This window comes from Alosa sapidissima, chromosome 21 (assembly GCF_018492685.1).
Source record: "Alosa sapidissima isolate fAloSap1 chromosome 21, fAloSap1.pri, whole genome shotgun sequence".
Taxonomy (NCBI): Eukaryota; Metazoa; Chordata; class Actinopteri; order Clupeiformes; family Clupeidae; genus Alosa; species Alosa sapidissima.
In genome coordinates, this window is record NC_055977.1 from 17,391,603 (window position 1) to 17,463,691 (window position 72,089).

At 41.5% G+C, this 72,089-nt stretch overlaps 4 protein-coding genes and 1 non-coding gene across 7 annotated transcripts in view; 2 read left to right on the forward strand and 3 right to left on the reverse strand.

The window, feature by feature from the left end:
* Positions 1 to 250, reverse strand: part of khdrbs1b (KH domain containing, RNA binding, signal transduction associated 1b) — a 16,434-nt gene extending 16,184 nt beyond the window's left edge. For all 3 annotated transcript variants that reach the window (XR_006026176.1, XR_006026177.1, XM_042076969.1), the window contains exon 1: positions 1 to 250. This exon is cut by the window's left edge and continues 91 nt beyond it. Coding sequence is in view for 1 of the 3 variants with exons in the window: in XM_042076969.1 (XP_041932903.1) it covers positions 1 to 3 (3 nt within the window). In the remaining 2 variants the exon portion in view is untranslated.
* Positions 251 to 7,756: 7,506 nt separating this feature from the next.
* LOC121696354 lies at positions 7,757 to 7,870 on the reverse strand. The gene has a single exon (XR_006026297.1). It is a non-coding gene; the product is annotated as a U5 spliceosomal RNA (small nuclear RNA).
* A 20,409-nt stretch (positions 7,871 to 28,279) lies between these two features.
* LOC121695911 (CD276 antigen-like) lies at positions 28,280 to 58,207 on the forward strand. Its single transcript, XM_042077100.1, has 4 exons — positions 28,280 to 28,658; positions 44,122 to 44,472; positions 46,175 to 46,456; positions 57,462 to 58,207. Exons 1-4 carry the CDS (start codon positions 28,589 to 28,591, stop codon positions 57,587 to 57,589), a joined length of 831 nt encoding a protein of 276 aa, XP_041933034.1. The 5' UTR covers positions 28,280 to 28,588; the 3' UTR covers positions 57,590 to 58,207.
* A 5,036-nt stretch (positions 58,208 to 63,243) lies between these two features.
* tspan13b (tetraspanin 13b) lies at positions 63,244 to 67,656 on the forward strand. Its single transcript, XM_042076970.1, has 6 exons — positions 63,244 to 63,496; positions 64,292 to 64,459; positions 65,336 to 65,416; positions 65,862 to 65,975; positions 66,531 to 66,641; positions 67,449 to 67,656. Exons 1-6 carry the CDS (start codon positions 63,434 to 63,436, stop codon positions 67,521 to 67,523), a joined length of 612 nt encoding a protein of 203 aa, XP_041932904.1. The 5' UTR covers positions 63,244 to 63,433; the 3' UTR covers positions 67,524 to 67,656.
* A 2,341-nt stretch (positions 67,657 to 69,997) lies between these two features.
* The window catches only part of agr2 (anterior gradient 2), a 2,304-nt gene continuing 212 nt past the window's right edge, over positions 69,998 to 72,089 (reverse strand). Inside the window, exons 2-8 of the mRNA XM_042076971.1 lie at positions 71,712 to 71,840; positions 71,493 to 71,556; positions 71,249 to 71,301; positions 70,859 to 70,935; positions 70,644 to 70,707; positions 70,420 to 70,503; positions 69,998 to 70,259 (exon numbers count right to left, since the gene is read on the reverse strand). Of these exons, the coding sequence (XP_041932905.1) occupies positions 70,210 to 70,259; positions 70,420 to 70,503; positions 70,644 to 70,707; positions 70,859 to 70,935; positions 71,249 to 71,301; positions 71,493 to 71,556; positions 71,712 to 71,826 (507 nt within the window). The 5' untranslated portion in view covers positions 71,827 to 71,840 and the 3' untranslated portion in view covers positions 69,998 to 70,209. The remainder of the gene's footprint in view (positions 70,260 to 70,419; positions 70,504 to 70,643; positions 70,708 to 70,858; positions 70,936 to 71,248; positions 71,302 to 71,492; positions 71,557 to 71,711; positions 71,841 to 72,089) is intronic.

Sequence of the window (72,089 nt, forward strand, 5' to 3'; positions counted from 1 at the left end):
CATTTTGAGTTTGTAAATAAATTAACGTTAATACAGCAACCAGGCTGCGCTTAGTCGAGAAAACAGCTGATCCCCTTAGGAAACTTGCAGGTATCCACTTTCTGAAGGCGATGTTCAGAGATCATAAACCGCGTGGTCTGGACAAGTTCAGCAATTACACGAGAGGCTTAAACGCAGCAAATCCCCCTTCTCCAACGCGCAGCGTGTTGAAATGGAGAACAAAAAGTGTGGCGGAGGAAAATGAACGGATCGGAACGAAGCGGAAGTGATCTCACCCAGATTGGACTCTTTGATTGTGGGACCGCCCACTCTGGACTTAATCCAGAAAACCAAGGTAAGTGTTTTTGTTGTGATGAATAAATAAGCAAATAATCCGCGTGTGCTGCTACTGTTTGATTGTTTTTTTATGTTGGTTAAATTGCACAGCCTCCCCAAGATATATCAATTAGTATGGTAATTTTACTCTTGTAATTCACTGTATCAATTTACCATTAACATTTGTGCTCTATTTATAACTTGCTTATCGCTCATCATTGTCAATAACATCATGCTATCAGATCAGATGTACTGCTTTTAGTGGGTATAAAATTCTGTTGATATGGTGCAGATGTTTCAGATCACTGTAGAAAATTAGTTCATAATGCAGCATTTGCTGCCCCCTTGAGGTGAAATTAAGGCAACAGCATCTGGCATTGCATACGATGGAATTAGGTCTGCAGACATGCTTAGACGTCCCATAAATCACAGTGTAGCACCATTGCATCAATATTTCAAATCCGAATGATTAAAAGTATCACAATACACACCAAAATAATAGGGATATTAGATCCATACAGTTTACACAGAGGAAAACGAAAATAATTAACCTTTGATAACTTGATGACCTGATGATTAAAGTCAGTAATCTGTGCTTACATTTTTTCAGTGTACATATAACTAAATATATGGTGTCGTAAATGCTTCTGTATGTTCCATTACACTGTCAGTTACAAAATAATATATCTCCTCACATTAAACTGTTATTAGAAGAGAGCCTTACAAGGTTACGGTGAAGGTGCTTGTCACTGATAAATTGGATGTGACATGGGCAGAATACCAAGTGATAAGCAGAGAGCAGTGCTGGACCTGTGCATGGTGTCTAATTAAATTATTATTATTGTTTTTTTTGTTTTTTTAAAACTCCCTGAACAAACCCAAGTGGGTATTCTCATAAAGAACACACAGTAGGGCTGATCACTACCTCTTAGCATGCTCTGCTAACAGACAACCCTGTTTTTCTCCCTGCTACACTTGCATGGGCGAATGGCTACGTAGGTCACACAGGAGGTTGTGCTGTGTTTAGCGTCGCCACGAGGCCAGGGAAACCTTTCTGTCTTGCTAAAGCTCGCAGTGCTGTCACACCTGCTCAGCTCTTTAGCACTACCTCCAGCACCTCCCCTCCCCTCCCTGTTCTTTGTTTCTCTCGCACACTCGGCCTCCCTCCTCTGCCAGACCAAGGTGAATGCAGCACGGCACTGCACATTGTGTTTAGAATGAAGCCTAACTGGAGCTGTCGAGTGTTCTGAGAAAATCGGTATAGCTTGGGGTGGCATGTCAAAGAATGGGATGTCATAGTTTTAGTGTCACCTCGGCAAATACAAATGTCTTACAGTAGGCCTACATGCTAGAATATTTTGCCCCCTATGATTGTTCTTGTAATCTCTTATTTTCATTTTCTCTATTTCCTCTCCTTCATCTTCATTATGAACATTCTCTCTCTCTCTCTCTTGCACCTTTCACTCACTCGTACACTCTCACACACACACACTGAATAACAGGCAGTTCTTTTCCTAAAGGTGAGTAATATAGTTGTTGATGCAAAAAAAATATCAATGTAAAATCTTCTGTTTATTTGCACAACATGTGATACAGCATTAGATCTGGTCTGTTTTATCAAATATATATCTCTTTTCTAGTTATGTTATGTTTGAGATTCAGCCTTTCACTGGGAGAATATAGAGGATGTGAAATGATCCACTCCTCCCAAACATCATTTCTTATATCTGTTGCTTTCAGGCGACACATACTGTTCAGTAATCACCATGCGGCACACATCGGGGAATTCTATCACTCCATATGAAGGGAACTGGGTTGAAGTAACAGTTTTATCTACTTGTACAAGGCAAGGGAGAGAGAGAGAGTGAGAGAGAGAGAGAGAGAGAGAGAGAGAGAGAGAGAGAGAGAGAGGGGATGACAGGAGCTCTGTTGATCCCGGCAAGCTTGACAAAATCAGAACGCTTTAATTTTCAAAAAGTCTATTCCCCAGAACACAAGATGAATGTGCTCTTACAGAGTAAATAGGACAGTGGCCTGTGGGGATATCTGTGTTCTAGTTTGCGGAGACAATCAGATGGAGTTTTCCTTTTTATCGTCACATTTCTTTTGAGGTGTTTGGCTTCCTTTGAATGCATTGCAATGCATGTTAAGTAGGACACCACTAATAACCTGAGCGTGGAGCACACGTGAATTACGGATCATATACCACTCCTCATTCATCATTATTTTGGTTACAGGATGTCAGTGTACATTGATCACATTCATGGTAATCTTGTCCAGATGTTGCCTCAGACATTATACAGATAACAAAAACACTTCAAAAATTAGTGCACCAAAGACCTGACAACATACAGAATCTATCTTTGTCTCCAAAAATGGCAGTTGCAGTACAGACTGAGAGGCCCTTAAATATGGAAAGTACATGCTTGAAACAGTGAAACACAGAAAGTCTAATTTGAGCATGCTTTCATAACACTATAATCATAACTATTGCAGATGTAATGCAGAGCGGTACAAAATATGACCGCCGTCCAGTCCTGCACATTCTCTCCCCAAAAATAAATCACGCTTGTTAATTTGCCTCCATCTCTTACTCCATCCCCTTCTCTTGCCACTTTTGTCTATGTAAATGAGTGTGTGCATGTGTGTGTTTGCTTTGTGTGTGTGTGCTGTGCATGTAGCCATCTACAGGCCGATTGGTGCACAGTCACTAAATGTACATGTACACACACACACACACACACACACACACACACACACACACACACATGAACGGAATTCCACGAAACTTGGAATGCATTCAGAGGGTGTCAAAATGCGCCTCCAATTTCATGCAGTTTTGACCATGTCAGCCAGAGATACCTGCGATTGTAATGGAAGCTAGCTGGTACATAGCTGTGCAGGCTTACGTTTTGTATGTGTGTTAGGTAAAACACACTCTGGAAGCCTTAAAGGAAAATTCTGGCCATTTTTCACATAGATCTGTTTATCAAAGTCACTGAGTGCTGTGGGTACAAGAAAAACCCTCAAAAACGATCAGTGCTATCTAGCTCGAGTTGCTGCAGGAAACAGCTAAAACAGCAAGGCAGCTACAGTGCTACTATGGGGGACATTTTAAATATGCTCCCAGAGTGTAGTACTGTAGCTGCCTGGCTGCTCTAGCCGTTGGCAGTGATGGGCAACAATACATCGAAATGTATTTTAAAATATCAAATAAAAATGTATCAAAATAAACTACAAAATACATAGCCACACCATGTATTAAAATAAAATACTGTATTTTTGTATTTTGAAAGTACTAAAATACTCTTTAGTAGCATGATATCACTTTGCAAACCTTCCATATCTATTTAATCTATTCCTTCATCACTGACTTTGTGGATTAAGTGGACATTGTTTGAGAGCAACAGCTTTTCTTTGCCTACAAGACTGACATTGTCAATGCATCCAGATTAAGCAATGTTACAAGGCAACCACATAACCGGTTCCATGTGTTCCGATTGGATGATTAAAGTTCTCAAGAAACTGATCATTAAAGTTCTCAAGAAACTTGAGGTTGTTATGAGGGAGTGTAGGCCTATTGTGTGTGTGAGCAACCAAGTTACTCATCTTGCACTGGATCATTTTCCTGAATCTCAATATCATGATCACAACAAATCTGGTGAAATTATTAGGCTAATTAAATGAATATTTCATTATGTTGCATTAGGCGATATATAGCCTGGCTAACCGTGCGTGTGGCAGCATGGGGAAACCCAGGCTAGGCGATACATGTGGCAACTTGTTCCAGGGCAACCACATAACCGGTTCCATGTCTTCCGATTGGATGATTAAAGTCCTCAAGAAACTGATGATTAAAGTGCTCAAGAAACTTGAGCAACCTACACGTTACTCAACTTGCTCTGGATCATCTTCCTGAATCTCAATATCCTGGTCACAACAACTCTGGGCAAATTGCAAAGTCAGCACCAGTTAGAGGCTGCTTTCATTATTTTGCACTTGTATGATGCCATCACATCATCAAAAGTAGGTTATTGGGTTTACCAAAAATATTTGGCAGTATTTTTAAACTACAAAAATACATACCTATAAAGTATTTTGATACAAAATACAAAGCCATTTTCTTCAACAAAATAAAATACAAATGGCAACATATTATTTTGTATTTTAAATACTTATTTTAAATACATGTAACAGAAATACTGCCTATCCCTGGCAGTTGGCTGCAGCAACTCAAGGTAGTACCGGTAGTACCCTAACATTAACCAACTTATTGAGGTTCTACTCAAGGCAAGTGCACCGGGGGAATTAAAGAGTAGGTTAACAGTCACCTATTGAAACAACCACTTTTGTTGCAATTTAACAGATAAATAGATAATGGTAGTTGTATACAACTGCATTTGTCGGTTCAATTCCTGGCTTCCACCGTTGTGCCCTTGAGCAAGGCACTTAACCCCAAGTTGCTCCGGGGACAATGTAATCCCTTGTAATATAGCTGACATATGTAAGTCACTTTGGTCAAGAAGTGTCTGCTAAATGTAATGTAATAAAATAAAAAATAAAAAAAAAACATTGCATGTATCTAGTGGGTAATAGCACGCACGTTCCACGATACTGTGCTGGTCAACTTTGGTTTCCACAGAATGGTCATACAGATGCACTTTATACAGATATACTTTTTGCTTAATCCACTGTAGCAAAGAGTAACAACACTGAACAAATGCGGTAACATGTAGGCTACTAATGAAGTACAGCGTAACAACCTGTCCAACAATATGTAACAACATGTACTTATACACAACTATCAGTATATTTATCTGTACAAATAAATCGCAAACACAGAACATATAGCACACAGACCACGAGAAGCTACCTGATTAGTATAGCAGACTGTTCAACTTCTCGGACTGGACTCTTCAAATCAGTGACTTTGCTGACACTGTGTGGCCAATGAGGAGAATTGCATGTAAAAATCTCAGAATGTAGTATGTTTGTTTCTTATGACCATGCCCAGACATTCCTTTCTATTAAAAGCTGCTGGCACTGGACTATTCCAGGAGCAGAATATGTGCACTTAGTGTACCCAGCTGTAAGTCCAGGCAAGGGCAATGGTTTCTCTCAGTTGAAAATGCTAACAAGCGCTTACCCATACTTAGATACTTTTTCTAAACTCTTAACACAGACTGACACCTACAAAACACAATTACAAGGATACATGGATACAAGGAAGTTTATTGTCACATGCATAGTTACTGGATGTAAGAAATGCAGTGAAATTATGTCTGGTGTCAGCCTATTAAATATTTTGTGCATTTAGGGGGGGGGGGGGGGGGGGGTAAACTGCAGTAAGAGGGGTTTAGTAGATTAAGTGGCAAGGGCTGCACTTGCAATTGGCCAAATGGATAATTTTCTTCTCAAAAACACATTTAGTTATACTAACACATCTCTCTGCACACAACTTTACCAACACACTGGAAATCTGACTCAAAATGAAATTATTCTGTCAAAGAATAACACTTGTTTTCTCTTCACAAGGTACATATAGTCAATCAAAGTACACCAGGTTTTAAAATACTGGCTGTTGTTGACATTACAAAAACTGCGTGTTCACTGACTGCATATTGTGTGAAAACGACATGAAATGTGTGAATGGTATGGCCACAAAAGGCCGATGCTGTGATAATTGTGTTTAGAGAGTTTTGAAAATGTGACAACTGGTTATAGACAAACGCTTGTTAGCGACTGAAAAAAACTGTAAACATTAAACAACTAATTTCAGCAATGATAGTCATAATCAATGATGATCATAATCATTAATTTATGAAACTCTTGAATGGGATAACCACAATATACGTATTACACTACATAACTAGTATATGTCTGAATGAGCAGTTCCTTTGTTCTTCAGCCTGTGTTTCATGTTGAAGCTGCCAGTCCGTTCTTGGCTGTAGGGAAAACAAAATATAAATGGGGGGGATTGCAATAGGTCATGGGAAAATCTTGCAGGGCAATTCACCAACACAATGACATATGATATGATGTGAATGATGATTACTTGAAATTTGAGCATTCTTGGTTGTAGAACTTACATGAAAAACGTACAAATACCATGGCATTTAGTTGGCGTTATGGACGTGAGAGTTTTGCACGGAATTGCCCTGCAGCTAATTTTCCTAACTGATGAACTGTGTTAACATTTTGGTCCATTGTGCCTTACTGTAAATGGCCACTTATAGAAACATATGATATTTAGCCATCTTCACTTATCCCTGAGTTTATCACTGTGCTGGCATTGTTGATATTCAGAGTCTCGATATGTATATCCATTAAATAGTAAGTGAACACATGTCCCAAGGACACAAAATCACTCAGAAAAGGGAGGTTGAAGAAAATTGAGTGAGGTTTCAGTTCAAATGATTTGACCATTAGAGGAGAATCAATATGACGTCAAAAAAAGAATAATAAATAGATAGTAAGAATAGTAGAATAATAAATAGAATCATAAAAAGAATATTGGCTAAAACTACATCCTGCGTGTGTTAGTGCAATACAGATAACACCATTAGTATGTGGTTAATTGACCTGGTCGGGATTTGATAAAAACCAACCCCCCCAGCACCCCTCTCCTTTGCGCGCAAACACACACACACACACACACACACACACACACACAAGGGGAAAAAATAACTGTTCAGACACTCTAATGATTTTAAAATAATCACTTCAAAGGATATGCTTTTCAAAAAACTCACCACTCAATTTACCGTCAGTAATGCTCGGCGTGCCTATAAGGTTTCCCTTTGATCATTGAGTATACACTGGAGGAAACTGCTTCTCTGGGTTAAAAGCATATAGGCACCTTCACCTGCACTTCACCGGCGGTGACAAGAGGAGTGTGACGACAGCCTAGCTGCTGTGGGTTCAGAGGAGTCGCAGGTGTTAATTAGAGTTTGAGTGTTCCAACCATCACAAGATTGCAACAGGCGGAGGTGTGTAGTGTGTTTTTAATGCATAATCACAGCAGCAGTAGACAAACAGGGGAAAGTAGTAAAGTGTTATCACTGTAGACAGGCTGAAGAGTAGGCACCAACAGGACAAAACATGAAACCCATCGGAAAGCAACATTTGAAATAGGAGAAATAAAACTAGATAAAAATAGATTGAGAATTTAGTATTTTAAGTTAAACTTACTGTAAATTGAACTGGGATGAGACAAGGAGCCCTATCATTACATTACATTCCATTACATTTAGCAGACACGACCAAAGTGATTTACATATGTCAGCTATATTACAAGGGATCACATTGTCCCCAGAGCAACTTGGGGTTAAGTGCCTTGCTCAAGGGTACAACGGTGGAAGCCGGGAATTGAACCGACAACTTTCAGGCTACTGCACGCTAGCCCAGCTCCTTAACCACTACACTGCACCGCCCCAGGAGTAGCTCCGCCAAAGCAGAGCTTCCAAAAATACTGTAAACTCTGGGCTGTTCCCCTCCACGGAAATCTTTAGTAAAAGGCAAAAAATTTGTACGAGATGAAGAGAAACCCGAGCGATTCATGATAGCCATATCATGATAGTCTAAAACGCATGGTCACTGGTGGTAGTAGTTTAAACAAATTTCGGGGTTTGTCAAGTTCATATTGTGTGGTTTAGTTATGAAACGTTATGAAACATCCGGCACATGGCGCAAGAAGGTGGGCCTTATGTTTCTGAATCAGTCATGGGTGTGTTTTGGGCATAACATCATTTAAACCACGGGTGGCCAAAATTGCTCCCTCCCCCAAAAAAAAGTTTTGTTGTGAATATTAATTTCTTATAAAATACTGCTAATTTAATGCTGTTTAACTCATTTATAAATATTGCAATGTCACTTTAAAAGCATTTAAGAGCATGTTTAGTTCTCGATGATCTTTTGCCAGCTCCACTCAAATATATGGCTAGTGCTGTACCTATGGTCAATAAGTTAACCATCACAGTTAATAAATGGTCAGTAGTGGGAACTACTGTTGCCTTCATGATTTCCTTTGATGAAGAGAACACACACCCACAGCTTAGCACTTCTGATTAAATCACAACTGTTTGTTGTGGTCTAAACTTGTCTGGCCCTTGTGGTCCCTTGTGTTGAACTGCGGCTCAGCCCTGTTCTGGCCAGGATTCAAACCCACAAACAGTAGCACATTTTTACAACCCCACAGTGCTGGTAGCTCGCTACCGTTAAATAAACTTCTGTGAGAAAAAGGTTTCACTTTTACTGTTGTGTGCAAATACACATATCAAGGGACTTTCCTCCCAGATGAAAAACAAGCAGTAACCAGCATTTTCTTTCCCTCATATTCATTAATTGTGGGAAATATCCATGTATCAAAACTACTATTCCACTATGTTTATGGCATTGCATTTCGTTATAAAAAAAGGAATTGTTTTCCTGTAATAGGCCTATGTCCTCCTGGTTGTGTTGGTTCACTCATTTTGCGATTGTCCCTCAAAAGTTGAACTGGCCTGAGTTCATGTTCAGGCTGATAACCTTTTACCTGAGGTCTAAGTACCATTAGAATATTCGTCCTACACTGAGGCTGTCTTTTGTTGAATTTGATAATGAATCGTGCCATATCCATACAAATGCCCCGTTCTGACATTTCTGACTGACTGCCTGCTTCATTGTGGCGAAGCCTAAGTCCAGGGGTTTGCTGCAACTGTCCTATTGGATCAATCAAGAATGCCCTTTGGTCACATTGACTGCCTAAGGCATGGGTGACTGTCTGAATCTACACAAGTCCTACAGATTCTGACAAAACAGCCGTGATGTGGGTGAACAGTTCGAGCGAGCCCCGGGGTGACATTAAGGCCGGTCAACTCGCCTTTTGTGTGAGTGCATAATGACCCACCAGCTCAGTTTAAAGCTGCAGTTGGCAAGATTTTTTTGATCATATTCACTGAAACCGACACTATGCTCCGACAGAACAACATAAATCAGCTGGTTTTAGAAAAAAGCCAGCACTTCTACCTCCACCTAGAAGACCTTATTTGTTTAGCAAAAATCCACAGCTCCCGGTTCTTCTGGTCCAATCAGAGCAGGGCTGTGTGAGATCTGACTGTCAATCACAGTCTGGTGCAGTCTGGTGCGCACTGACGAGCACAAATACCACTCTGTGGTAGGGGGAGGGGCATTAGAGTTGTAAACATTCAACATTTTGGCTAAGTCCCTTCAATCTGTCAGACTTGCCAACTGCAGCTTTAATGCTGCCAGTTACCATACTCATGTGACAGTAGTCAGACCTCAAATCTAATCTTCTCAGTAATGCAGTTTCAGGTTTTTAACAATAAGGGCTTTTATCAGCAGAGTTTGTGATAAATGTGTGTTACCAAGCTACATTTGACTGACTGGTATGCTAATTGGAGACCACATCATGTTTTACAGCTACATCTGGTGTTGACTAGGGTCTTTTGTTTATTTCATGAGTTACAGCTTGTATCATTCAGACCAAATACGCAAACAGATTTCTTGTCATTCACACACTGTAGAGGCCTACCAGTTATCATGTCAAACTTCCCAGTTGAACTAAATTACCTATTATTGTCTTTTCATTTTCAATTGAATTAATGTATTAGAATAATTGTTGTGAAAAGGTCTGTGGGTGTTTAAACCTGAGCTATCTTTTCAGATATAAACAGATAATGGCCATCACTGTGAGTCAGAACCGAACAGTATTTCATAGGGCCAGCATCTCTTTCCTGCTCTGTCACCATACATGCCCTCAGTCCAATCTCTCCCTTACAGAATTCACAACCTCTTACAACATGTTTTGGTTCATGTTGAAATTTGGAATTTGTCAATGAACAGTTTGACATTGGGTCATCCCATGAAAAGAGACATGGAAAATTCATGATCTTGATTAGGTGGGGTGACAAAAATTCTCCTCAGTCATCGGAAGCACAGTGACTCCTTTAGGAAGTCTGTCATACCTTGTATGACTGTAAATCTTTCACTGTTACGCATTTCTACGTTTATTCTTGTGGTACTTATAAAGACTTCGAGTTTGTTGTCTCAAGGCTGTCTGGATTGCCAGATAAGACTAACTAAAGGAAACAGCCAACGTTGGTGGTTGTGGAACTCTTTTTCTATTTAAGAGGAGGATGTAGATTGTGCAGAGGGCTTGAAAGACAGCTTCACCCCTTTGACAGTGTCTATATAAAGAACATGCAATGGGTGGATGCATTGTTTATTATAGTATTTAACATAAAACATGCCATAAACACATACAATTATCATGTCTATAATTATCATATCAAGACGACAGATAAATAAAAGAATGCATTCTTTCAAATGCTATTTTTGAATACAAGCACACACGCATAAACCACAAGTATGGACACAGGACTAATTCAACAACCAACCACATTATGTGTGTGGGATGTTTACATGTATTTTAAAACCTCAGTCAGACTAACACAATAATTCGATTTTTCTCAAACGTCATATAAACAAAGCCTACTGAGTGATTTTCTGTTTACAGTTCATCAGCACCCATTGTGCTCATTTCATTTCTCCCTTTTCCTCCAGTTGACACCATTGTTGTTTAAAGGCGCTCTAAGCGATGTTGGGTAACGTCAATTCTGTTTTCTGTCCACAGAGACCGCTTTTTACAGTATACTCAGGGCACAGGCTGCTAGTGGATGGTGAGGTGATGTTTGCTGTATGTGACAAAAAATGTTTTAGCTTAGAAACCGTGTTACATTGTTTAGAGCGCCTTTAACATAAGATAAACACTGTTAAAGCTAGCTAATAGTGTTCCTGAATTCCCAGCATGTATAGGGCAAATGTAGGGTGTTGTCGTGGCAATGAGACCTTTTAAAAGGAATGTGCACATGTCCCTCATCTCAGTCCATTAACTCAGGTCAGCCCATGCCTGTGTGTTTTTCTGTCTACAGTTAGGATTGAGGGCATTGAGTTTGTGTGTGTGTGTGAGTGAGTGAGTGAGTGAGTGAGTGAGAGAGAGAGAGAGAGAGAGAGAGGGGGGGGGGGGGGGGGTGGGTGAGGGTTTCCCTTTCATTCCTGCACACACAGCTAGTGAGCAGAATTTCATAGAATTTGACCACAATGGATTCGAGTAAAAGTCAGAGAGTGAAAGTGGGCTACTTTCATCCTTCATGGTTCAGATTCCGAAAGGGTATGTTGGAAGGACTGGAGAGTTCATGCTGGCTTTCTGGAAATGCAACAAAGAGCCAGTGTTCACTCTAGTGATGGGGACGAGACCGCCTATGCCGAGTCCGAGTCAAGACCGAGTCTTTGAAGGGTCGAGACCGAGTCGAGACCGAGTCTGTTGGTTTTCAAATACAGTCGAGTCCGAGTCAAGACCGAGTCTTTGAGGAAGCAAGTCCGAGTCGAGACCGAGTCGAGACCAAGACCATAAAAAATTGCAGTTTTAATATTCATAATTTAATATCACCCCAGTTAATAATCAACAGTTAGGCCTACAGACTAAGCTAGATTGGGAATTGTTTAGAGGAGCAGTCTTAACGTCTAAATATGGACTATGCTGACCTACAGACACTCACCGGCAGCAGAGCCATAGAGATAAATAAACGGCTCTGACGGCAGTATCTTTGCATTGCACCATGGGATGTCATTTTCAAATAATGCCGGTCAACATTGCATTTTATTATTATTGTTGTTATGTGTTGTCTGTTTTTTTATATGAACATAAAAAATGCGTTGGTCTCGAGGACTCGGTCTGAAATTACGAGTCCTTCTCCTCCCACTGTGGTCCGAGACCGAGTCAAGACCGAGTCTTTGAAGGAACGAGTCCGAGACGAGACCGAGAAAGCAGAAATTGGTCTCAAGACCGGACTCGAGTCCGAGACCGGACTCGAGTACTACATCACTAGTTCACTCACCTGTGTGTGTGTGTGTGTGTGTGTGTGTGTGTGGCATGTGTGTGTGTATTTGTGTGTGTTTGTGTGTGTGTGTGTTTGTACATTTCAACTTTATCCGGCAAGTACCCCTCGCTCAACACCTCCATCTGTTCTGAACACGTCAGCCTTCCTTTCAAGGGGGGTCTACTCTAAGGTGTTTCCCCCCAGCAATATGGCGGCCATGTTGCCACCTAGCAATCGACTGACAATTGCGGTATCTAGCTTTCTAATATCTATGAAGCTAACTACCTATGGCAAGTTGCATTGCAATTTAGCTCTGGGGTAGCAAAAATCAAAGAGTTTTAACGTAGCCTACTGGAGATCACAGTATCCACTCGAAGGAGGACTTCAGTGTGTAGATCTCCTTATATGGGCAAAGATGGTAGTTTTTTTTAGGCGAACTTCAGTGGTCTATAACAAAAAAAAAACAATGCTGTTTTTCTCTTGCGGCCCACATGCAATATATTGACGGCTGCAGCCCACACTTGGGAAACACTGAGTAACCCATGGTTACACCACAGTCACTGAACCGCTGTGGGTTCCATGGTTTCTCTAGTGTTGCATGATTTACACTGCTTCTCTGTCTTGGTACATGAGAGAGTGAATGTGGTGTTTCCTGTCCTAAGATTAAAGGAGCTCTGTTCATTTTACAGCTCAAAAGGCATTCAAAAGGCAAGTGTCATAGCACACGCACAACATCTTCTCCGACAACTCCCAAGGCCTACTATCCGACCTACTTCATGCTGACCATCTGACCATCATCACATTCTGGTTATATTTCTACAGCGTCCCAACTTTTTTGGAATTGAGATTATAAAACCACACAATTTATGATAGTCTGCAGCCACTCAATCCTAGTCCTCATGTAGCGGAAGTAATTATGCTTCCCTGAATTTCCCCATATTCCCTGCATGTTCTGTGCAGGTAGTAGGGCGTGCGGCTTGGGTGTGGCAGGAGTTGGTTCCATAGACAGTACCAGTACCTTAAGACAGAGGTCCCCAAATAGTTAGGCCCAAGGGCCAAATTATGTCAAGCATGCCAAACCAAGGGCCAAAGCATCCAGGATTAAACATGCATACACCCGCAAACATTTAAAAGTTGAAAAATAATCATCCTAAAACTACATTATCATGTACTGCACCTCTGAAAGCAAATGATCAACATTGTGACAATATGATACCTGCCCAAATTATCTTAATACTGATACTAAAATAATTCTAGTAGCTTATAGGACAACATCCAAAACATCAACAAAAGCACAGGAATGACCACCATGAAACTTAACTTAACTTTAACTTAATATGCAAGTTTTTAAGCTTAATTTACCTTCATTTAACAGCTTCAGAGTCATTGGGATGGTTATATGAATTATTGAATTGTGGCCGTCTCGCTTCCCCATAGCGCATGTGAGCGGAAAACCCCCCCTTGCAACTGTGGGCTGGCGGGCCTTACTGCATTCAAATACACAGGCTTTACTGCATTCAAATACACATACACGCCAGGCACCGGCTAGAAAAAGGTAGCGATGGAGTTTCTCAGACATTCGTCATGACAGAGCCAGCGAAAAAGAAGCAAAAACCGAGAAAACAGTAAGGAAACATTTTAAAAATCTGAAAATATTTTGCCATATGTGAAAACAACCCATAAGAAATTACTCTGTCATTTGTGTTCAGAGTTAATGAGATTAATAAAGATTTGTTATGGCAAGCCCTTTTAACATTTAAAAGCTAAATTTGACTATCCGGAATTAACATTATAGATATCAGCATCTTACTAGCCGTAATTACATTTTGGATAGTTGGAATTGTCACGTAGGACTACACATATTTATAGATATTGCCTCATTTGCATATTTTATTTTATTTTTTAGGCAAAGTGTAGGCTAATACAAAAAGTATTTCTCTAAATATGAAGATTAATCTGGTAGAAATGTATGGGATATCTATAAAGGGGAAAAAAAGTCCCATTCACCTGTAGTGTGATAATTACGGAAGCGTATTGCTGCCACAGTAGATAGATAGATAGATAGATACTTTATTGATCCCTAGGGGAAATTCAAGAATAAATAAAATAAATAAAAAGGCTCAGTATTATGTACGTGAAAAGTTTCTTGTTATAACAATATCTTTTTCACGTTTTAACAAGATATGTATCATGTTATTACATGAAATTATCACGTTATTTCATGATAATGATATTTTCACGTTATAACGTGAAAATATCATGTTATTTCAATATATGATTTTTTCATGTTTTTACAAGATATTTATCACGTTTTTAGATGAAAATATCACGTTATTTCAAAATAACGAAACGAAACGAGGCTACGAGAGCTCATGACTGGCATAAATGATAACTAGTCGTGTCTGAACTTGCACCCTGACTGCTATCAGGCCTACACAGTGCTGCTTGATGAGTGTTTGTTTTTGTGCATGTGTGTATGTGTGTGTAGGCTACGTGTGTGTGGTCAGTTCCCAGCTGACTGAGGAGCAGTGAAGAGGGATGTGTGTGTATCGGCAGAGAGCCGCTGAAAGGAGGCCGATAGAGAGGTTCTGTGCAGGATAGCCTGCTCACACAGCCTGATAGTTCTGCTGTATCTTCTTATCAACACAATAAATAAAACTTTCGCTAATTTGACGCAAGAGGAAGAAAGGGCTTTGATAAATATGCGAATTTTCACGCAATGTGGGTGAATGTATAGAGCACTCTGGCTCGGTAGTCTGCAGGTCATCGCAGTCATTTCTAAGGCTACGTTTATACGGTGACGATGAAAAGAGAAGATGCAGAAGTGGCGTCTCGTCTTATTTTTTTATTCGCGTTTAGACGAGCATTCTCAGGGGGAAATCTTTGTTTATATGAAGACGCAAGAGTAGGTGATATTCGATTGGATATGCATTCCAGACCGCTGGGTGGTGGTGTGATAGAACCCCGGTACGTCACGCGCAGACATTCTAATTTGACAGTTTAGCCAGAGAGGTAATCAAGTATATTTGGTTTAGCCGTTTAGACGGAGACGCAACCCGGGTCGTCTTCAAAACTCTACACTCTGGAAGGAGTCTTCAGATTTTTGCGTCTTCAAGCCCCGATGGCGGGGTCGCCGTGTAAACGAAAGGCACTTACTGTATGATAAAGTATTTTGTCGTCTTCCTTCGCAATCGTTCTCATATAAACGGCCCCTAAGGCTGTGGGGAAGGGACGCGGGGAGTGAGAAGTGAAGCAAATTAAATATTCAAACAGCAATTTGAGATCACAAACTTTTTGAGATCACACTGTAATCAGCCCGGCCCCACCGGGAATCCTGCCGACTCTCCTGATTGCCACTCCGCTATGCTACTGCACACAGGTGCAGAATATTCTGGACAATGCTTGGGTGTTCACATAGGCTATAGGCCTATAACAATATCATTCACCGTGTTCAATAACGAGAATGTCTTAAACCGAGCTTAAAATAGAATTTGATTGAGTCGTGTAAACGAGCATATCCTATTCTTGCCTCTCGTTTCGTTTAGTTTCATTATCTTGAATAACGTGACAATTTCATGTAGGCTAATAACGTGATATGATATTTTTACATTTTTACAAGATATACATCTTAAAATAACATGATATTTTCACGTTATAACGTGAAAATATCAGTATCATGAAATAACGTGATAAATTTATGTAATAACGTGATACCGGTACATATCTTGTTAAAACGTGAAAAAGAGAAACGAGAAAGAAACGTTTCACGTAATTACATAATACTGACCCTTTTTATTTATTTTAGTGTGGCAGCAATACGCTTCAGTAGATAATAGTGTCATTTGTTTTTTTGTTTTTTCAGGACTTTTGTCCCGAGTAGAGATTTTAGCACACATCCCACGTTGTTCAATGGGGTCATATAATGGGACTTTTTTCCCCCTTTATAGATATTCTCATAAACTTCCACCAGTTTAATCTTCATATTAAGAGAAATACTTTTTGTATTACACTTAGTCTTAAAAATAAAATAAAATATGCAAATTAGCCAATATCTCATTAAATATGCGTACATATAAACCCTTGAAGCTATAGATTTTCTGAGGTGAACACAATGTTCACAATGACCATGATTGTAAGGTCATAGAAGAGTGTAAGCATTCTGATTTGAAAATGGCTAAAAAACAGTCAACCAATTGTGTAGCAAACTCTAGCCGGACAGTTGTAGCGTACTGATGGTTTCTTTATTTCTTTGTGAAAGTCCTGAGACCACCGTAAGAGCTATGTACAATATAATACAATAACATACAATAAGAACTTAACATGACAAACATAACAGCAATATGTTAGGTTACAGTAAAATGAATAAATAGAAAGAATAGTATCTAGCCACCTTGTTCCCGTTCCAGCTGAGTGCTAAGATTTATCCTTAAGAACCAGTTCCTTTAGCTACAAAGTAGCACCATAAGAGCTATATGATACGCCTATAATACAATGATATTAATTAAGAACAAACAATATAATTTAACACGATATATTAAAACAAGAATAAAAAGAAAGAAAAGTTTAGAAACCTTGTTCTCCGTAAGAGTCGTGTCCTTAAGCTACAAAATAGCACCGTGAGAGCTAGTTCCTTTAAAAGTAAATGCATTCTAAATAATGCCGTTGCGACAATAACAAGCGTGCAGCCAAAGCCTTAGAATGCACCTTGTGGAATGTCTTATGTAGGCTACTGTACCAATGGAATTAAGTCAAATATAAATGATACATATGAATTGAAATTAAACAAAAACAAACAAAACAACAGGTATATTTAAACAAAAACAAATAAACAAGACATGTTTATTTACAAATTGCATAGCCTACAACTAGCAACAAACAAGAATTGCCAGTTATTTATTAGCCTAAACTTCAGCATCAGCGGAAAGTGAGATCTCTGCAAGGTCTGTTGACAATCAGAGCAGTCCCGGCGGCATGGGGGGGCTTTGGGGGACCAGGCCCGTCCTGGAAGTCATCTGTGCCTGCCCTGAACGAGCTTGGCTGCTCCAACCAACCCCAATCCCATAGATTGATTTTGAACACTTATTAAATGTAGGCCTAGCCTATACGTTTGTCAATCTAGCAAGTAGCAAATAAAACTGGTAAAATCTGTATTATTCCGTAGCTAAATCAATCAGGAACATTAGGTAAGCCCATCACCTAAATGGAGAGGAGGTTACGTGGCGCAGTCTACTTCACTTCTGCACTAACCCCTGTCATCCGATGACAAATATAGCTTATCGGCTCGCAGGTAGGCTATATCTCATATTGTAGTTAGTAGAAGTATGCCTAGTAGTTTCTGGGTTTGTTTGATAGCGTTAACCTTTACAGTTTTTTTCTTCTGACCTAGTTGGAGAACAGGAAGCTTACCACTCCAGGGCCGAAGTTATCCGTAACTTCGGGGCTAACTCCCTAACACTCTATCTGAAAGTGGTTAGCAAATGAACGAGGATTTTGGTTTTATCTGCGGATTTATTTTTGCATTATTTTAAATATGACTAGCTCCAGTCTCAACAGCACGTCTACTTTTTCCACACGCATCTCAGTTTTAACACACATATAGCCTATCCCCTCTCGCTTTCTTTCTCTCCATCCCTGCGCACAGGGCTCTCTTAAAGGAGCTGCACCATTTTACAACAATTGCATCTACATTTTCATATTGGAATGTTTTGTCAAGTGTAAGCTTAAACTACCGTGATCAATTTAAGTTCCAGTGCCCCCCCTGGAAAGGTGTAATGCCCGTCCGTGAATTTGTGTCTGCCGCTGGGTCTGAATCAGAGCCGCACCTCAGTGAAGCTTAGGTCTAAAGTCCTTTGCCAACAGATTATGGGGGCAGTAAAACGGCGTGGGAAGATACACACTGACTAAAAGGCATCATAGACTGTCTCCAATTCTACTACATTGGACCTGATAGCTCCAGCAACAGTTGTTGATCGACAAAAATCAGAACTCTCTACCGCAGCAACAGAGTCTACCACAGTCGTACCTGTGATACACACTTCCAGGGCAACAGATATCTCACCCATGCCAACAGGCCCAGATTGCAATTGCCACAGAACCTACTCCAAACACAAAGAGCTCCACTGTTGCAGCATCAGAATTCTTCGATATGTCAAAAGACCCCTCTCCCACAACAACTGACAGCTCTGCCAAAGCAACCGAGTCCACCAAGTAAATAAATTCAGACTATTTTCTGTGGATGGTCAATCGCTTCTCCAAAAAAATGACATGAGAGGGACAGTGTCCCATCATTTACAGCTGTGAGAAGTGCAATTGTGAATGCCAACTTTCATCCTACCACCAAAATTCTTACACCCATCCTTCCTTATCCCGCAACAACATTTGATGCAATCTTCACCACAATGAATAACTTTCAGGATGTGCTGAAACAGAAGGGAGATACCTATGGTGGGTTGTGGGCACTGGCGCCTTAATGCAGGGGCTTACCTGGGCTTCAGCCCAGGGGCCTCGACCAATGAGGGGCCTCCTAATAATAATAATGATAATCAATAATAATAAACAGCCGTGTCCGTATTCGCGGCGTCAGTCATTAGCCTACTCTGGAGCTAGCCTAATTGAGCACATCGCACAATGACAATGACATCCTTGCAGAGACCCTGTTTAACCACTAAAACTGTCTTGTTTGAAGAACTAATTTCTTCCGACACATATCAACTAATTTCTCAACTTGCAGGACAAACTGCCGTTACTAGTTCTAAATGGATGGTTGCTACCAAAGATTCTAGAGCGCTAGTTGCTACGGCCAAAGGCCAGTCGTTAGTTCTATCTCTCCCGTTGTCAAGCGGGCGTATCCCAAGATTCTGATGAACTTTAGCTTTGAAACATCGCTATTTTACTTAGCCTGCTGTCATCCATCTAGCTAAAAGCCACCTCCGTCATATGCTACAATGTTGCAATGTTCTGAACTTCTGCATTTTACAGCTCAGATGCAACGTGGCCGTTCATTTAAACTTCACAAGGAGTTCGGCGAATTAATATACAAGTGTGATACGGCCAAAAAAATGGATCTACTTCATAGGTGTGCAAATAACATACGGTTAATGGTCGTTCTAAATTACGTAGGACAATGGGAAATTCAACCAAGCAGTGGAATAACGTGAGATATGTCTCCATGTAGGGTACGTAGTGATAATGCATAAGGTAGGCCTAGCCAATGTTCACGTCACATGAGCCAGCTGCTTGTTCTGTAGGCTAAAAGTATTTCTGACCCTCCCAAACTACGTTTAAAAAATGGTGTGTTATGTAGACAGAACCCCCCCCCCGACACGACAAATAGGCTACATACACGTTTGAAAGCTTGAAACCAGAGTTTCCGCTGGGAAAAAATGGTGCCGGCAGAGTCCTATTATCGCTTCTTAATTACCTAGTCAAGTTCAGGAACACTGGAGACAAACATGCCTAACAAGATCTAGCCAGTATATATGTTTTCATGGACAGCAAGAGTCCGCTTCGTTCATTGTTTTAAAAAGGCAACGTTGTTTGTTGCTGCTATACCCACGTTATCTCCAGTGGTTCCACTGCTTGCACAGATGCGCACACACAAGAATGAGCTCACACCACTACCCCCTAAGGCTATGCCTCTTTATTTGATAACAATAAATTAAGAAATATTTCCTATTCTGGGAAATGTTTAGTTTCTTTTTCTTTCGGTCCGCGGTTCAATGATATCGTTTAATTGTGCCGGAAATTATCCGCGGACCAGCAATCTCCTCGTCGAGGAGGCCCTAACCCTGCAGATCATAGACAGAGAAAGCATAGGCCTACTGTATGCTTTGGGTACAGAACAGTTGCATGTCCAGTGTACACGGAGAATGACAGTGTCTTGGAGCGGCCGCAACCCCGCAACTCCACTTCCAACGTCATGATTCCGACAGATAGCCTACGCCCGACACTTATGCTTTTTATCTGGTGGTGGTGGAGTTGACCGGACATCTGAGGCTTCAGACGTTACCAATTTATCATCATCCATCGCGTCTGTCCTCTGAAAAAAAACGTTTAAGGCTAGTCTGCCTGGGCCTGGCCATGTTTGAACCGCCTCACTCATTTGTTTGTTGTTTAACATGGACGTTTTAAGCGTGCGCTTCCTATTTGAAATGTTTCCTACAGTATTTGAAATGCAGCATAGGCTATGCGTGTTGTTTAATAGCTTTCAAACGGTAGAGCCTGTACATTAAAAAAACATAGCCAAAGGACGTAGGCTATTGCTTTAATATAGGCTTACATTTTAAGGCTTATTCTGAAATTCAGATTGCGTTAGGGGGACGGGTTATTAGCCAATTTCAATCGGACAATTTGACCGGAGAGATTTAATTTTGTCGGACATTTCATTTTTTTTCCCGGTCAATGTCTTGTAATTACCGGACAACGGAAACCCTGCTTGAAACATCCATAGGCTACTGTATGTGTAACCCATCTTTTAACTTAGCCTGCTACAGCCAGTGTAAAAGTTCAACGCTTGTTTTCGTGCAGTAGGCTGGCCTTTTTGATAAGCGATGTCATGGGTAGATGACGTGGTTAAGGAGGGCTTTCTGTTCATGTTTATATAAATGTTTTACATAGGCTCAATAATGATAGGCTACTGTTAGGCTTTATTAACCAAAAGCGCATGTTATGTAAATAGGCGGGTCAGATCGCGGGCAGGGTATTTAATCATAATTAATATTTGCGGTTTGGTTTGGGGGGGGGGGGCTTAAAGACATGTAGCCCAGAGGCCTCAGGTGGTATTAAGGCGCCCCTGGTTGTGGGCCGACGAAGGTGTGTACCGTATTGCCAAGGAAATCCAACTCATGAAACCAGACCAGTTTAACAATATATTCCTTAGTCTAGGTGGGTTTCATGTGGAGAAAATTGTGTTGGCCTGTCTTGGTACATACCTGGAACCCTCTGGAATGTTTGATGTTCTAGTTGAAACAGAGTGCTACGGTACTGATGTCATTAAGAACGTGATCTCCGGTTCTCACTAAGCTCGGGCCCGCACTCCCCATTCAATGATACACGAGGTCCTCACATCTATGATCTTGGAAGCATTCCTCTCCAAATACCCTGAGAGGAAAACAGAGCTAGAGGCACAGCAGGTCAACTGGCAGTCCAAAGAGCCCACACATGAAGAATGGAACACCAAAAAGGAGCTTTCTGACACAGTCAATGCAGCCTTTCAAGTCTACCTTAAGGAACGGGCATTGCATTCCCAGTCCTTTAATTACTGGAACACATATGTTTCTGACCTGTTCCCAATATTGAGGGATCTGACCAATTCTCTGCGCTCTGGAGACTGGATTCTCTACCTCAGTGCAATGGAGAGGGCAACTTCATTGTTCTTCTTTTTTGGGAGAACAACCTACTGTCGATGGACACACCATTATTCCTGCAGGACTGCTATCAACTGAAGGAGAAGTTCCCACTTCTCTATGATTCCTACATAAATGGTGGATTTGTTGTGAACACCACCAGGAAAGGTAGTGGAGTGCCATTTGACCAGACACTAGAGCAGTATTACAACCGGCCTGCCAAAGTGAGTGGAGGGATAATTGGGGTCACCAGGAAGAAGGAAGCAGTAGCTCTTTCGGGAATCATCAAGCATAAAAAAGACCAGTATGTTGATCTCCTTGAGATGAGGGATAATGTTGGAGGAGAACTCTCACTTCATCATGACTTCAGCTCGAGCACTACAACTAAAATAGTAAAGATGGTGCAAGACATAGAGGAATATCTCCTGAAGGTATGCAGTCCTCTACGAGACCAGGTAACGCTTAAGAATGTTCTCAATTGAAGAAATTGTGACCAACGAAAATGTAGATAAGTTGTTGTGCTGTATCACAGAGGGCAGTGCTGCTTGTGCTAAATTTATCGACTCAGAAATAAGTCGTTATCGATACACTCGACTATTAGTAAAGTCAAGTTTACTTTGCCAAAGACCACCTTGAATTTGGCTTCCAAAGCAGACATCAAAGATGAGACAATCAAAGCTCTCATGTTTATTGAGTATGGGTGTCACCGGGGGTTCACAGTTGAGGAGCTACTCCAGCATGAGATCACCAACTCTGCATTCTTTTTGGTTGACAAAGACGGTTACTTGAGGAAGAGTGCCAAATCACAACTTGGGACTGAGCTGCTGAAGTTGTGTCTACAAATAGATAAAAGGTCCAAATACCCTCCCACAAACACACGCCATCATTATCGACTTCATGGCATTGGTGAGAAAGGTCTCCTTAAAGAAACTTGTTTTACCCGTCAAGACTTTCCACGACTTTGCTATTGCTTTGACATATATGGTCACCAAAGCTGGAGGCAACTGTGGTGAGATCCATATTGTTTTCGACACTTACAGGGACGACAGCATCAAACATGGAGAGAGGGAGAGAAGAGGAATATCCAAAAACATGGTTGTCCTTGATGTGATCTCACCAAACCAAAATGTTCCAGTGGTATTAAAGAACTTTTGGTCATCTCCCATTAGCAAAACTGCTTTTCAGGCTTTCTATGCTGAGTGGCTGACCACCAATTACAAAGGCACCAAACCACTATATACCTTGGTATATCACCACAGGCATGGATTGTGTCAGCTGCGAGCGCTTCTCCATTCCCTTGGCTCAACTGCACACACGAGGAAGCTGATGACCGGATGATGTTCCATGTGCAGGACATTTTAAGTCACCGTACAGGATCTACATCACTGACACTGTCATCAGGTGATACAGCTGTCTTTGTGTGCCTATTATACCACACAACAGTCAATTGGAGAAATCTTTGCCTCAAAGAGCTCTGGCTCATCCGCAACTCAGGAGTGAACAGATCAATATTACCACTTCATGATATCTGCATAGCGCTGGGAGACGAGCTCATACAGTGTCTCCCAACACTACATGCGCTGACTGGGTGCGATACAAATATCAACCAAACTTGCAGCTCTGAACACTGTCCGCAAACCAGACAACTCATCTCTGATCCTCAACTTCAACTGTCCACAACTAACAGAGAGTGCAATACAAATGGCGGAAACATTCTTGGTCAAATGTCTCAAACCATCAACAGACATGATGGAGACATTTGACGACCTGCACTTTGCTGCGTTTGATAGCCATGCCTTTAAGATGGACTTTGAGAGGACCGCTTGCACCTCAACTAATGCGAGAAAACATATACAAAGAGCCTATTATCAACAGCAGCTTTGGGTCCAAGCACTATTTACAGACGCCACCTCGATCTTAAATGCAGATGCTTATGGTTTTGTAAGAGAGGGGAGTTTATTAGTCCCTGAGATTGTAATCTCAAAACCTGAAGGTTTGCCAGATCCCTGCTCGTGTGGCAAGTGTGCCCACAAGAATGGCTGTCCCTGTCGGGTAGCTCGTATCCATTGCTGCAAGTACTGCAAATGCAAACTGCAACAACACCGGACTCGCCTGCTACTCCTCCCCCGGAAAGAAAGCGTCGGAAGCGGTGTGCGAGGAAGCAGAAGAGGGGCAAGCGCGGAGGCGTCCGGGCCAGGCTAGCGGCCAGCCCAACTCGCCCAGCCATACCATCCATTCTCCTGGCAAATGTACGATCACTGGACAACAAAATGGATCACATACGACTGCTGAGATCAACGAACCGGACAGTAAGTAACTGCTGTGTGCTCGTCTTCACTGAGACTTGGTTAAATGACAACATTCCGGACTCTGCTGTACAACTGGAGCAGCTAGCATGCTATCGAGCAGACAGGGCCATTGTAAAGGGAGGTAAATCACGAGGAGGAGGAATCTGTGTTTACATCCGTGACGAATGGTGCCGGGACACTGTAGTAGTATGCAAACACTGCTCACCACTGGCAGAGTTTATGATCATAAAGTGCCGTCCTTTTTACCTGCCAAGGGAAATTACTGCGATTCTGCTAGTCGCAGTATACATCCCGCCTACCAACAACAACAGCGATAAGAACGCGGCTCTCAGTGAACTGTACCAGGCTGTCAGTGAACAACAGACGGCACACCCAGACGGTTTCACCATCTTCACTGGAGATTTTAACCATGCTGATCTTAAAACTGTACTTCCAAAGCTACACCAGCATGTTGATTTTCCAACAAGAGGAGATAACATCCTGGACCTGGTCTACACTACACACAAAGGAGCATACAAAGCCACCCCCCTCCCCCACATTGGACTCTCAGACCATATAACTGTTATGCTAATGCCCGCATACAGACAAAGGGTAAAAGCGAACAAACCGGTTCGTAAGCAGGTAAAAGTGTGGCCTGAGGGAGCCTCCGATGCTCTTCAAGACTGCTTTGACACAACAGACTGGGAAATGTTTAAGCAGGCAGCCACTTACAACAACCGGACAGACATAGAGGAGTATACAGACACTGTAACCTCTTACATCACCAAGTGCATCGATGATGTGACCCACACAAAAGACATCATCACTCGGGCTAACTGGAAGCCATGGCTGACAGGGGATGTCCTCAGGCTGCTGAGGGCCAGAGACAAAGCCTACAGAGCTGGGGATGAAGCTGGCATGAGAACAGCGAGAGCCAACCTGTCCCGTGGCATCAAGGAAGCAAAAAAGGAATACACTCACAAGATAACCACCCACTTCAAAGACAGCAGGAACGCACAAAGCCTATGGTAGGGCATTCAGGCCCTCACGGACTACAAGCCCGCGCCACAGAGCTGTGAGAGCAACATCCCTCTGCTCAACAACCTGAACCGCTTCTTTGCTCGCTTTGAAGCACAAAACAGCACCTGCCCACAGAAGACCCATCCCCCTCTACATGAGCAGCCCCTGTGCCTCTCTGCCGACAGCGTGAAGAGGACACTTGCTGCTATCAACACCCGTAAGGCAACAGGTCCAGACAACATCCCAGGTCGTGCGCTGAAGGACTGCGCAGGGGAGCTTAAGGATGTCTTCACAGACATCTTTAACACTTCCCTGAAGCAAGCCATCGTCCCATCATGTTTCAAAGCTGCCACCATCATACCTGTGCCGAAGAAAACTGCTCCATCCTGCTTCAATGACTACCGCCCTGTGGCACTGACACCCATCATCATGAAGTGCTTTGAGCGGCTTGTCATGTCACATATCATATCCATTCTCCCCCCCACCCTGGACCCCTTCCAGTTTGCATACCGAGCCAAGCGGTCTACAGAGGATGCAATCTGCTCTGCCCTCCACCCAGCCCTCACCCACCTGGAAAAAAGAGACTCATATGTGAGATTGCTGTTTATAGACTTCAGTTCTGCATTCAACACCATAATACCACAACAACTCATCTGCAAACTTGACAAACTGGGACTCAGTACCTACCTCTGCAACTGGCTACTGGACTTCCTCTGTCAGAGGCCTCAAGTAGTACGTGTTGGCAACAATACCTCAAGCAGCATCACACTGAGCACAGGGGCCCCCCAAGGCTGCGTGCTCAGTCCGCTGCTCTTCACCCTGCTGACGCATGACTGCACTGCAACCTACAGCAACAATCACATAGTGAAATTTGCTGACGACACAACTCTGGTGGGTCTCATCACCAAGGGCGACGAGACTCAATACAGGTTGGAGGTCGACCATCTGACCACGTGGTGCAGGGACAACAACCTCCTGCTGAACGTCAGCAAGACCAAAGAGATTGTTGTTGACTTCCGGAGAGGTCACACCCAACACCTGCCACTGACCATCGACGGTGCTGTGGTGGAGAGAGCGAGCAGCACCAAATTCCTGGGGGTGCACATCAGCGAAGACCTCTCCTGGACCACCAACACTGCATCACTGGCGAAGAGAGCTCAGCGCCGCCTGTACTTCCTGCGGAAACTCAGGCGAGCAAGTGCTCCACCAGCCATCATGACCACATTCTACCGAGGCACCATTGAGAGCATCCTCTCCAGCTGTATCGCTGTGTGGGGCGGAAGCTGCACTGAATACAACAGGAAAGCCCTGCAGCGCATAGTGAACACAGCTGGAAGGATTATTGGTGCTTCACTCCCCTCCCTGAAGGACATTTACACCACCCACCTCACCCGCAAGGCGACCAAAATTGTGAGTGATGCAAGTCACCCCGCTCACAATCTGTTCGATCTACTGCCCTCTGGGAAGAGGTACAGAAGCCTGCGCTCCCGCACTACCAGACTCACCAACAGCTTCATACACCAAGCTGTAAGGATGCTGAACTCTCTCCCTCCTCTCCCCCCTCCACCCTCAGCTACATAACATCCTGGACATTGGACCCACAATGGCCGCGTGCACTACTCCACTTGCACACTTGTACACTTTACAACTTGTTGTTGTTGTCCTGAAAACACAACACTTCTGCTGCTCTTACATAACTTGCACCACTATGTCACTTTCTTTCTTACTTAGGTCAAACAGAACTACCCAAGCCTTTTATTGGCCTGACTTTGCACTAGTATTTTATTGACTGTCTATGCACAATTTAAACCAAATTTTGCTGCTCTTATTTTTTTCATTATTATATGTGCCCTCTTATTTACTTGAATGTTATGTTTGTCTGTGGACTTAAATTGGTAAAATATGTCTTGTCTTCACCGTGGGATAGAGAGAAACGTAATTTCGATCTCTTTGTATGTCTGGAACATGTGAAGAAATTGACAATAAAGCTGACTTTGACTTTGACTTTGTAAGGGAGGCAATAGTTGTAAAAATCCTATCAATGAGTTCTCATTATAATCCCCATACCTGGACTCTGTTGAGAAAAAGTTGAAAGTTTTACCTTGCAACACAGGGAATAAACCTGTTGTTCTGTATTTTTCACTTTAAGTTAACGTTCCAATGATAATAGCAAGGTTGGAAATAAAATGTCTTTATTAATCAAATGCTTGTTTTCTTTCTACTATTACATTTCTACAGCCACATTACATTGGTAACATCTACAGAAGCACAATTAAAAATATAAAACCAGAATTCTTACACTACATGGTCATTGTAAACATTGTGATCACCTTAGAAAATCTGTAGCTTGAATGTACGCATATTTAATGAGATATTGGGTAATTTGCATATTTTTCAAAAACGATTTAATTGTAGGCCTATTAATTTTTTTTATTTATTTATTTATATTTAAATTGTATTCTATTTATCTTAATATGGAGATTAAACTGGTAGAAGTTTATGAGAATATCTATAAAGGGGTAAAAAAGTCCCATTCACCTATAATGTGATAATAGTGTCACCTATTGTGGTCATTTTCAGGACTAAATAGGCTACCTTACAGAGCAGCAGATCAGGGCTGGCCATATCGGCTCTGATGTACACTGATTTAAATGCATCGCTTCACTACCCAACACGCGAACAAGAAATAAAAGAAAAAAGAAACCAATGAGCTTAATGTCGCGATTTCCGATAGGCCTAGGCCTGGAGAAAAGACAGCTATTGGTAACCTAACAAGTAGGATTTGCTTTGCCTACTCTGCTGTTTGGTTGTCCCAAACTTTGAGACGACCCATACTCGAATTAACTGAATCTTATCAACCCGAACTGCGATGTTCCAAACAGAGTGACAGGATGCAATGCCTAATAATCTCACTGCCTACGGCATAACTGATACAGTGCGCCTAGGCCTACTGTTAAACACCTGAAAAATATTAAGCTGCTGTTTTCTTTTTATGACGAGCACTAGGCCTACGTTTGAATGATTTATGACTGAATGGAACGTTGCGTTTTTAAGCGTCAGAACTGCTTATCACGTCGTGTGACAAAGTTTACACCAACCATCATCTTCTAATGTAGGCCTATCCTTATGTTGTTAGAATCTAACATTCAGCAACAGCAAAGCAAATGCAAGCTAACCAAAGTGCAGTCGGTTCTCCCGCCATGGTTTTGGAAATCACACACCTGCTGCATCTGAAGGCCCACGCATAATAAGGCCTACGCCTATCACTCTACACGCCCCTGTTGCACGTAACATTAATAGCTGATGCTGCCTCCCCAAAATTCCGCATCATGTGAACAGATCAGTAGGCCTGCAAATTTTCACCTCGTTTTCAGACACACGTTGCGGCAAAAAGACGTCTCATTGTTTTGTTTTTTTGTCGGGTCGGGTCAGGTTCGGGTAGTTAATCAGTACATATTGAGGCTCGAGTGGGTGCAGATTGACTCTCCTGACGGGTCGGGTGGGTGCGGATGTTAAAAAACCTTAACCGGCGCAACACTAGCCTATACTGTTGAGCATATTGTAATGCAGCGTTGAATGGATGAATAGCTTACATAAGGGTACCCCGCACTTTTCAAAATCACCAAGAGACACCAGAGTCAGACTTGTCTTGACCTGAAAAAAAAAGTTAGAGGCTAGCCAACGTCTATGGTAACTAACTGAACTAGGCTACAGGCTTAATAGCGTTGCCACCACCACAAGCATGATTGCTGACAAAATGGAAGATTATGGAAGGCTTGCTATCGTGTTTATCGTGTACAGTTGTTGTGGAGGTAAGCATAGGCTATAGCATCTTATTCTTTACTTTCATCTTCCGAAAAAACATTTCGATATTGGTATTCAGGGGGCTACTGTGTGAAATTGCCTTGGCTACGCGTATAGTTCTCATTTCTAATCCTCATTTTGCTCATCTTGAGCGAAGTTTTTGGTTTTACATGATTATTCTCGCTCAATCTGAGTGAATTTCCTCAAACAAACGCTTACTTTTAAACATTTTGGCTACTCGGGAACTCCACGTACAAGTGCAATAGCCAAGACGCAGACGCAGCGGCCATGAGGAAATGGCACGACTTATTTTACTTCTTTATCTGTGAATCGTTCATTGAAACTGCCTAATACATTGCACCGCAAATGGTTCAGAAACTTTCGGAGCAGGTGAGAATTATTTTCTGAAAAGTTTTTCACTATGGTCAGCACATTCTCGTTGCTCCTCCTAACCCACCGCCTTTGGCAAGCGTAAAGTGTAAAGAAATAACATGTGTAGCCTTTAGAATAAGTGGTGTCGTTTAGGTCTGATCTTGAACGTTTAACGACATTTCTTTCCTCAAGCCATCCTTTTCCTCGAGTTTCTTTCCTCAAGCCATCCGCATCTAGCCCGGGCAGCCGCTAGGGGCGCGTCTAGATTTCTAGGCTAATCCGCATCCTCAACACACTCTTTTAAACTACGTTACATGGACTTGCCATACTGCACTCACTTACACACATGCGCTTTTACTCCCTTCTCTCTCAATATAGGCCTATATTTAATTATTCTAAATAGACACATGCACAAAATAGTTTACCAGCTATGCCATTTCACTGACTACATGTTTTACGACACTAGGCTTATCTCTATATGTATGTGACAAATGAAAATCCTTGATTAAGAGTATTTTTTAGTTGTAGAATAGGTTTGCTGGCAATGTAAGAACAATGAAAAATGTTAAACCAGCAACTGATCATTATGATGCCAGGAAGTAGGCCTATAGGCAAACATTTTTTTTATTGGCTCAGACCTATTCATATCATAATTAATTCCTATTAAAGACTCATCCCCACCAGCCCCTTACTTGTCTATAACTTTTAACTCATATAAAATCAAAGTGTTTTATTATAGTATATGTATACATTTTTTTAAAGAAGATTTGTGTCATGGAGGGTATATAGCGGTGTTCATTAGATGTGTTTTAAAATGGATAGATCAAAAGGTGAGGCGGCTAAAACATTTTTTATTGGATTTATTTTTCAAATGTGCCATCAAAATTGTAAAAAAAAATATAAAAAATAAATAAAAAAACAAGACTGGAGATCACACTCAAAAGATAGATTTAAAAAAACTGAGAATTATCAAATAGTGATTTATTGACCTCACCAGACTCCAAATAAAAAAACTAAAGTGCAAGTGCAGACGTTCCGGGTGACCCCATCTTCAATGCAAGTTACATCAACAGAGTTCACGGACTATATAGGAAATTACATAATTTACCGGGCAAGTGGCAAATTCAAAGGAACCAATCACAATTCCAGTTCACAAACAATCAATCAATGAATCAACTTGAGCTATCGATTAAATAATCATACAAAGTAGAACAAACATTTCATCATATTTCTTAGGTTACATACATGTTTTAGAAGCCACAATACCAATGTGTAAAAGTTGCAGATTAGACAAAAAAAAAACAGGTCAAGTTATAATCTTCATTCAGTCCTCCAGGAGAAAATTTGCTCATATAGAATACCCAATAGGCTTCACTTCGTAATAATGTCCTATCCAAGTCACGACTTCGACGGCTGGGTGATAGATGTTCTATCCCAATTAACTCCAACTCGCCTACTGTGCCTAGCCATGGTGAAGTGTCTAGCCACTGGTGATTTTGCATCTTTTCTGTGGATGGCACTCCTGTGCTTGTTGATCCAAACTCTTAGTTGCCTATTGGTCTTACCTATGTATTGCAAACCACAGGGGCATGCTAGTAAATGAATAACAAAAGTTATACGGCAAGTTATACATTTCTTGATAGTGTATTCTTTACCTGACCTAGTAGTTTTCTTCATCCCTGTGGTGGTACAGGATGTGCAATTTTTGCAGGGGGAAAACCCTTTTGCGTTGTCAAATCGTACTCTCCAATCGTCCTAGAGGGATCGAGGGGTCTCTTCATGCGCTAAGATGTCTCTGATGTTTCTCGTTTCTCTGGAGTGTGTGAATAATGGGGGATCTCTGAATAAGTTTGAGCATGTTGGATCTGTATTGAGGACATTCCAGTACTTCTTGATGATCTGTTGAATCTGGTTGCTCTGGGGGGTGTAGGGTGAACAGCATATCACAGAATGGTCCTTTTCCTTTTTCTTATTTGCTTGAGTCCCACTATGGGTCAAGTGTGCCTTATGGAGGGCCAGGTCCAGTGTGTCTATGCTGTAGCCCCTGTCCAGAAACTGTCTGTACATCTTGTCTGCCTCAGTTTGAAAGTCTTGGTCCTTGCTGCAGATCCTCCTCACCCTCAGGAATTGGCTATATGGAAGTCCCTGTTTCAGAGAGTTGGGATGGAAACTGGAGGCATTTGGTTTGACATATATATCTAAACATGTATCTATGTACTGCATAGAACACCTTTGGGATGAATTAGAGTGGAGACTAAGAGCCAAGGCTTCTCATCCAACATCAGTGTGACCTTACACATGTGCTTTTGGAAGAATGGTCAAAAATTTCCAAACACACTCCAAACCTTGTTGAAAGCCTTTCCAGAAGAGTTGAAGCTGCTGTACAGTAGCTACAAAGGGTGGACCAATGTCATATTAAACCCTATGGATTAAGAATGGGATGTCACTTAAGTTCATATGCGAGTCAAGTCAATTTTTTTTCAAGTTTTGGACAAGTACATTGAGGCAAATGGACTTGACAGTTCTTGTCATGTTTCACACACTGTACGCTCCATTGCGAAGTGCTTGTGGCTAAGTGGATAGAGGATTAGCTTCTTTTATTTATTTATTGATGTTTTTTGTATATTTGTTGATTTTCTTTGCCTTTATTAGGACAGGACAGGACAGGGAGAGAGATCAGGAAATGACCCAAGTTGGACTGGGACCCAGGTCCCCGCGGGCACTTGGACCCAAATGATAAACAAAAGTGCCCATTTTCACTTAGGGATTCACTTTTGTTGCCAGCGGTTTAGACATTAATGGCTGTGTGTTGAGTTATTTTGAGGGGAAAATATTTGCAGAAATGTGAGGGGTGTACTCACTTTTGTGAGACACTGTATGTAGATGTTTGTATGTAAATGTTTGTATGTCAGTTTGTGTTCATAGACATTGTTATCAGCAGTTTCCCTTAGCCCATGCAATGATTGCAGAAACAGGTCTGTTTTGAATGCAGTGCTATCTGACGCCACAAATATCACAACCATCCAATATTGATAATGAATAATTATTGTTAAATTATGATCACAATGTATTTTAATGTGTGCACAATTTACTTTAATGTAGCCACATGTAAGTTAGATGACCGTGTTGTGCACACAATTTATGATCTTAGTGAGCATATTTTATTAAATGTGTTCACATTGTAAATTGAGCTCACCATGTGTATAATGTGTGCACATTTTACTTTAACATGCATGATGTCTGTTTTTTTTTATTTTAACTCCACCTTTTAGGGGCTCTGTTTTATTCTTATTGGTGTCTGTTAACAAATACTGTATGGTGAATTGCCCTTTGGTGGGACATTAGGGCAATTCACACAGAAGTCCAAAAAGCAAAACATGTCCCACATTAGGGCAAACCACCTACCGGACCGGTACATACTTTTTCTGTGGCTTTTAAAATGGGGCAGACATATTTCATTAGATTTCTTTAGAGGCTTTAGAGGGAGATACCATAAAACTGGATTAAAAGCCTAGTCCAAATTAGATGCAGACCCTTTTTGCTGGCCTTGTGTGGTTACAGCTTTGGAAAATGTCTCAATTAGAGCCTGGCCTGTTTTTATGGAGGTTTTTAGTTGTATAAAATCTCTTGAAGCCGACCCGATCGCCCACTAGGGCTAGTTCTAGGCTGCTTAGATTGTGCACACGTGAGAGACTGCACTGCTTAAAACATACATTTGCCACTAAAGAAAGGCAGAAAGTGTTAGCCAGATTTTGTAAATGTTTAAACCTCTGTCAATATGGACATGCTGTATTGTTAGATCAGTTAGATTCTCCACAAGTCAAGTGTTCAGTTAGTTTTACAGAAACCACAAGCACTAAAGTAGCTACGGTGAAATTCATTCAGATTTACCAGCATGGTAAAGAGAGGCGAAGGAAAGTGGTGACTCCCCTCCTTTAGTGGTTATTAAGTATTAATATGTCCATTCCTTGACTATTTAAACCCAGACAAACCGGACCATCTGCAGATCTATCTGGAAAGGATCCCATTGACGCTGCCCCTTTCCGAACTTCCTGTTTTACGACCGAGTGAATTAAATTTAAATTGGTGCATTAAACTGACATGAAACCATTTCTTGTAAACAAAGGTTTTAAATGCAGTTGTTTCCACTTAATTCCAAAGAAAGAAATACACTGTTTGATTAGCCCTATTGCCGTCAACGTATCCATTGGCTGTTTTGAATGCATGTTCTATCTGTTATTATATATGGGTGAAATATCACTGGAGAGTGCCAGTGATATTTCATAGCCCTCAACATTGCTACATTGCAGCCCCTCCCTCCAAAAAAAAAACTAGGCTTATGTTTTAGTTATGATTGTGATAAACACATACATACTTACATTTATATAACATTCAGATGCAAACAACTAAAGTAAAAAAGGCCAATAATTTGCCTTATTAGTGTGTGTTTTGATAATTGGTGCATTGTCACTTTAAGGGGCGCTGATTCTAACCGGTTATCATAACGTCCTTTTGCCAGCTCTTGCTCACAAAGGATAAGGCTGATCCAACCTTGTTTGTTTGCGCCACATTGACAGCACAATATTAAGTTATTACAAGCAGCTTTCCTTGTTGGGATGGAAATATGTAATGAGTTGTTGCTAGCCTGACATTTCTATTTGCAATTAAACGTGCATTATGAGCCTGGTAGCCACCTAGCTATCTGAATGGAATAGGCAATGTTTCGATCGGCATCTATATGCTTCATGGGAATGCTTAGCTTAAGGAAAACTAATTATTGAAGATTCACCAACTCAATTCTTCAGATGCAAAGAAGTAATCCTTATATTCTTGGCCATGTCACAAATCAGTGAGTAAAGCTAGTGGCGTTCGATCCCCGACCAGTAAGAAAAATTAAGGTGGGGGAAGTGGTTAAGCACTGCTCTCCCATGCCCACATCCATGGCTGAAGTGCCCTTGAGCAAGACACCTAACCCCTCACTGCTCCCCAAGCACCACTTTAGTAAGGCAGGTCACTGCTCCGGGTTAGTGTGTGCTTCACCTCACTGTGTGTTCACTGTGTGTTCACTAATTCACGGATGGGATAAATGCAGAGACCAAATTCCTTGTATACGCAAGTATACTTGGCCTAGAAACCTGATTTACATTTACAACGGAAAGGGGGCATGTGCCACCCTGTTTTTTTTTTTTTTTTTTTATATTTTTTTAATTTTGTTCCTATTTCATCCCCATTATAAGCTCATAATATTGTGACTCAAATGTATTATTCTGGATGTATAAATCACACAAATAGTCAAAGATGGGTTAAAAAGCGAAACCACAGTAACATTAACTAGTTTGGTCAAAATAGAGTTGGGCTTTGAGACATATTTTCTGTCTATGGGCCTTCTCGACAAGGATATTGCTGAGTACAAACCATATTCTAATGTCACTTTTGTGTTAAAAATGTTTGAACTGTCATGATGAATCGGCGTCAATGGCAACTTCATCAGTGTCATTGGGGCATTTAGACTTTCTGCTTATCATTGCCTTTGCTCAACTGTCCGTTACTCAGCTCTGCATGTGGTTTTGATAGATAAGGCCACTGTGTAATTTCCACAAACCACAAGGACACAGAGTGTAGCTTTTTTATTGGTTTCTTCCTGAAATAAATGTACCAACTTGTCAACTCAAAAAAGAAATAATGCCTAACGATCTTTGAGTCTTTTGAATGGTTGGATTATATGTAAACACCAAATCGATTAATATGTATCGTGTAAAAGTGTCTCACTGTGGTCAGATAACCTTCTGGAAGATTTAAATTCAAAATCACACTTAAGAGTGGGAAAAGACTAACCTGACAAAACCCACTCCTTAAATCTCAGTCAATGGCCTCCTTGCCAGACAGAGCAAATTGAAATGTGCTGACAGGTTCGTCTGGGTTTTCCCAGTCTAGGGAAAGACAATTCCATAGTTATAGAATGTAACTGAATAATAAATGTTGAGTGTATAATCTCCCTACTCACGTGCACGCACAAGTATAAATCCACCCATGTACCTTCATACTGTATATGCACATCACATGTGCCTGTGTGTATGTGTGAGAGAGAGAGGGATCAATGCTGTGAAAAAGCATGATGGCTCTTTCCCTCCCAAACTGCTCAACCTCAAAGATTGGTAAATAGAGGGATGAATCGGTGGATGTGTGAATGTATCAATCTGAATGTATGAATATGAGCTTCATCAAAATGGAACACATTTTGAAACCTATTGTGAACAGCATATAAGTATGAACACATACCCTGGAAACTCCAGAGTTCTCGCAAGAGCACAATTTGAATTGAATTCTGGCAATGAGTAATGATGCACGTTACTTTTGCCACTTGTATCGCGGGGAGCCAATAACATTGGTGTATCTGATATATGCGGGCCAGAGGCGAGCTAAATAGATGGCAGTCGTAGTGTTATCCAATTGCGTCGAAGTCCGGAATCAGTCAGTAAACATTGGTCGTATTGTGTTATCCAATTGCGTGCAGTGAGATTTTCAAATGCACGCTTGGTGCCGCCCCTCGAGTTGGGCCATTATATTATTCGTGGCCAGACTCTTAATCTTTCTAGATTACCAGGGTCTGGAATGTCCAGGCTAATGAATACACTGGATTAATTATGAATAAATAACAATGAATTTGATAGACTTGTTTTCTTACATGGTCAGATCAGTGGTCTAAAAGTGTGTCTCTACTCACAGTAATGGTATGTGAGGATGATTGTGACATGAGCCCAGAGCTCTTTCACAATTGTCAAACGTTTGAGCGGTTGAGGCTTGCAGACTTTCTGTCCATCATCCCCTTTGCTTGACTTTCCATTAGAGATGCGCATGTCATGTTAATAGGCTATTGTGTTATTCCCAAACCAGGAGAACCAAAGAATTTAACTTGCTCTGGTTATTATTGAAACTATCGTAGTCTGGCTTTCACCAGACTAAGCTCAATCTTTTAAAATGTAACTTTGGTCTTGGGAGTCTGCTATGTATTTTCTACTGCACAAGAGGCATGATCAACGAGCATAGTTCAAATGACGCTGTACGCAATTGGATAGTCATTCACCAATCTGACTAATGAACTGGGATGTTTGCAGAGCCACGCGAAAACTCAAGGCAGGAAACTTGGCAACAAACGTATCGTAAAAGCACCAATTTCCGCCCCTTTCATTAAAAAATTCTTAAAGATGATTTTTAATACTTCGAAATAACGTTTGATAAATTAACCTTACATTTTTCAGAAGCCATGGGTGTGTAGATTTGAACAAAATCTGGTTTGGTTCTTAAGAGATCCTTTTGAATGTGGAGGGGGTGGAGGCGCCCTGCACTCCTTTGATGCTAAAGGTCTTGGGCTAGTAAAACACTGTCTGTCTGACTGTCTTGGGCTACTTAAAAATCTGCATGGCTACTGGTAGCAGTCCCTCAATTCTTGCAGGGAACATCATGTGCTTGGGTGTGGATGGTGGTGATGGGTATTTAGAGGATCCTGGGGAGTTTAATTGGGTGGTGGGATAATGGAGTGGGGATGGTGATGGGAGATTAGAGGGGTTTGATTGGGTGGGGAGGTGCTTGGGTGTGGATGGTGATGGAAAATCAAGGAGGTTGGGCTTGAATATTGATCCACAGTCTCCATCTGCCTGCTGAGGTTCTGGGGAGTTTGTTGCAGACGCTTCGCTTTCAGCAGGTATTCCAGTAGTGTATTCCATGTTGTTGTGTCTTTGTGGTGGCAAGGGGGTCAACGGAGGTGGGGAGGGGTATTGTTACTGGTGTTGCAACATGACCCTTCCTTTCTGATAGCCTCTCAGCAGCTTTGAATGATAGGTGCTATGCTCATTACATCCATTTGTTTGCTGAGATTCCAGGGAGTTCGAAGCCAGTGATTGCTGAGTAATTTCAGCAGCATCCTCCTTATTGTGTGCAGTCGACGTGGCTGGGCGTTGTTGAGTGGGTTGCTTACATTTCTCCAAGGTCTGCATTTCAGTGAAGGCTACCGGGTGATTGCCAGAGGGCCCCACAGCAGGGGGGGTTGGGCTCTGTTTCAGCTTGTGCAGTTTTGGTTTAGCCAAGTTGTTGATGTCATCAACTTGTTCTGTTTGTATGGCAACAGAACGCTTATCAGAGGCTCTGCTCAAGGTTGGCAGAAAAAAAATTGGGTGCAGGAGAGAGGGTTTTCGGTTAAGATCTTGGCCCCAGTTCAATTCAGCTCTGTGCTATTTGGTTTGAAATAATTCCCTGTGATTCCAGAAAAGGTTAAAATTGTCAATAAAATTCATCCCAACTGACAAAGATGTTTTGTAAGCCAGGTGTTTAAACTGAATAGTCTGGTAAATACAAAGCTTCCCTCTGCTGGGAGTGGGCCACTGATGAAAATTTGTATTCCAAGCTCATATAGGGCAGAGAAAAGTTCCTTGTAAATGTCATTTGCTCTATCATGGTGGTGCCTTTGATAGTTGTACATTTTGACACCATTTCTGCAAGTTTGTTTTTTGTGTCTCATTCACTGAAGCATTTGGGAGACGGCATGCAATCATCCTTTCCCCATTTAAATGTCTCACAGCAGAATCTCCTGGGTCTCAGGCCAGAGGAGTGCATTTTGTTTTATTCCAACTTCAAGGTGACTTGCCGTTCAGTTTTGCCCATTGACTTGGCTGGCTCAAGTAAAGTAAAAACTAACCACTAAAGTTTCAAATTTAAATGTACTGGTTTCACGGTCTTTCAAATCTAGCTTGTAGATGAAATAAAAGAATGAAAAAGAGTGGAAATTGCTAGAAAGGATCGATCAAGCAGGAGCAGTGTGAAATGTGTCCTACTCTTAAAGGTATCCTATTAATTATCCTTGTATGTTTAATTGATAACTCATTTCGGAAGGTTTTAATGCACAATCGAAGTAACAACTATAAATAGATTCTGCGTTGTTTGTGTTATTCTTCTAAGTGTGAGATCCGGTGCTGATGCTTGCCATTAGAGCTAGATAAACTTGAACATGAATATTTGTAAGCATCCAAATTTGGTAGCAAATCTATGCATGGTTCCATGGTAAACCAGAGTTATTGCATTAGTTATGTTTTCCAAATTCTTGTTATTTATTGTACATGCTACCTTATATTTTCCAGTTGTCAGCGCAGGCGCAGCAACATTGTTTTTACATTTTCAAGCTAGTCGTAAACCCCTACCCTGGCTACAAATGACATTTGCTGCCACTTGGGAGCATCTAGATTTCTAGGCTAGTAAACCCCCATTTGGCTGGTACATTTTAGCAAACACTAGCTAGTTCATAACATTCATATTTACAAGCCTCCAAGTCAACAGGAGCAAATCTATGTATAATATGGTAAACCAGACTTATTGCATTAGTTATATTTTCCAGATTCTTGTCGTTTATTGTACATGCTACCTTTTCCAGTTCAGTTCAGCAACCTCGGTTTTGCATATTCTAAGCCAGCCGTAAAACTCCATTTGGCTGCTACATTCCCTGTGCAAACGCTAGCTAGTCTGTTAACATGAATATCTACAAGCCTCCAAGCACAGACGTCACACTTCCTACCTATTGCCTTTCACCATCCACTTATTTAACTGCTGTCGCATCTCTTGACATGCCATCTCCTTTTCCCTTTTTCTTTTTCTATTTTTAGCCCCCGACAGCTTTTATGTTGTATCCATCTTTTTCATAACGACAACTCACTATTCGTACCTGTTCGCTCAGCGCTCACGGCGCCCCCACTCCGCTCCCTCTTCTATGTCAAAATTCTATGATGGAATCTTATGAGAGAGGGCGCCTATTCTAGACTGTTAGTCCTCTAAAATGGTATATAACATTGAGGAAATGCAGAAAGGATTTAGAAATGCACAACAGATAGCCTGGGTTTCCCCATGCTGCCTTATGCACGCAACTTTATTCGTGCTGCTATGCAGCCTGTTCCATGGACCCGATTTTCACCTCAACAAAGAAACCATTCACAGAACGGAGGGGGGGAAGGAAAAACAATGACGACACACCTACGTACAGACGCATTTGATAGACATTCATAGCGCCCAATAAGCTCTGGGCATTCGTAAACCACGTCTCAAATACGAGAAAATGAATGTGTAGTTCCCAGACCCCATCTCAATGAGATGAGGTCTGGCGATAGCCAGGCTACACAGCAGCAGCTACATATAGAAAATACAAAAAAAACAATAATATATATTTTTTTATTTCTTTTTTTACCATCGCTTATGCGCAGCATATAGTGCATAGGCCTACCCACTTTTTGCGCCACTGGATATACCCGCATATTATGAAAATATTGTATTCGGATCACTTCCCAATGCGACAATCATTTCAGGGACACATAAAAACTCCTCCTTTTAAAGGGGAACTTGGCAACTATTTCAACGTAATAAACCCATTTAGAAATCATTTGGATGGTTAAATGACCCGATCCGGTGAAAATGGTGACTTTCCCCCGCTGCCCCTAGCGTCCCCAGGCGGAAAACCAACCTTGCAACATTGAGACTACCGTCCCTGAAAGAGAAGTGAGAAACAAGAAACTCATTTCTTACCTTGTAACATCCACATTGTTTTGCCGAACTTATGCTAACTGTTTCGCTAGCTTGTAAACAAATCCATGTGCTTTATCGTTACCTTTTAATAGCATAATGCACATTTTCTCCAGCAGAGGGGGAAAGATAGCTAATCCTGCCAAGTTTCCCTTTAAGTAAATCAAAAACACTATTCTTATCACCAAATTATCAATGCACTCAAGTGGGCATAGAGCTGGGGACATGGCAAAATAGCATGCATCCTCCTTATAAAAACTGAAAACATCAAGTACATGTAAAATGGCCATGTAATGCTTTTTCTGAATATAACATACACTGACAAATGTAAAAAATTCTTCATAGTCATTTATATGGCAAATGAGCTATTTATGTCCAGGACTGCAAAAGACACCGCTCAGCGATATTCACCAACATAATGCCCGCCCCATGCCAGTTAAGCGATTGTGATTGGATCCTACGTTTTTGGTGATTCGGAAACAGGTGTCAATGGGATCTTCTCCAAATGGACCTGCAGAGCAAATTTGAATTTGCCATCAGGTTCGTCTGGATTCACACAGGTTAGGCTAGTGTTTTTCAACCACTGTGCCGGGGCACACTAGTGTTCCGTGAGAGATCATCAGGTGTGCCACAGAAAATTACCCAAATGTCACTCACTGGTCCAGAAAAGCAACTGTTGCACCAAAGAATTTATAACCACATGCTCTCATTGATTGTATGATTGCACTATTTGTGGTATGCAGGCATTGTACAACGGGGGCCCCATATCCAGTATTCACAGAATCATCACATATCCAGTTCATAACAACAATTAAATTAGATATAGTCACCTACAAATGAAACAGAGGGCGCTTGTTTTATTGCGCAGGTCTTGCATAGAAGCCATAATAAGGCCATATCTGTGTATTATTTGAAATTTTAGGCTATGGTATGTTTATTGTTTCTTCACACAGGATGTTAGAGTGCCGTGGGACATTTTAAGTGTCAAAAGTGTGCCATGGCACAAAAAAGGTTGAAAAACACTGGGTTAGGCTACTCACTATTAGGTTTGGATTCCGGGGAGCATTGGTCAGCTCTTCCACAGTCTACTGTGGAACTAAAACTGTGACCTAAATTCTCAAAATCAGTCTTAAAAACTAGGAAGGGGGATATGTCCTTCAGTATTTTTACCGTATGAAGGAATACATTTGCCCAAATAATCACAGTGTTAACCAGGACGGCAGATGATGGTGTCATTCTCAGGAACCTTTGTCAGCATCTTATGCCTAGTGTGACCGGCAACGTTAACGTCAGGTATTTCAGTGCCAGTAGTTTTTTTTTTTTAGTTTTTTTTTTTTTATCAAAGACCATTTTTTCAATACCAGACTTTGCTGTTTTAGCTTCCTACAGTCAGACAGATGTGTGAAAATATAAAGCTATACAAATAAAGCTTATTAAAGGAATGATGTGTTGAATAGGATTGAGATTCCATCAGATTATTGTCCAAGTCATTATTATACCTAGCCTGGCCTTAGCCACCTAGAGCTTCTTTCAGGTAGATCTAGTCTGGAACACCATAGTTCCTTATACCATTTTCTGAAAAATGCCAGCCCAATCAGCAACGAGAGGGGAAGACGAAACCTAAGCTTACTGTGATAGTAGCAGCAACACCTGCAAACATCACAAAATGCAGTCGGAAAAAGGCAGAAATTTATTTACAGCAAAGGTAAACCCACATACATTGTTTCCTGACTGTTGATGCTGTTTATTGTCAGTTTGTAAGGTTTAGGCAAAGTAGGAAGTAACATTAGGAATCTCTGAACAATGTAATTGGTAAGGCTGGACCAGTGATTTCAGTCAGCAGCTCGATCACAAAATAGGGTGAGTGAAATTAATTTATTAGTCAGACTTTACTGCTACTGTGATTAATCAGACTTGACTGGAACTGTAAGCAACATGTAGGAAATGACTGAGTGACCCTGAAAATACAGTTTGCTCAGGATACTGTTATCATTTGCTTTGGTTTGGAATGCTCTGTCCTTGTGTGGGATTCAAAACAGCCAAAAGATTACAAGTGTTTCACAATTCACAGGGTCCATCTCCTACTTCATCCCCTGCTCTTGGAACTTTTGTGTATGTAACCATTGGTGTGTCTGTATGTGTGTGTTTGTGTTTATGTGTGTGTGTGGGTGTGTTTCTGTATGCGTGCGTGTATGTGTTTGTGTTTACATGTGTGTGTGCGTGCGTGTCTGTGTGTACTGTATGTCTGTGAGTCTGTGTGTGTGTCTGTGTATGTGCATGTCTGCTGTGTGTGTATGTGTGTGCGTGTGTCTGTGTGTGTGTGTGTGTGTGTGTGTGTGTTTATGCATGTGTGTGTGAGTGTGTGCATACCTGTGTTTGTGTATGCGTGTGAGTCTGTGCGTGTGTGCCTGTGTGTGTGTGCATGTGTGTGTACGTATGTCTACTGTGTGTGTGTGTGTGTGTGTTTATGTGCTTGTGTGTTTATGCATGTGTGGACGTGTGTGTGAGTGTGTGCATACCTGTGTGTGTGTGTGTGTGTGTTTGTGTACTGTATGCGTGTGTGCCTGTGTGTGTGTGTGTGTGTTTATGTGTGTGTGAGTCATACCTGTCAACACTCCCGTTTTTCCCGGGTTTCTCACGTATTTCAAGGTCATCTCCCAGCACCCTCCCGTTTTGTTATTTCTCCCGGAAAACTCCCGTAATTTGCATGGCCATCAAACTTCATTTTAAAATCATTGATCCATTCAGGTTGCCAGATTGTGTATGAAATACACCCTACACATACACGATCACTTAGTTTCAATTTCAACCGTTTTGTCATAGGCTAAAACCTGGCAACCCAAAACCCAAATAAGGAAGCGGGTGCCGACTGCGCAGCCTGAGTCTCGTCGTAAGCAAGCGGGCTAGTTGAATGGCCTACTCCAGAACTAGCTGTTGTGAAATTGTTGGGAATTTAATTGATTAACACATCACATAAACTGTTATTGAGTGTTATTGATACACTGAACTTGTGCCCTCGGAACCAAATCTGGCAGCAAGCAGCTTTGGAGTTTTGGAAGTAGGCTACAGGCAGGCAGCTGGTGGATACATAACTGGCATGCGTAAGGTAATGACCGAAATGCAGTGTTGAAACATGTGTATAAAACGTATTAAATATGCAAACACAGATCCGGTATAAACACTGACCACCCCCCCCCCGAAAAAAAATCTCCCGTTTTTGGAAAGCTAAATGTTGACAGGTATGGTGTGAGTTTGTGCATACCTTTGTGTGTGTGTGTGTGTGTGTGTCTGTGTTTCCCAATTATGAGACGCCAGACACGCTTCACAGAGTGAAACTAAGTAGCCTAGTGAGTCTGGAAACCAGGCTAGTGCACATATACTGCATTGCTGCATTGCTATAAAACCATGATCAGACTGCTACCCACACCACAAAGATCAATTAAACACCAATCTTGAATATGTTACATTGATATACATTATTACAGAGAACTTTTTAATGTTATACTGTGGTGATGTACTGTACCTTACCAGATGTACTAACATCTTATCACCCATTTTAGGTGCATTTTTCACTTGGTGCGTCATGGGAATTTAGAATAGCAAGTTGCATTTTTTCCTATTGGAGAACAGATGGGTAAAGAGTGACCGATGACTCATTCTGCTGTATGAATGAAAACTGCACGTTTTGCATTCACTGCCTCAAGACAGCAGGTGTAATCCAGAATACTGTATAGATGTGTGAATGGGAGGAACTTCCCGAAACAATAAGTTTTATGTGCACCAGTTTTGCTAATTTGTATCATGTCAAAACTAGTTTTTCTTGTTATGTCTTACCACTTACCTTCATAAATGGCTACACTTGTTTTTAATGTGTTTGTTAGCTGTATAAATATAAAATAGTATACATTTGATTTAAAATATAAATAGTATAAATGTCTGAGTAATGTTTTATTACTGGCCTATATCATCTCTATGGAACTAGTAACTCGAGCTAGGTAAAACCAATTGTTTTCGGGGTTTTTTTCGTACCGACAGTACTGGGTGACCTCGATTAATGGAGATCTATGTGAAAAATTGCAGAATTTCTCCTTTAAGCAATGTGACATACGAGTGGGAGTGAGGTTGGTTAAGGATCTCCCCATGGCTGTGATTTGACCGTATCTAGGCATAAGGCTGGAAGCCAAATATAGTAGAAGACTGTCAACTGACAACTGTAGTATCACACAGACATTGCTGTGTACACCATTAACATGCTATAGACACAATGTCATGGATGTTATGTTTAAGTGTTGTTTATATGAAATGAATCAACAGCATTACAAATTACACAGGGGAGGTTTTGAGAAACATGCCTTTATGCGATGGTCATATAGTAATATGTGACTGCACTGCGTCAAATTGGATGACCTGTTTCCTTGACCTGTTTGTCCACTGTCCAATTGATGAGACCCTTGGCTGTCACTGTCTCTCTCTCTCTCTTTCTTTCTTTCTTTCTTTCTTTCTTTCTTTCTTTCTCTTTCTCTCGCTCTTGCTCTCTCTCAGCTGCCTTTGAAGTGAGAGTCCCCCAGAAACAGGTGGTGGCAGTCCATGGGTTTCCAGCTGCCATTTTGGGGTGCTCCTTCACGCCTCCTCCCAGCCTACAAGACGTGGTCGTGACTTGGCAGCGAGTAGAGGACTTGAGGGTTGTTCACAGCTTCTATTACGGAACTGACCAGCTGGGCCGACAAAGTGCCGACTACAAGAGCAGGACAAGCTTGTACCACGAGCAGCTTTCAAGTGGGAATGCCACTCTAAGGCTGGCACGGGCCGGCCCCCGAGATACCGGGAACTACCAATGTAGTGTCAGTACTTCACAGGGATCAGACAAGGCAGATGTGCAACTGAGTTATGCAGGTGAGGATGGGTTAAAAAAAGGGGAATTCCTTTAAAGGGAAACTTGGCAGGATTAGCTATATTTCCCCCTCTGCTGGAGGAGTTGTGCATTATGATATTTCAAACTGTGGAAAAAGGTAACGATAAAGCACATGGATTTGTTTACAAGCTAGCGAAACGGTTAGCATAAGTTCGGCAGAACCATGTGGATGTTACAAGGTAAGAAACACGATTTAAAACGAGTTTCTTGTTTCTCACTTCTCTTACCGGGATGGTATAGTCCCAAAGTGGAAAGGTTGGTTTTCCGCCTGGGGACGCTAGGGGGAGCGGGGTAAGTCACCATTTTCACCGGAACAGGTCATTTAACCATCCGAATTATTTTTAAACGGGTTTATTAAATTGTAGTTGCCAAGTTCCCCTTTAAAGGTACCGTTCACAATGCTGGTGAAAGGTTGTTGATATTTCAGCTCAACAGCCAATCAAATTACACCCCCTTCTCTGCTCCTGAAGCAACCTGTGTACAGCTTTCTCAGTTATTTGTTTTATAAGATTACATTAGAGGTTGCATTACAATGCCTTGTTGAAGTTGCTTCAAAAAATTGTGTTTGTTTCTTTCGTTGTTTTAGAAATAGGTAATAGATCACCTGTCACATATCTCAAATCCAGAGAGGCATGGATTAAAACGTTTATATCCACGTAGAACATGAAGGGCCCTAATTTTTTTTCTTAAAGTCAACTAGCAATAAGCAAAGCAAGACTCTGGTTGTAATCATGGGTGGGTCAGTGCAATGCTCTCACACACCACACGATAGCTTTAGTTCATGCGCCATGGACTGTGGTAATTTATTATTGCCTGTCAATGACATCAGTGCCCAAAGTAGCAAAATACCTCACCGGCTGCCTAAGAGAAAGTTTTTGTTTTATTTTAGAGAAAACAGGCCTATTGCTTGGGGATTTAGGAACACACCAAATGTGGAGAAAATGCTTTAACTCCAGTTATACTCCAGTTTTAACTCCAAATAGTGGTATCCTTACATCAGAAGACTTGGAAAAGATTTGGGAAAGATCCTTGACAGATTGGAGTCTTTTAACTAACTAGCCTTTATATTAACTTTTTCTATTTTCGGAGAAATACAACATTGTGTGATTGGTGTCATAACCTTGTAACTCACTTTACGGCTGCTATGACATAATGAGCATGGGACTTGTCGTCGCACAGGAAAGCAAAGTAACTGTATTCATACACATACACATACCCACACACAAACTTCTCAACAGTTGAAAATACCACATGCATATTGTTTATATCCCTACTTATGATGTTAGAGAATAGAAATTGGCTCGCTTTGCATATTTTAGAGTTATGTGCGGAACACCTCTTTGTGGATTTGAAGTTTATTTCAGTCTTATACAGTCTCAATTAAAGTCATTCATAATATTTACTCTGTTGTAAACATAAGTGGTGATGTAGGTGGGGGGAAATCCCGTTTGGCAAGAGTGCGACACACTTAGATATAACCCCGTCAGATGCCAGGAAGGGAATCAGTGGGAAGTAGGAAGCAGTGGAAATTTCAAAATGCCAAAAGATTACTTTCTAAAGAGAGTCATCACTGTGTGCTAGTCCTTTTGTATGAAAACAGTGATCTTGGACTTCCCTTCTGGCAGAGATCAGAGAGTGTTTAAATTCCTTCTGTCTCTGTCTGACCCACATTTGTTTTTTCAGCTTTCTTCTCGGAGCCCAGGCTGTCTATACTGGCCCACAGCTCCAATTTCACTCTCCAGTATGAAAGCGAGGGTTATCCACAACCTGAGGTCCAGTGGAGGGATGGGTTGGGTCATAACCTCACACACAATACCCAAGTGCTTCAGTCAGATGAGGACCCTGGTCTGCTGAAGCTCCATACCCAAGTGGTGGTCGACATGGCCAAGGGTTTGAACTGGACTCTCACTGTGGTCAACCATCCCCTGGGACAGGTCATCCAGAGACCTGTTAGCTTCATTTATGGTAACCTTCCCTCCCTTTTGGGGATCATTATTATTTATTTGAATTATCAGATTTAAAGGATACAGCCGTATGCAGTAGTGCCCTGTGTAGAGTGATACTCTCTTGAAAGGCCAAAAAGAAACTTTGGTAACACTTTATTTGAGGGAGCATATGTTAGCCATTGACACATAATGGTACAGCAGCACTAGCATCACCCCCTGAAAATCGGCCGGCCTGAGTTTGCTGTTACGAGTCTGTGTCGCTTTGGATAAAAGTGTCTGCTAAAGGTCTTCTAGAGGCTAAGGACTGCATTTATCTACAAGCTTTACAATGGCATCGTTCCCATGGCGACTGTCCAAGTATTTCCCAACCAAAATCCCCCCTGTCAGAGTAAGAGGTGAGGAATGCTCTAAAGGAAATAAACAGCAGGAAAGCAGCAGGACCTACAGTAATGTAATCCCTGGGGGTCTTTTATGTGGGCATTATGTGTCCCTGGCGTCATGTGGTGAACAGCTGGCCAGTGTTTACCTGAATCTTCTGCATGTCTCTGGCCCATTCAGTTGTCCCTTCGTGTTTTAAAAGGTCCATTATCATCCCGGTACCAAAGAAGACCAAAAGCTAACTACATCTGCTCTTCCTTGCCTGGCTCCTTTGACCCCCTCCAATTCGCCTATAGCCCCAACAGAAGCACAGATGATGCAATAACCCATATCCTATATTCCATTCTCACCCATCTGGACATTGGCAAGGGAAATTATGCTCGACTGCTATGTTAGACCTGGAATTTCATGATATTAAGGGCAAGGCCACTTGGCCTTCGGTTGGGCATTTTTGGCGGGGGACACAAAAGCCACACGTCAGGGCACCAAGCCAAAGTTAACAGTAGCCTATATGAATTTAGCCTATTCACAGCAGTAGACCTGTATCACTGAATGAAACATTACAAAAACATGAAACATTACATATTAGCCTACATAGAACTGTAAATCATCTGATTTTAATATTTACAGATATTTAGGGTATATTTAACATTTATTTTGTATTTGGCCTATTATGAAATTATGTATTAAACAATTTAAGCACATTGTAAACTTAAAGCCCAAAGTTGGAGACTTTCAGGTAGAGATTTGCTGCAAACTGGATTACTCTGGAACAGGGGCATGCTTTACACTTTTGTGTTCGGTAAGGTCAGCTGTTTATTCTGATATATGGTTTGTCATGTGTTGAGTAAAGAGTTAATGAGATATTCCACCGAGATGAATGGGTGGAGAGATGGGCGCAGAACTGTATGCACAATAATATGATTAAATTAAAGTTACTTTTCCTGTGAACCGTTTATCACAGCAACTAGCGGCTAACATAATTTAAAGCTCCTTCATGTGATGTGATATAGCGTTAGGCAAGGCTTTGCAAGCTATCTCGTCATAACATTTATGCCTACGCTATGCCAGGGTAGTGTTTGAAGAATTCCTCCTGAAAGGAGGGTAGGGCGGACACAGTTTTCTAAGTATAGTATAAGTATATATACTCTTTTGATCCCGTGAGGGAAATTTGGTCTCTGCATTTATCCCAATCCGTGAATTAGTGAAACACACAGAACACACAGTGAGGTGAAGCACACACTAACCCGGAGCAGTGAGCTGCGTGCTACAGCGGCGGGATCAGTAAGGGGTTAGGTGTCTTGCTCAAGGGCACTTCAGCCATGGATGTGGGCATGGGAGAACCGTGCTCAACCCCTTCCCCCGCCCACATTTTTTGGCAACCCTTCGGTTACAAGCCCGAAACCCACAGGCCACGGCCTGCCAGTAAATTGTTCATGTGCTCGGCAGAGCAACGCCTTCTCAATAATGCCATGGAGGCGATATTCTGTGAACATCTCCAGAACCGTAGCCCTATTTGCCCAGACGTGTTATATGATCGTAATAGTGAGAGTAATTTGCCCAGACGTGTTATATGATCGTAATAGTGAGATTCAGGAAGATTATGTAACTTGTTGGTTGCTCACACACCACACTTCCTCTCATACCAACCTCAAGATTCTTGAGAACTTTAATCATCCAATCTGAACACATGGCACCAGCTATGTGGTTGCCCTGCAACATTGCTCAATCTGGGCATGTATTGACGATGTCAGAGACTTGTCTTCACTTTGTACCGCTTGACAAGTTCCGTTGTATTGACTTTTTGGTTGCATCTCTGATACAGTCTTTAGGCTATGAGATGTAACAGACAGGTCAGCATAGTTGATCTGTTGACTGTTTGCAGGTTATGGCAGGTTATGGCATGTTTCCATCCACAGCGGAAGTGCCCTTAAGCAAGGCACCTACAGTGCCTATAAAAAGGTTCTTTTTAAGTTTACTAAAAAGAGGAATAAAAAAATCATCTTTTGGAAATGGATCTTAATGCCTTAATTAAAATGAGGAAAAATCCAACCTTTAAAGGCACCAATTTTCTTTGTGAATTAATAATGTATCGTAAATAAATAAATGTTCTTCATTAAAATACAGGGTGCATGTTCATTTCAAGCCCAGTTATTGCATGGATCCAGGGTACTATACATCCTGATAAAGTTCCCTTGGCCTTGGATATTAAAATAACCCCACATCATCACATACCCTTTACAATATCTCACGATTGGCATGGGGTACTTTCCATAAGATCAACTTGCATCTCTCAATGCAAATTAAACCAGCTATTAGGCTAACTGAAATGAAACCATCCCAATCTCTAGGTATGTTGAAGGGTATGTTATGTGGAGTTATTTTAATTCCAAAGGCCAAGGGAACTTCAGGATGTATATTCCTCTTTTTAGTCAACTTTACCATGGGGCTGAAGACTTTTTATAGGCACTGTATATATAAGTATACTTGGCCAAAAAAACTGATTTACATTTACATGTTTCATTGGCAGAGAAAAGTCAGTATCAGTGTACTGATGAAGGAATACAGTGCAACCGGAAAGTTTTCAGACCCTTTCAAGTTTTCAAAATTTTGTTATGTTTCAGACTCCTCTTTAAACACATTCAAAAAAAGAAAATTCTCATCAATCTACACACAAGTAACAGTTTGGACTGTTTTGTAAATGTATATATAAAAAAAAGAGACTGAAATGACTGAAATTCATTTACACCAATCGACATATTACATCTCACCTCCACAATTTCCTCATCAAAATCTACAACTAGTCTACTAGACCCTATTCCTACTCACCTTCTTAAGACAGCTCTCCCCTTCCTGGATAATGCTTTGCTCCATATTATAAATAATTCAATGCTATCAGGGCATGTAACACAGTCGTTTAAGACATCTGTTATTAAGCTATGCCTCAAAACACCTAGCCTTGACCCTAACAACCTGGCCAACTATAGGCCTATATCTAATCTCCCTACTAGAAAAAATAGTGTCCAAACAAATTGGTGCCTTCTTGCATATGAACAAAATCCAGGAATTATATCAGTCTGGCTTCAGAGCTCACCACAGTACTAAATCAGCCTTAGTTAAAGTTTTTAATGACCTTCTCTTTGCTGCTGATAATGGATATGTATCAATACTGGTCCTCCTAGACCTCAGAACTGCCTTTGACACCATAGACCATGACATACTACTTCATAGGCTTGAACATTTGATAGGCATCAAAGACTTTGCACTCACTTGGTTTAGATTATACCTTTCTAACCGTTGACAATTTGTACAGGTCCATAGTAAACCATCTACCCAGACTATGGTAAAATATGGAGTGCCTCAAGGCTAGGTACTGGGGCCCCTGTTATTTTGTCTTTATATGCTTCCTCTAGACTCTGAAATTAGGAAACATGGCATTAATTTCCATTCATGCAGATGATGCACAACTATACTTCTCCATAAAACCTGATGAATTAACCCCGTTAGTCAAAGTTGAAACATGATAATTTCCTGCTTTTGAACTCAGATAAAACAGAAGTCATGGTTTTAGGTCCTAAAAAGATGAGGGATATCCTATCCTCATCACAGGCTACATATAGTGATCTTCCAATGACCTCATCCACAAGTGTTAAAGGAATTATCCGGAGTAAAATGCACTTTAGATCAGTTTACGGATGATTGGGAGTACATACGTTGAGTTGACCTCAAAATCATGTCATTCGGATGTGTTTTGAGAAAGTTTGATTTTACCGTTTTTAGTCAAAACTCGTTAGCCTGGAAGTGACCAGGGCAAGTCATTTCACCGCTACAAAACGCTATTTTTATACCTCTTCTACAGTTCCAAACAACATTACACTTACGTGGTAGTGAGTAGAGGGTCCCTAAAGCCAAACCGAAGTATCCCGAGGTCTTTATGTGGTCGGACAGAGAGTCCAGAATGAATTTCATCAAGCCAGTACCTTTCCGGAACTGTTGCTGCTGCAGCTGGCGTCTTTAGGGGAAAGTCCGTAGGAGTCGATTGCCGAGTGTGGAGTAACACGCTCTGGAAATTCACAATTTTGTCGCTGTTTAAAAACATAGTCCAGTCCATACAACTTCATTTCAATTTCGAAAGAAATACTGGACTTTTTTTTTATTTTAAAAACGGCGACGAAATTGTGGTCCTATGGAGGACATAACAGGTATTTCTTTTGTGCTCTTTATTATAAAAAATGCCACAAACAGAGCACTTGACAAGAAAACATTGGGCTTATAGGCTTCAACACCACCACTAAAGCCCTATGAAACAATATCAAATAACATAGCCTCACTACATCTTGGGCATATAGATGAACACAAAATGTATGAGGGCTTATTTTATAGCCTTATACTCTTTCATTAAACAGGCGCTCCTCCGAAATTTGGTGCAAAGCTAGTGCAAATCGTATCAATAGGCAGGCAGTTGAGTTAACGGCAGAAGACAAAATCAGGGGACAGTGTAGGCTAGGCTACAACTAACACTCACATTCCTCCCCTTAGTTTCAACGAGTTCGAAGTAATGTGAATAGACTACCTCCATCCCTCAGAAGTTAGCGCTGGCTTCGTCTCGCTTGCTATGATTGCTCTTCATTGCCACCAGCCTCTGTCACGTACCGTGTGGAGCTATAATTGCACTTCATGCTACCAGTCTCTGTCGCGTAGGCTGCCGTGTGGAGCTCGTGCCTATTGCGCAAGCGCGCAGCTGAGAAAGCAGCGTCGCTGTCAAATCTGCCCCTGGGAAAAGTAACGTTGCGCCGATATGAAAAAGGAACTACGTTACGTTACCAAATTTTCAGTAGTAACGCGTTACACTACTTTTTACTCAAAAAAGTAGTTACGTTACTGTAACTCGTTACTGTAACTCGTTACTTTGTAACGTGTTACACACAACACTGGTCACACCGTACAACCCCTCCTCTCCCCTCTCTCCCCTTGCCTCTCTCTCTCTCTCTCTCTCTCTCTCTCTCTCTCTCTCTCTCTCTCTCTCTCTCTCTCTCTCTCTCTCTCTCTCTCTCTCTCTCACTCTGCCTATTCTCACTATGGTATAACACTATATAGTACCAATGATATACTTATTGATATTAACCATTTTGATAGTAATACTATCCCTCTATATCCCTCTCTCTCTTCCCCGTTACCTCAATTGCGGAATTGCGGTAGCGCTTTATATGACTTTGGGGCTGGGTAGAACAAAGTGATCAAGTTTATCTGTACATGCTTGGACTGAATTATATATTTCTGTTTGGGGTAGGGGTTATTTTGTTAATTGTATGGGATTTGTTGCATGTATGAAATTAAATCAGTTAAGCGAGAGAGAAGAAGCATAACGTGACCGTGAAGCCCCACTAAACGGCAACTAAACTTAAACTCAAATGACTGGTGTCCGAATTATTTCTTTCTGATTTTAGTAGCGTTCATCTCATATATAAAATTTAGGGTTGAATTGTTACATATGGTGCCCCGTGTGAGGATCCAGTTATAGTAGTTATTTGTAGTTTACTTACTTACTTTACTAATTATACCATAATGAGCGGTAGCGAGTATGAGACTGAGGGAGGACGAGACCCTATAGATTATCGCTCTCCGCAGTTTGTAACATTTAGAGAGCCAAGACGAGAGTCTGATGAGGAAGTCTCAAGTCAAGTCAAGTCGGCTTTATTGTCAATTTCTTTAAATGCACTGGTCATACAAAGAATTGAAATTTCATTTCTTACTTTCCCATGCAGACATAGACATACTTTAAATACAGACATAGACATGCTTTAGACATAGACATAGCCATAGACAATAAAAAATAGAAATATACAGACATACCACATACAGACATTAAAGTGCGAGACTGAAATATAGAACATATATCAAAATATAGAAATATACAATATATATAAAAAAAATAGAGGTAGTTGTGTTGTATATTTACATAGTCCTAGCGTAACCTTCTGACAGAGTAGTAGTAGCAGCAGCATTGTGGCAGAGTGATAAATAACATTTACATGAAGTTTAAACTTGTGCTTGTGTGTACTGTATATTTACATTGATATGCAGTCATTTCAAGTATATCAGGCTTGATATGAAGCAGCAACACGTTAGGCTGCGCAGTCACAGTGCAGTTCCACAGGGCGGTCCTGGGGAGGTGTTGGGGGGGGGTTTAGGGTAGAGAGGATCCTAGGTTCCTAGGTTTCTGGCTGGCTGGTGGGTGGTGGGGATGTCAGTGATGGGAGAGTGGGTGCGGGAGCGGAGGCTCCTGTACCTCTTTCCAGAGGGCAGGAGGCTGAACAGTTCGTGTGCAGGGTGGGTTGTGTCCTTGACAATCATTAGTGCTTTGCGGGTGAGGCGGGTGGTGTAAATGTCCTGCAGGGAGGGGAGTGGTGCTCCAATGATCCTCTTAGCTGTGTTAACAATGCGCTGGAGGGTCTTCCTGTTCTGATCTGTGCAGCTTCCGCCCCACACTGTGATGCAGCTGGACACAATGCTCTCGATGGTCCCTCTGTAGAATGTGGTCATGACGGGAGGCGTGGCACTTGCCTTCTTCAATTTGCGCAAGAAGTAGAGGCGCTGCTGGGCTTTCTTCGCCAGTGATGCTGTGTTGGTGGTCCAGGAGAGGTCGTCGCTGATGTGCACCCCCAGGAATTTTGTGCTGCTCACTCTCTCCACAGCATCTCCGTCGATGGACAGTGGTGGCAGTTGTTTGTGGCCTCTCTGAAAGTTGACAACACTCTCCTTGGTCTTGCTGACATTCAGCAGGAGGTTGTTGTCTTTGCACCATTTGGCCAGCAGGTCTACTTCTTCTCTGTAGTGAGCCTCATCGCCCTTAGTGATGAGGCCCACTAGTGTTGTGTCGTCCGCAAACTTCACCAGATGGTTGGAGCTGTGAGTGGTTGTACAGTCATGTGTTAGCAGTGTGAAGAGCAGGGGGCTGAGCACACACCCTTGCGGGGCCCCCGTGCTCAGGGTCAGAGTGCTTGAGGTGTTGTTCCCGACACGTACTGCTTGTGGTCTCTGCAACAGGAAGTCCAGCAGCCAGTTGCAGAGGGAGGTGCTGAATCCTAGCTTGTCCAGTTTGCTGATGAGTTGTGGTATTATGGTATTGAATGCTGAACTGAAGTCTATGAACAGCATTCTCACATATGAGTCTTTATTGTCCAAGTGGGTGAGGGCTGGATGGAGGGCAGAGCAGATTGCATCCTCCGTGGATCGTTTGGCTCGGTATGCAAACTGGAAGGGGTCCAGGGTGGGGGGTAGGGTGGCTTTGATGTGTGACATGACTAGCCGTTCGAAGCACTTCATGATTATGGGCGTGAGTGCTACAGGACGGTAGTCATTGAAGCATGATGGTGATGATTTCTTTGGCACGGGTATGATGGTGGCAGCTTTGAAAAGTGATGGGATGACTGCTTGCTCCAGAGAGGTGTTGAAAATGTCTGTAAAAACATCCTTCAGCTCTTCTGCACAGTCCTTCAACACTTGGCCTGGAATGTTGTCTGGGCCTGCTGCTTTGCGTGGGTTAATGGTGGCTAGTGTCCTCTTCACGCTGGCAGAGGAGAGGTACAGGGGTTGGTCGTGGGGGGGAGGTAGGGTTTTCTGTGGGTGAGTGTCATTTTGTGCTTCAAAACGGGCGAAAAAACTGTTCAGGTCATTTAGCAGAGAGGTGTTGTTCTCACAGCTCCGTGGTGCAGGCTTGTAGTTAGTGATGGCCTGTATGCCCTGCCACAGGCTCTGTGCGTCTCTGCTGTCTTTGAAGTGTGTTGTGTGTGTACACCACGACCAGCAGAATCGCGGTGAATTCCCTGGGGAGGTAGAAGGGTCGGCACTTATTGATCATAAACTCCGCCAGTGGAGAGCAGTGTCTGTGTACTACCGTAGCGTCTTGGCACCAAGCATCATGCGTGTAAACACAAACTCCTCCACCACGTTTTTTGTCTGCTAGGGCTCTGTCAGCTCGATAGCACGTTAGCTGCTCCAGGTGTATAGCAGAGTCGGGGATGTTCTCTTTGAGCCATGATTCAGTAAAAACAGTCATGCAGTAGTTACTCACTGTCTTGTTTGCTTATCTTAGCAACCGAATGTCGTCCATCTTATTGTCCAGTGATTTTACGTTCGCCAGGAATATGGATGGTATTGCTGGGCGAGTTGGGTTGGCTGCTAGCCTTGTTCCGACGCCAGTTCGCTTGCCTCTCTTCCTTGTCCTGGCACACCGCGTTCGGTGACGCCGGCCAGGTGAAGCAGACGGGTCCGATGTTGTGGTAGGCAGGCGAAGTATTCCCAGTTCTGCCAGCGTCTCTGTTTTTATGTCCAAAACATCGATACTGCTGTTTTCCTTCCGTATCTGCAACAGTTGCTGTCGGCTGTACATGCGTTCCGACGTAGTTTCACGCGATAAACATTACGAAAAACACATTTTAACAACAAAAAAACACTGCACGTTCAGGAGAAGCAAGGAGTCGCTGCATCTACATGCGCCACTCAACCGGAACTCAACCGGAAGTCTCGTCTTCAATGCTGAATGATTTGTATGTATTGTCGGAAGACGGGAGTGACAAAGAGGATGAAGAGGAAAGTAACGACCTCCCACCCAATGCATTTGCCACCATCAGCGCTTTATATGACTTTGGGGTTGGGGCTGGGTAGAACAAAGTGATCAAGTTTATCTGTACATGCTTGGACTGAATTATATATTTCTGTTTGGGGTAGGGGTTTTGTTGCATGTATGAAATTAAATCAGTTAAGCAAGAGAGAAGAAGCATAACGTGACCGTGAAGCCTCACTAAACGGCAACTAAACTTAAACTCAAATTCTGGTCAGAATTATTTCTTTCTGATTTTAGTAGCGTTCATCTCGTATATAAAATTTAGGGTTGAATTGTTGTTACAGAGTATTTTTAGTATTGTCAAAATAATACAAAATACAGTATTTTATTTTGATACATGGCATGGCTGCTGTATTTTGTTGTTTATTTTGATACATTTAACATTAGGGTTTTTGATATTTCATTTTAAATACATGTTGATGTATTCTTGCCCATCGTTGGCTATGCCTACCTGCAAAATGTATAGAAATGTGCTTGTGGAAACAGAGGATGAAGTGCATGAATGCCATCTAGTGTTAAAGCAGCACTAAAGAAGATTTGCTCTTGGGTCCCCCTAGTTGAGAAGCGCAATAATACAGCTTTGGTGCATTTCTCAGATCAGAATTAAAATTCTCAAAACTGCTTGTTCAAACTCCATGATCGTCTTATCACTTGTGCACATCATTAAAGCAGTTTCTCCCCATCTTAAACAACAACAATAACCCGGGGACCAAACAAAATTAGTGGGTCTACTGTACATGCCCACCAAGTTTCATGTGTTTCGGTGTCCCGGGAATCGTTGGCCAAAATTTCAGGAAGTTGTTGACCACTCTAGCGGCAGTCATAATTATTCATACCCCTGGCAAATATTGACTTAATGTTGATCTTCTCTTGACCAATATGTTTGTTCTGACTGAAAACATGCCAAAAGGTTGTAAGACAATGTGGTAATTTCAGGGGGCTTCAAAACTGTGTAATCAATAGGTGATGAATGGGAATGTGGAATTTTATACATTCAGTTTTTTTTTAGCATTTATACCATTATTATTTAACCTGACTCTCGCCAGATGAATTTCGTTCCGCCTAGCTCCACTCATCCTACTGTGATGTGAGTGGAGCTAAGCGGAGCTAAGCGGAATGAAATTCAGCAGCCGTGGCCTACTGGTTAGCACTTGGGACTTGTAACCGGAGGGTTGCCGGTTCGAACCCCGACCAGTAGGCACGGCTGAAGTGCCCTTGAGCAAGGCACCTAACCCCTCACTGCTCCCCGAGCGCCGCTGTTGTTGCAGGCAGCTCAATGCGCCGGGATTAGTGTGTACTTCACCTTACTGTGTGCTGAGTGTGTTTCACTAATTCACGGATTGGGATAAATGCAGAGACTAAATTTCCCTCACGGGATTAAAAGAGTATATATACTTATACTTACTTATACTTATACTATTCTACAACTAGTCTGTAAGTAATATATTCAGATAGTGTTTTAGGAGGCTATAAACTTTTTTTAAACTTTTTATAAACTATCAATGAGGTTAGATTAGATGTGATGTATGAAGAATAAACGACCAGAGAATAATAAATTAGAGATTAGAGAATAATTAGATGAATGACCTAATAAATTATTAATGATGCTCATTGTAGGCCAATTGGCACTAATACACACATATTAGATACATAATATTCCCTAAAACAAAATGTAAATAGGAACTTCCTATTTAAGTTGGCATTAATACATCAAAAATTACTCCCATCAGTAGATTCTTTGTTTTGTGTTAGACTGCCTCCTTGTGGGCATGCAACACAGTTCAACAGACAACACACAGTGGATACTGTTACTCACTTATTAGCTGTTAGTAAATTATTTGTCTGAGCCATTCCGTAGGCCTCTCTCACTTTCTTGTGTGTTTGGTTTTGAGTCACACATGTATATTAGTAACAATATGTAGATTGTGTATATGCACAAGAATAGAAAGTGATTTAATGTTATGACCTCTGCAAGTTTGCAGTCGGTTTGAGCCTTACAATTTTTCTTTTTTTTCCCCAGATGATCAGAGAAACCTAGTGGACTGCAGCAGAGAGAGGCTTGCTCTGCTATGTCCAATTGCATTTTGTGTAATTGGCTTATGTTTACTGTTTTGGGTACGACAGCCACTGTGCTCCATTTCAAAATAGCAGGTAAAGTAAATCAGCAAAGTGCATGACCGTACGTTATGGACATAACTTACAATCTATTTCGACTTCACTCAGTCACCACGGTCTTCACCTATGGATGACTCATACCATTAGGGTCACGAGGAACGGAGGGTTCCACTTTTCTTCTTCAGAAAGCCCTGTAGAGAGTACAGCTGAACCCAGAGGTTCTGGCGCTGCAACACCTGCTACCGTGTCATTGGAGCCGCTACTTGCCGCTGCATATACAACCTGAATTCCGAAAAAGTTGGGACGCTTTGTAAAATTAAAAAAAGAATGCTATTATTGACACATCATGTCAACCCTGTATTTAACTGAAAATAGTTCAAAGACAACATATCAACTGTTGAAGGAGAAAAATGTTATTGTTTTTTGGAAAAAAATATGTTCATTTTGAATTGAATGCCAGTAACACATCTCAAAAAGTTGGGACAGGGGCGTTTTTACCACTGTGTTGCTTCACCTCTTCTTTTTAAAACATTCTGCAAATGTTTAAGAACTGAGTTTTGCAAATGAAATGTGGTCCCATTCCTGCCTGGTATATGATTTCAGCTGCTCTAGAGTCTGGGGACTTCTTAATCATATTTTTTATTCCATGACACCCCCCCCCCCCCCCCCCCCTTGGACTCTTCCTCTATGGGGAAATGCTTTTGAAATATGTTTAGAATTGTTTTTGGCATTTCTTTCCTGAAATATTCAAGGTCTTCCCTGAAAAAGACATTGTCTGGATGACAGTATATGTTACATCATTCAGAATTGATTGTGCCTTGCCAGATGTGCAAAATGCCCATGCCATAGGCACTAATGCGCCTCCACACTGCCATGGATGCTGGGTTTTGAACTGAGCACTATTACAAGATGGATATTTTGGATAGTTGAATAGTCCCTCTCCTCTTTAGCCCAGAGGAGTTCAAGATTTCCAAAAATAATTTCACATTTTGATTGGACTTGACAGGACCTTTTTCTACTTCACCTCAGCCCATTTTAAATGAGCTCAGAATAAGATGCATAAATTCTACCATCATGTGTAAATAAAATGTCTTCTTTGCATGGTAGAATTAACACTAGCATTTGAAATAGTCCAATTTTTTCGCCTTAAGCAGTTGATATGTTCTCTTTGGACTATTCTCAATTAAATATAAGGTTGACATGATTTGTAAATCATAGCATTCTTTTTTTTTTACGTTTTACAAGGCATCCCAACTTTTTCCGAATTCGGCTTGTATCTTAATAGTGCTGGATGCTCTCCCTGCATCCAAGAGTGACTGGAGGAAACGCAGAATCAAATGAATAGAGCACGTGGCTAGGATCTGCCCTGACCGGCAGGGGCCACGGATGGTCTTGGGTCAGCTGGAAACCAGGACCTTCTTGGCCACCTGGGAACTTTTGACAGGATCCTGTAATGCCCCGTAGCAATCCTTTGAAGTACATATAGAATTAAAGATAATGGAGGGAAGGCATAAAGCAGGCCTGTCGGCCAATCTTCCGACAGAGCATCCATGCCTAGGGGTGCATCCTGGTCCTTCAGCGAAAACCATCTCTTGTTTCTGCTGTCGCAAACAGATCCGTTTTAGCTCTGCCAAACCAGGACTACAGTAAAGCTATAACCCCCCCAACAAACCATTGTTTTTAATGGAGCAAAGCCCATTGGTGGTGTCAGATGCGCAGCGTGTTGACACCAAAGTTTAGAAAATCTTGGCCTTAAGGCAAAGAGAAAGAGGCGTGTTCACCTGGATGCTTATGTTGATGGGTGAGTCAAGCCTCCTGACGTCAGTCACATGACTTTTTTGATATATCGTCTCTAGGATAGGTAGAAGGATGGCATCATTCATAGGTGAAGACCGTGGTGACGTTCTGAGTGAGTTCAAAATAGATCTGAAGTTGTTGTGAGGTGTGTGGGACCATTGAGCTGTTTGTGTAGGATTTTGCGCATGGTATTAAGTTAGCAAATAGATTTACCTCATTATTAAATGACATTTACTTAAATTGTAGACTTTGTCTGTCATTTAGGCCCAATGTATTAAAAGTGTTATTCAGAGCACAATATGTAGAGCATTGTTCACCTCTTTTGCACTGTCATTGAATCTCTTGAAATGAAATATGAATTATGTTGCACTGCAAAAAACCCTGTTGCATTCATATTGAATCAATTGTGACCTTCAAAAGATGTGTTCTATGTGTCCTTCTATTATGATTGACCTCATAAAATGAAGAGAATGTTGCTGGACAACAGTGGTACTCAATATTAGGCTAGAACCAGTCTTCCACTGGATATACAGTAGTCATGGACACCAGACAAGGGCACCTGCAGGAATAAATGCACCTTGTTCTTGCCCATCTGCAATAACTCTTCTAGATTTGCTGCCTCCATCCTTTCTGTTTTTGTTGTTTGCAACAAAAAAAATGTGTTATATCCACGATGGTCTTGAAGTCTTGAGTAACTGAATTAACTAAACATTGTTAGTTGGTCACCAGCAGCAAATAGCCTACAAGTTCTGTAATCACTGCATGTGTGTGTGCTCTCAATCTCTCTTCTGCGCATACAAAAATGTGTGCGTTCCATTCCACATAGTGCACAGTTCTGCTGCATTTAGTTGAACAAATTTATTAATGCAGTTAATGGGCTACAGTGCAGTGAAGAGTTGGGAAGTTATGATAAGCCAACTTGGTGTAAATATTTACACAGGAGAAATCCTCTCTCTCCTTGTAGCTGTAGCCTGATGGTACAAACATGTCCGTACACCTGCAGGCGCCACTGATACCAGAGAACAAATTACATTTCAGATACTTCTAAACATTCCTGACATCCACAATTATATTGTATGGTTATTTATCATTTTGTAGATTGTATCCTTTATTTGTAGTTTCAAAGTTAACAGTATAAGTAAAGTTAATGGATTGAAGTAAAGTTACTGATGAAGTTTCATTATGGGAAATAATTACATTGAAATGGAACTGTTGCTACAAGCATTATTATAATATTTATGTTAATTTTAATACTGCATCTCTGTCAAGGTTTTTAAATGTTACATCTCTAAGGCTGTTATTCAATTATTGTACATGTCATCTGCTGCTAATAAACTAATGTTAAAGATTGTTATGGATTAAGGATTAATTGGTAACAAGCCCTTATTTCTGTAATTTGTGACTTTTATGTTTTACTCCCTTTCACCTCTTCAACAACATATCAGTTTATTGAAATCTGCAAAAGCCATTAACTGTTCTATTTTAAAATAAAATAGGCTTATTCAACGTTTGTGTGTATTTTTTTTTTTTTTCTGAGAGTTTAAAAATTAGCATATGTGTAACAGAATATGGTGCTCAGAGATTAAATGCCCCTGATAGTTCACTTTTACACCAAATTACCCACACAATAAGCATATTAAGCAGTTTGTAGGCTATGTAGGCCTAGTCGAAAAGGAAAATATTAGGCTACTTCATGTGGGCTTAATTTGTGAGGCCAGTCAGTTTAGTCAGATTTTTTTTCTTTTTTTTTTTTTTTTTTCGCATGTCCAAATTTCCGTCAAGGATTCCCGGGACACTGTAAGACCGGGGTACACGAAACTTGGTGGGCATGTAACCCCACATGGATAGCATGGAACCTCCTGTTTTCGTTTTGATCTGTAATCAGATGGACTGGACCCCCAGAAAGGAGGGTAGGGCAGACACAGTTTTCTGTGAATATCTCGAGAACCGTAGGGTTTAGGAGGACCATTTTTTTTTTGTATGTTGATCTCAAAGGGCCATGTCAACCCATTCCATAACCACTCATTTCATGTATAGCGCCACCTAGTTAAACACAAAAAAGTAAAACTCATTTTTTTGTGTTGTAATCGCAGGTATCTGTGACCTAACATAGTGAAAACTGCACAAAATTGGAAGTGTAAGATCATTATGACACCCTCTGAATGCACGCCAAGTTTCGTGGAATTCCGTTCATGGGGGGCCACACAATAAATTAATTTATGTTACTATACACCAACTGGCCCGTAGGTGGCCGGAGACAGTTTTCTGTAAATATCTCGAGAACCGTAGGGCCTAGGAGGTCCACCTTTTTTTTTATGTTGGTCTTAAGGGGGCATGTCAACCTATCCCATTACCACTTATTTCATGTATAGTTAAAAATTAAAAAGCAAAACATTAGGTGTTTTCATCACAATATCTCTGGCTGACATGGTCAAAACTGCACGAAATTGAAAGTGTAGGATCATTATGACACCCTCCGAATGCATGCCAAGTTTCGTGGACTTTCGTTCATGGGGGGCCTTACAATAAAATAATGTATGTGTACATTTAGTGACCGTACACCAACAAGGATTCCCGGGACACTGAAAGACCGGGGTACACGAAACTTGGTGGGCATGTAAGCCCACATGGATAGCATGGAACCATCGCTTTTCGTTTTGATCTGTAGCCCCCCCCGCTGGACTGGACCCCCCGAAAGGAGGGTAGGGCAGACAAGGTTTTCTGTGAATATCTTAAGAACCGTAGGGCCTAGGATGACCAATTTTTTGCGTATGTTTGCCTCCAGGGGTCATGTAAACCCATTCCATATGCACACATGTGCATAAACAGATACACACGCACATACATACATTCACAGTAATCCTACAGTACGTATGACACATACTCACACAGTAGACATATATACGCATGCATGCACATGCACACACACACAGGCACATAAACAGGCAAACACACACATGCACACACACACACCCACCCACACACCCACACACACATAAACATAAACATGTACACGCACACATGCACACAATTCAAGAATTTCTCAGAATTATGAACAGGCAAGATGGGGGTGGGGTTGTATAAAATGTATATTACATGTGAAATCTATGAACTAATCATGTTTTGGTACTTGTTGTCTAGCAGATACCAGTGAGAATTGAGTGTGCATAATGCAATTCAGTGAGACAGTTAGAATCATATATGCCTTTCAGCGTGACTTATTTTTGTGGAAAACATGTGCTGCACACAATTCAAGAATTTCTCAGAATTATGAACAGGCAAGATGGGGGTGGGGTTGTATAAAATGTATATTACATGTGAAATCTATGAACTAATCATGTTTTGGTACTTGTTGTCTAGCAGATACCAGTGAGAATTGAGTGTGCATAATGCAATTCAGTGAGACAGTTAGAATCATATATGCCTTTCAGCGTGACTTATTTTTGTGGAAAACATGTGCTGGACTGGGCGGCGGTCATATTTTGTACCGCTCTGCGGTACATCTAGTTCGTATAATGTTCATCATGCCATTCATATACTTCTTGATTATTTGTTTTTTTATTTGTTGATATAGAGAACGTTTTGTTATGGCAAGTCAAATGAAAACAAAGACCAGGTGGTTTAAGGCTTTGTAATTTTACACTTAGCCTACAAACTTGTTTTAGGCCTATAGTTCAGCAGTTTCATATAACCATCGCTTTCCGTAACTCTCATTTTAAGGACGTCATCCTCTGACTGTATCTATCTGATGCACACAGCGCGTCAGGATGATGCTGCTGTTGGCCAGCGGTCCAAATCTCTCACCGCATCTCCGCAATCATTTGCATATGAATCTTAGATACTGCCTACCGACCAACCATAACGCAAAGCATTCCAAAGTCCCTCCCCTGAAAGTCATATGCTCATGCTGTCTTGCTTTCCAAAGAAACAAGGTGTGTTATACGCGCCAGAGGAGAAATACGGACATCATTCACTGAAAATTGGTAGGCTATTGCAGTATTGCTATTGGAAACATCAAGCAGCAAGCCTGAGGTTAATGAAAAAAGCTTAAAAAAAGAAAAGAAAGAAAAACACGCCACCATGGGCTGCGCTGGATTCACCTGCTCAAAGAATTCCCTCTGCGCTCTCAACATCCTCTATGTTGTAAGTAGCCCAAGCCATATCAGAAATGTCCATATGGTGCGACTTGAAGGCAATTTCAACGTCGTAAGATAAATAACAATGTTTGTGGTAGGGTCAAGATGCAAATTGTTGTAAACAATATAGGCTACTTGTCCGCAGAGGGAACGCCGTTGTATCAATTATTCAAAATGATTCATTGTCTGGAATTAGATCGACGGTCGAAGGCCAACAACGTTTCGTGTTTCAACCAGGGTCGGTCGTGCAAATGTTTGAATTATACAAAATCAGATGCAAAACAAGCTGTCGTTCCCGTTTCCTCTTACGTATATCAGGGAGAAAATTCACGTCCTGCCTTTGTTCGTGGCTCAGCCCAGGCCTAACTGTATCCTGCTTTATCTAACTTAAACTAACACAACGGTTAGGCTACTTCGCCGATGGTTTTTTTTTTTCCAGCGCTCTATTAGATATGCTGGCCTGCATGACACTTAACCACGTGGCTTGTTATGCTCTGCTCTGAAGAATCCGTGTCAGATAAATTTGGACACTGCAGTTTTAGTTAACTGTTTAAATTGTTAGATTTTACTCCCTTATGTTGACCTAGTTGCAACTGACTGTGTTTGGTAAGTGGATAGGGCACAGGGCAAGCCAGTGATTGCCAGTAAGGTCAGATGTCCACAGGCCTAATTAATGTATCGTGATTGCCCTAAAGCCTACAATTTTTTTTAATGAATCCATACAAAAGAAATGTACCTATTGATACACACTCGCATATCAGGACACAGTTTTTTCCCCATCTCTCTTCCATTTTCTCTCTAGATGGTGAGCTTGCTGATGATCGGAATCGCTGCCTGGGGGAAATGGTTTGGCCTGGTGTCTAGCTTTCAGGTGGTGGGGGGCGTCATCGCTGTCGGGGTCTTCTTGTTCATTGTTGCTCTGGTCGGTCTCGTTGGAGCCATGAAGCATCATCAAGTCCTGCTCTTCTTTGTATCCTTTCTTCCCCTGGAGGTCTAGTTGTTTTAGTTTTGTAGGTCAGGTGATCTTCAGGGCACCAACTCAGTATCATATTTTGTTGAATTATGCAGCTGATGGAGGACATTGTACCATCAAAAAATGATAGTTTTATTTAGTTCCATTTTAGTGGAAGCAGGATAGACTTTAATTCACAATGATGCAATAAACCTTTATTCACAACTGAATGGGCGGGGGGGGGGGGGGGGGGGGGTGTGTCACTGGGACACTTGTGAATAGGGCACTGACAGAAGACACTAACACATATCTGAGGAATGTATGTGCACTCTTAGACTTAACGATGAAAGCTAGAGGAACTGCATTACTTTAGTGGATATCAGTTCTGCCCTGCTAAGTTTCATAGTTAAATACACAAGTAATATGTGACTAATAATAATAATAATAATGAACTCACTAATATAGAGTTGTTGTGTAGTCATATCCCTGGGTTGGCTTTGCTCCCCTACTTGGAAATGTTCATGTGCACTTTTCAGTGATGCATGTGTATGTAACCAGACCGGTGTAGTTGAGATCGGATTTCATACTGCGCCAAAGTGCACTTGGCCCTTGTGGATGGAGGCTGCAATGGATCTCTTCCAATCTGTTTGCAGTCCTGTCAACATGATCAGCTCAGGAATCTTCAAATCATAACTCTCTTTACACATGCTATGTTCAAGTTCTTATAGGATTTAAGGGATCGTGCATTTCTATATTACTAGAGATAAGTTGGAGGTAAGGTCATTTAACTGAACCAAACAAGTGATGCACACAAAATTGGTATTTTTTGTATTGATTTCAGTTGTGCTCTTTTTGGTATTTAGTGGACTTGTGCCTTAACAGCTGAAACACTAGTACATGATTATCCTGTTCATGGTGTTTGTGGTGCAGTTTTCTGTGTCCTGTGCTTGTCTGGCCATCAACAAAGACCAACAGGTACGTATGGCAGAGCAGGACAAGATTATGCTTACAGGCAAGCGTAAGCCCTCTATATGTAAATCACACAGCTATGGACTTCAAGCCTTTAAGCAAATACAGGGCCATTCATGGAGAATGTGGTGAGGGAATGATAACTAGTGGATGGTAGTTTTTCCTAACATACTGAGAGCAGTAAGCTCTACATTCAGTGTTTCAGGCATTCATCCACCTCTTTGACCTCTACCACAATGCTTTCTGATCCAGTTCCGCTTTGTCAGTAATTAAATAATACATGAAAACATAGTGACGTAGTCACTTGTAAGGAGTGAAGAGGTACTAGACTAGTGTGGAGTAGAAGGAGAGTGTGTGAGAGTTTGTATGTGTGCCATCCAAGAGAGTGTTTGTAAGTGTGAATAAGTGTGTGTACTAATGTGTCATTTGTGTGTACTATGCACACTTGAAGGAGCAACTGCTTGAGGTGGGCTGGAACAACACTTTAAGCACTCAGGCTGATGTGGAGAAGACACTGAATTGCTGCGGCTTTCTTCACGTTGACTACAACGTCACCTGTCCTGCAGTAAGACCCTAGAAAACATACACACCCATACAAACTGGGATTACGTTTTTCACAAGCGTATTTAGCAGAAATGGTCAATTTGTCAGGTTGTTGATTTGTTTTTTACTTTCATTTTCTCAACATTCATTTTTATACTGCATACCTTGTGTAGCTGTACCAAAAATGTGTGGCTGTACATTTGCTATAGCTAACCAAACTGATTTTTAACCCCTGTAAGTTGCCAACAAGAATATCCAATATCATTTTATGTGTAGGGACCCAGAGCAAGCCACTGACAAAGTTTAGTGCAGTTTTGAACAATATTACTGGTTAAAAAATGCTATTGGGAAGCGTTTGGCTCACCGCCCTTAGCTAATCCACTGTTTGCGATTTGGGGCTATAGCGTATACTGGGGCAAGCTCTATAGTGGTTGATCAACAAAAAATACTGTCTCCACGGCTTATTTGATGTGTTTTCATGCAGAAAATTAATTTTTCGCCGGAGTCACACTTAAACTGCATTCTGGTGATGGCATAATGACTCGAGGGTTGATTCTGAGCCCTTTCTTCTCCACAGGCCTGTTTCCCTCAGCATTCTTGCTCCTCATGCGCTGATAAGATCCAAGAACACGCAGGAGAGGTGCTGCAGTTTGTAGGTGGAATTGGCCTTTTCTTCAGCTTCACTGAGGTGAGTTTTTTTTTTTTTTTTTTTCTGTCTGTCTGTCTGTCTGTCTTTCTTTCTGTCTTTCTGACTGATTATACACAGCCATATGCATGGCTCAAAGCATTAGTCCAACACATGTGCTCTTGACCCATTTACTCCTAAAATGCCTGCTAAAAACGCCTATAGAATCCTATGGCATTCTAGACTAAATAACCTTATTTCCTGAGGGTTTTCTGAAAACATACAAAAAATTGTCAACGTCTACCAAAATGTAATATCTAAGCCTCTGTAGCACCTAGAAACATGAAATAAAAAGCATGCTGCGCTACGCAGCATCCAGCGGGAGGGTCAATGTTGCTTCATGCAGCATCCAGCGCAAATGGGTTAAGGAAGTGGAGAAAGATTTTTCTTTAAGAATGTGGCTGTATACTGACCTCAGTGATGTTAATGTCAAGCAGTCTAACCAGTTTTGTCTCCTGGACTGCTTCCTCCAGTAGATCACATGATGTTTGTGGTGATCACACCAGGATGTGTTGACTTAATCATGTGCCACAACTGTCCGTATTTGCCATTTTATCAAATTGAAAATGTAGTTGTAGTGCTGCCACCCTCTCAAAGGAAATGTGGCTTCAGTCTCTACCATCTGCCATGAAGAGGGTTGCTTTAAAATCGCACTGCTCTTTCCAAGGTTTGTCACAGTCTGGGCTCTGTGTGGAAGTTGGTACCATCTGTGGTTGCCCATGTATTCTATGTGGTTGGTTGATGCCAGCCAGCTCGTGGCGTGAAGTCACAAGAGTATGATGCCTGACCTGTCTGTCCTCTCACTTTCAGATCCTCGGGGTGTGGCTCACGTATAGGTACAGGAATCAGAAGGACCCGAGGGCCAATCCCAGTGCCTTCCTGTAGCTCCCATCACGGGCTATGGTTGTTATGGTGACCCACCGCTACATTCGCCTGCACTTCTCTGAATCCCTGAACTTTTTTTAAAGTTTTGTTTGGATGTATATAGACGTGCGTGTGTGTGTGCGTGCGTGCGTGCGTGCGTGCGTGCGTGCGTGCGTGCGTGTGTGTGTGCGTGTGTGTGTGTGTGTGTGTGTGTGTGTGTGTGTGTGTGTGTATCTCTGTCTGTCTGTCTGTCTGTATCTATGTGATGTAGTTATGAAGTGGAAAAAAGTGTTTTCTAACTGCTTTGTGTGCTGGATTTGCAAGAGTGCAGTGTGTCTGAGTGAAATGGTTATGTACATTATAATTGTGTTGGTCTACTGAAAGGGTGTTCCTCTTTGAAAACTCCTGTGGAAAGTTTGGCATAAGCCACTAACTCCTTATTACTCTCTAATGACCTAGATAGGTATGGGATAACAGGGTTGAAGTACGATGGCCTACTGATAATGTGAGCTTTAATGGTTTGGGGTTGAAAACTGCTGCTGTACCACTAAAAATAACTTCCGTCATAAAGATATTAGTATCACTTGCGCATGTATGACTGAATGGAAATGACTAGAATATTTATATTTATATCTCCTGGAGAACACACTATCATTTTGTTTTACAGCTGCCTTCGCAGCTCACAAAAACTATGTCAAAAAATGCTTTAGTATTTCCCAACAATGATTGTGGTCAAAGTCAAAACAATAAAATCATCAGCAGCGTTGTCAGATGCTGTTATTATATTATTTGTCTGGAACATGAAGTGTAATGTGTAATTGGCTAGCAATGAGGAAAAGACTACTGGAGTCGAGTGAGAGGGAAATCCGAGTCGAGAGTAAAAGCTCCTCCTTGGATTGAAATCAGATGACCGGGATCTTGAGAGGGCAGCTGTGGGGCAGGTACTAATCTCATTGCAAGGCTGGCTGGCCAGGTGTGTGGCACTAAGCTGTGTTGTCAAGCATGCCTGGTTTTTGTCCCTAACTTAACCCACACAACAAAGGGCACTGATATGTTATCTTGCTAGTAAATCAGAATATCTCTATCTGGTACATGGTGTCGTTTGGCTTGTGTGTTTTTTTTTTTATTTTTATTTTTATTTTTTTTTGTAGTATATAAATGTGAGGAACGATAATGGTAATAGATAGAACTGCTGTCCTCTTGATTGTATGTGTGTGTGGATTTGGCCTCTTGCATGATGTTTGGTGTGAATTATGTGCCCACGTATAAAGGTTCTGTGAACTGCACACCAAAGCGTTGGAAAATGATGCAAAAATAAACCTGAAATAACCCCCCTCACCCCCAGCTCAATTCGTTGTCTGTCACTTTGTCAAGAATTCAACAAATATGCTTTTTGTCAGACTGAAACAAAGGTCTTTCTTCGTTGCTGCCATTTAAACCAATCAGAGACTGACACACTTTCCCCACTCCATAGTCCCAGAAACTCATTAAGCAACAATGACTATGTTTGGCCAGGCTGTGGTAACCAAGCAACTGGGTGACTCAGGATAAAGTATGCCAACTCCAGGGCCCTCCCCTCCCGGATGTTGCATAGTCACACTCCCTAGATTTCACCCAGCGTCCTTTTCCTAAGGATCTGGGCAAACAGCAGTGACATGCTGTGACCGAACTCGAACACCCAGACATTCTTCATACAGTGCTTTTACTGATCACGTTCAGGAAAGTAAATACTAATACAGAGTATCATCTATTACTAAACAGGATCTATTTAGGAACAGGTGTTTCACAAAGTTGAATAGTGTTGACATCCAGTGTATCCCCCCCCCAAAAAAAAACTTTATTGTGCCTTGAACACATTTTAGAATTTCACTGAAAAATGTCTGGATGAATAGGCTTAGTATTCTTTTAACTATTTCCTACATGGTGGGTTATATAAAGCTACTCTTATTCAGGCAAATAAATGTGTAATGCATACTACGACTTTACCCTGAACAGGATATATTAAGGAACTTGCATTTTCTGACTTTCAATCATTTTGACCTGAAAAAAATGTAAGGAACGGCCAAGCCTTGCCCATTCAAAGAATGTACAGAATAACCATGGAACTGATAGTATGTCAACATAGTCATTACAGTTACATTATAGCCATTCTGCAAAATGTATTTGATTATCCATACACTTGGTAAAGCTGATGTTTATTCTCAGTTTTTTTGTTTTTGTTTTGTTTTTATAAATACAGAGTACCTACACCTTCTCCTGTGACCTTTCATGGATCTTAAGAATGGTTTGTCTTAAGGAGGGCTCCACCTGCTGACAATAACTTCTAAACATGTAATTTATTCAAACGTCTCTGTGATGATAAAGGTAGCCCATATTGAACAGTTAATTTGAAGGGTTTTAATAAAAACAGATTACGGACAGGAAACAGAATCTAAAAATGAAATGCAAATGATGGATTGCATTAATGGGATTAATTAAAACAAGAGGTCAAAACATTGTTTGAGAACTTGCATTTATTTTAAAAAGGCATGTCATACATTACATTCAAAAGGAAAATGACAGAAACAAAAACTAAAAACAAAGTTTAAAAGTGAAATATTTCTCCAGTGCTTGGCTTTACATCAGTAAACTGTGGCAGAGTGTGGTATCGCACTCTAGCTCATTGCCTTCACATCAGGGGTGAGGGGGGGTGGAGACGTCCTCAGCCTTACAGCTCTGTCTTCAGGAATTTCTTGGCCTTCTGCATGTTCTCCAACACTGCAAAAATGTGAAGAAAAGAACAGGCTCAACTATTATGAAATGATAATGAAGTTAAGTGGAAATCTCATGAGACCCAGACATGGTCTGTCAAGATTGCATGTTTTGCTATTTAGCATGCAGTCAAGCTCAGCAGAGAAGTATTGCAAGTAACACTTACGGAGTTTGATGTCAGATGGCTCATAGGCGTACATGCGGTTGGCATAGCGCCCAGTGATGTCAGCACGCACAGTCATGGATGGATCTGTAGAGAGGAGTAGCAGCATTGTCATTCCAAATGACAGCCGATAGGAGACAATAGCATTTGCTGGTGTGCGCTACACTTCCTGCAGTTCAGTGCAATACATTACAGTTGTACATGATGAGTCCATCTCTATTACTTACCAACAAAAACGATCCTGGGCACGTACTGACCATCAGGTGAAAGATGCTTGTCAGTGGTTTCATACTGTATGTGGTGGGGCAAAAGAAATGATATTTTACCAAAAAAAATAAAAATAAATAATCATTATCACCAGTGTTTGTATAAGGTACAGTGTGTAAGGTAAGCAAAATGTGCTGCAAAATGTATGTGAACTGAGGCAGTGGACACAACTCACCACAAGGTTGAGGAGAATGTAGTCATCATCGGCTATCTTCTGAATCTCCTTATTCTCTGCAAAGACCTTCTTCAAAGCTGCGGAGACATGAAAGCGGAGGAGGGATTACGTAAGATCCGGGTGCTTTGTCCTGTATGCTGTGCTGAGGACATTAAGCTTTCACTTCGTCCACAGTCTGTACTGCAGGCTCAATGCCAACTAACTCGACAAACAGGATCTCATCAGTCAAACAGGAGGGAGAGTAAAACCTGAAAAGGCGTGTTCGATATAACCATGCATGCCACAACGTCCATATATTACGCAACTCATTTACACAGAACAAGAAGCAGATATATTAGGAGTCTGGGATGAAAGAAGCGTAGCATGTGATTGGAGGAGAAGGGGCCTTACCCTGGCTGTGGGGGCAGTCCTCCAGGTGAAAGATGACCATGAGGGGCTTGTTCCTATAACAAAAGTTTTTTAAGTGCACACTCTGAATGGCACCTGCTTCCTGGTCTATGCAAACATAATAACAGCTGTGGTGTGCTTTTAAAAAGGCAATTATTTACTTTCAGAGTAGACTATTAAACACCAGTATCAGTATGTCACAAAGCCAACTTCGTATATGGTCAATTTGGGAAAGTGAAAAACTTACCTGGATCTAGCCCAGAACAAGGCTTCTTCATATGTCTGGGCCCAGATCAACTGATCACCCCATCCTGAAAAAAAATAAAAATTAAGGATTCCCCCACACCACAAGACATGCCTCAAAATCCTCACAAAAGTTGTATCGTGCTAACATTCCTTGCTAACATATCATGTCCCACCAAGTCTGCAATGCTGCCATCCTGAGCAGCTTGCAGAGTAGCCTTACCTCTGGAGAGAGTCTGAGGAATCCTCTTCTCTTTCTTCGTGACCTTCTCTGGTTTAGCCAGGGAAGAGGACACGGCCACCAGGACCAGTAAGACCGACAATAGTACCTTAGCCATTTCTCACAACCTCTCTGGAACAGAGCAGACAGAGAGCAGAGTTTCAGAGTTCTCACATTACAACACAACAGACAACACTTCCAGAAGTCAATGCATCTCTCTGTTCCTATTTGCATTGCTCTCAGGCTGTCACTATGATGCCATTGCTTTGGTGAGGAGACACAGATCCTCCACTATAGAGAGATACTGATACCCAGCACCAAACAGACAGATCTAAGATAAGATCCAGTGTGAATGAGTGTGTGTGTGTGTGTGTGTGTGTG

Excerpts from the sequence above, each read along its gene's own strand:
- LOC121695911 (XM_042077100.1), top strand. The coding sequence starts at position 28,589 with ATGATTGCTGACAAAATGGAAGATTATGGAAGGCTTGCTATCGTGTTT. Across the intron at positions 28,659-44,121 it reads CGTGTACAGTTGTTGTGGAG|CTGCCTTTGAAGTGAGAGTC; the intron begins GTAAGCATAGGC and ends GCTCTCTCTCAG. Across the intron at positions 44,473-46,174 it reads TGTGCAACTGAGTTATGCAG|CTTTCTTCTCGGAGCCCAGG; the intron begins GTGAGGATGGGT and ends TTGTTTTTTCAG.
- tspan13b (XM_042076970.1), top strand. The coding sequence starts at position 63,434 with ATGGGCTGCGCTGGATTCACCTGCTCAAAGAATTCCCTCTGCGCTCTC. Across the intron at positions 65,417-65,861 it reads CCATCAACAAAGACCAACAG|GAGCAACTGCTTGAGGTGGG; the intron begins GTACGTATGGCA and ends GCACACTTGAAG. Across the intron at positions 66,642-67,448 it reads TTTTCTTCAGCTTCACTGAG|ATCCTCGGGGTGTGGCTCAC; the intron begins GTGAGTTTTTTT and ends TCTCACTTTCAG.